This window comes from Rana temporaria, chromosome 8 (genome assembly GCF_905171775.1).
Source record: "Rana temporaria chromosome 8, aRanTem1.1, whole genome shotgun sequence".
Classification (NCBI taxonomy): Eukaryota; Metazoa; Chordata; class Amphibia; order Anura; family Ranidae; genus Rana; species Rana temporaria.
The window spans coordinates 103,913,323-103,985,411 of NC_053496.1; positions in this window are offsets into that span (position 1 = coordinate 103,913,323).

Genomic DNA, 72,089 nt, shown 5'->3' on the forward strand with positions numbered 1-72,089 from the left:
GAAGGAATGCGCTGACATCTTGGCACCTCCTATCACGCAGCTTATCAACCAATCATTCAAGGAAGGCATAGTGCCCTCCCAGTTGAAAGAGGGCATAATCCGACCTATCTTAAAAAAAAACACCCTAGACCCCAAGGACCCAATTCACCGCCGTCCCATAACAGGCCTAAACGTTCTCTCAAAGATAATGGAAAAAGTAGTGGTACAACAGCTGCAACAGCATCTAGATACCCACAACCTACTTGATCTATTTCAATCAGGCTTCCGTCCTGGACACGGGACGGAAACAGCATTGCTCAAAATATGGGACGACGCTCTCGAGGCAGCAGACGAAGGAGAATCTTGTCTTCTGGTTCTGTTGGACCTAAGTGCAGCCTTCGACACCGTAGACCACAAGCTGCTTTTGACTCGGCTAGCTGAAGTAGCCAGTCGCAGAAGGCGATTTATCTTCTCCTCTTTTTTGGACAACCGATCGCAAACAGTGAAGTTAGGACCTTTCACCTCTGAGAAACGCACATTATCGTGCAGAGTCCCTCAAGGATCGCCTCTGTCGCCGGTGCTATTCAACATCTATCTTCGTCCGCTTTTTGAAATCATCAGCAGCCAAAAACTGCTTTATCATTCATATGCAGACGACACGCAACTATATTTCCGCATTTGCAATAAAAAGGATCACCACCTCAATCTAGAGACATGCCTCTCTTTGATAGAGAACTGGATGACAAAGAGTTATCTTAAACTCAACGGAGCGAAAACAGAACTTCTCCTGTTTCACGCCAAACGTATGAAACAACCTGCAACAACTTGGACCCCCCCGCCCATTCTGGGCAAAATCATCACCCCTAGCGCCAAAGTCAAAAGTCTCGGGGTCATCTTCGACTCCTACATGACAATGGATGCACAAATAGGGTCAGTAGTCAGCGGATCTCACCATCTGCTGCGCCTACTACGCAGACTTACTCCTTTCATTCCCAAAGAAGACATTGCAGTCGTAGTGGGAGCAATTGTAAACTCCAGACTGGATTATGCAAATGCCCTTTACCTCGGACTCCCCAAGTACCAAATCACTCGTCTGCAAGTCGTTCAAAATACAGCCGCCAGACTTGTGACTGGGAAAAAACCCTGGGAATCAATCTCACCTTCACTGAGAACCCTTCATTGGTTGCCAGTAAAAGACAGAATTGCTTTTAAAGCACTCTGTCTAACGCATAGATGCATTCATGGGAATGCTCCCCATTATCAATGCGAAAAAATAAAAGCTCATAATCCCAATCGCGTTTTGCGATCCACCAATCAAACTCTTCTTCAGATACCGAAAGCCAACTACAAATCTAAAGGAGAAAGGAGATTCGCGGTCCAGGGTCCCAGACTATGGAACGCTTTACCAACCAGCATTCGGTTGGAGGAGAACCACTTAGCATTCAGGAGAAAGATCAAAACGCATCTCTTTTGATTCCAAAGGAGACAGGAACAACAAGCGCCCAGAGGTGATTAAGTTCGCATGTGCCGCGCTATATAAGTTTTCATTCATTCATTCATTCATTCATTCATTCAAGAGATCAGGCATAGTAGTGATAGTATAATGGCCCTTGTATCAGTAATAGCAATAATGTCCCCCTTGCAGATCTGATGGTCTTCACCGGTACATATGATTTCATTAGCTGTAATCCGAAAAGGTGTATTGGGAAGCAATAGGTTTCTTTAGGGAAAGAAGGCTAAAGATGCCTAAGCACAGTGTTCGAAATAGGTTCAGTAAAGTATTCCTAAGGTAAAGATGTCTGTGCAAAGTGTCCCAGTAAAACTGTAACAAAGGTTGGGTGATTGCCCTCTCATCAACGACCAGGCCGATATGATGTCTTATGGACAGTATCTTGTATAGCCACACACGTGCAGCGGAACACCGTCTCGATCTCCCGATGTGAAGCTTGATACACCGACTGGCAGGTGACCGGGGTGGTGCTGGATCGATGTCAGATGACACACTGCAAAGACAGGCCCCTCTGGTATGGGTTGGAGTGTGTTATGCTGCGTGGTAGGCCACAACCCCTCTCTCCATGCACAGAGAGATCCATCTCAAGTCAGACCCAAGAGGAAGAGCTCCGCGTTGGTGTTTTGCTTCTTTTTATAGCTACTCCCAGTAATCTTCCTGATGGTTGTAAAGATCCCTGGATATGTAGTCCAGGCATATAATCATATGAAGCCATTATCAGTCTGAGGAACTACTCATTCCACAATCCCTTTTGTTTGACTCACAAATATGATGTCACCCGGTAAAACAGATCACTAGAGGGATATGTAATGCAATATTTTAAATATGATCTCCAGGATTGGAGCTAGAGCTGAGGTAAAAGTTTTGTAAAAAGACCAGTATAGCCATCTGGGCCTAGGCCCTTGCTAGTGGGAAAGGCCTTATTAACATGGCCTATTTCCAAAAGAATAAATGGTTCTTCTTTAGCAAATTGGTCACACTGATGCACTAGGTGTTTTGTGGGGATCATTAGGGATATAAGTGTGTATAGCTCTAGTAGAGGGCTATTCCACACTTGTCCCTGTGTACATATAAGAATTGATTGAAAGTCTCCATATGTCTCATGGAGCTTTGTTCAAGCTAAAACTAAAAGTTTGGTACGATTCTGAAGCAATTCCTGGCATATAGTACTACAGAAGCTAATGTCATTCTATGAGAGAGTTCTAGAATATGGATCTCAGCTATTTATAGACTATTTATAACTGAACCCTGCTTCCCAAGATGCTCCACACTGGCATAGGCCACTACTACAGTGGGAGCCTCTAGCAGCTGCTTAGGATACTACACTACCCACCCACTTCAAGAAGTCCTTAGCCTACTCTCATAGCTAACTATGGCAACACCTCATGGCCAAACTGAGGAACTACATCTGGCACTCCTTTCCCCCTACCATATACTAACAGCACCCACTTTAGCTGATCCCAAAGTCTGGGTTTCTCCCCTAAGGGTTTATTTACACTGTTTTGGATTTGACAAAACAGACATTTTACTTTTGATATTTGATACTTTCTGTTTTTTATGTTGGGCTGTCCAAAACCACAAGTTCTGAAAACCAGTGGAAAAAAACAGCATGCTGCAAAACTGCAATCTGCAAAACATGTATAGTTTGAAACTGCAAAATGTAATATAATGGTACAAACTCTACCTTTCTGTTTCTTTGTGGTTTTGTTTCTCATCACATCACAAGTAAATGGCAACTGGCCCTAAATATGCCACCACAGACAAAAGGCTTGGGTGAATCACAGGGCCACACATGTAAATTGCCACCATCCCACATTTTTGAGCTTTATTCCATGTACCACAGACAAAAGGCAACTGTGATTCATGCATTTAGGGATGATTAATAGATAGATGGATGGAAAGGCAAGCGAACTTTCATTTTCAGTGAGATGCGATTTTTTAGCCCATTCATTCACTGGATCCAGTGCGGTCTGTTTTTTTAGGGTGTCAGATTAAATCTATTGACACCCGCAGCAGATCGCATTAATTATATTACATTGATTATAAAAATTTGGTAATGCTACTAGTAACAGACCCTGATAATACATAAGGGCCATCAGAACTATTAGTACAAACATAACTGTAAGGATAGGAATTTCAGGGACAAGGGATAACTTGTCACTCAAACAGTCGAAAACAAAAAGAAATAGGACAAATATGTCCGTGTCTTGCAATTTGGTCGGGTGATACACGATCGAAAAACGGTGCAGCAGTTGATCATAGACGCAAGAGTGGGGTCAATCTAGCGGCAGCGTACGCTCCAGGCAATTTGAAGAAAAAATAATTCAAAAGGGTGATATGTGCATGGGGTGGGGATTTTAACCTAAAGAGGGATATACATTGAGAGAGAAGCATAACACCAAAGCCTGGGTGTGTATAACAAGGTATGGCGACAATCCTGGTCCAGCCAGAACCTGGTTTAAATAAAGCCAAACGATATACAGTGAACCACATGGTGGATATGATTGGGAGGTGAAAAATGGGATCCAAGGCAGTCCAGGGGAGTTGCAAGCAATAGTCAGTATAGAAAAAAGTATTCAGCCATTGTGATCGGGGGAAGCAGAGTGTGTGTGGACATACCAAATCCAGTCTGAATAGGCTGATCTATTGAAGTTGTTCCCTGGAAAGACATAGTCCGTCGTATACTTGAGTGTAGGGATCAGGCGGGGTCCAAAATAAGTGGCGTATCCTGGAAAAAATAAAAGAGAAAAAAGGAGAACAAAGCAACACAAAACCAAAAAAAAAAAGATTCCAAGACATGGTGGAGCCGAGGGCATCTCAGATGGGTTGATTTTGAAAGGATTGAAGCAATCTCCTCTGGTCTCTTTGGCTACGTCTGGTGGAAAGGGGTAGACCAGATCGGTGAAGGCCTAGGTGTGGTTGGAGGGTGGATGTGTGGATCTTGAGCTAAGAGGCCCAATTTTACCAGAAGCTCTTTGCCTTCAATTACATTATACACCGTATAAGTAGAGCCATTGTGTGGTATTGTAAGCTTAAAGGGGAAACCCCAGCGGTATTTAATTTTGGCAGCTTGTAATATGTTAGTCACTTCTTTCATCCTACGTCTTCTATCTAGGGTGGCGGAGAGATATCCGGATAGATCTGTAATCTTTTGCTATCCAGAGATATGTTGGGGGTGTTTCTTGATGCATGCATAATATCTTCCTTCACCAAGAAATCTTTCATACACATAATGATGTCCCTGTGGGGGTTGTCAGGGGTGGGTTTCAGGCGAAGTGCTCTGTGGATCCTGTCACAGGTGAATGTTCCTTTGCTCCATGTCCAGGAGAAAGTTGGTAGGGCTGTGTTGTGTGCGCCGAGTACACTTCTTTCTAGCAGATTGCATGCACTAGATGTTCCCACAGGGGTGCTCGTCTGTCACGCCGAAATCGGAGCTAAATAGCCCTGGGAAGCTGAGCTCAGGCGAGTCCTGTCACCATCGCGCCGGGCATGCGTCCCCCCTGATAATACATTTTAATTGGATAACACAGTATATTATCATATTTTATTCATATATTTAATAATATATTGTAGTTTTTTTTAACCCACTGTAGTTTATTTTATGAACCTTATAAAATCCATTTATCTTATCTCTCTACTTGAACAATTTAATTCTTCAACAAATCCTATAAAAACACTGGGCCAGATTCATGTACCTGCGCTGCGGTGTAACGTAACTCATTTACGTTACACCGCCGCAACTTTTCAGCGCAAGTGCCTGATTCACCAAGCACTTGCCTGTAAACTTACGGCGGTGTAACGTAAAGCCGTCCGGCGCAAGCCCGCCTAATTCAAATGGGGCGTGTACCATTTAAATTAGGCGCGCTCCCGCGCCAAACGTTCTGCGCATGCTCCGTGTAAAAATTTCCTGCCGTGCTTTGCGCGAAATTACGGCGCCCCAACTTGTTTTTTGAATGGCGACGTGCGTAACGTACTTTCGTATTCCCGGACGTCTTACGCAAAAACATAATAATTTGAAATTCGACGCGGGAACGACGGATATACTTTAACATGGCTGGTCTAAATCTAAGCCATGAAATAGCAGGCTTAAGATTGCGACGGGAAAAACCGACTAGCGACGACGTAAGAGAATGCGACGAACGCGCATACCTTTGTGGATCGCCGTAAACAGCTAATTTGCATACCCGACGCTGGAAAACTATGCAAACTCCACCCAGCGGCTGCCGGAGAATTACACCTACGATCCGAAGGCGTACGAAGCCGTACGCCTGTCGGATCTATGCCAAAAGCCGTCGTATCTTGGTTTGAGGATTCCAAATCAAGATACGACGCGACAAATTTGAAAATACGCTGGCGTATCGGTAGATACGCCGCCGTATTTCTGCTGTGAATCTGGCCCACTATTAATATCTGCCTCTGCCTGGTGATATAAATATGTTTTTTTCAGAGAAAACCTTTATTGAATTGAATTGTGTTAGCATTTAGGAGATATTTCAGCAGTTGAATATCAGATGAGTTATGAGTAATATATTTCTATTGACACTAATGAAAGTATTATAAATAGGCTTTGTTAACTGAATAACATATTTATCACGGATTTTAAGCAATAACCTTTATTAGCTTTTAGTACATCTTTACCATAAGCTTTGACTTCATGGGGGCAATATGCCCACCATACCCATTTCCCAAATTACAAAGTAAAGTAAAGTGGCATCAATATCTTATATATCTTATATCTTATAAAATGCTGTGTACACTGTTACTATGGGAATACTACTGATATGCTGTTGATACAACTACAAATACTATTACTATTAATGACTGTATAGTAGAAGTAATTAACAGGCTTTTTCTCTGCTTCAGGAATGGAAAATCAATATATATTATTAACCATTGACCACGGAGTAACACTGGTCACTGTTAATCTTGATACCTCTCTATGCACTCTCTTCGCCTGACTCCATTTTGTATATATTATTTCTATTACAATATTTTTATTGTTTTAAAAAGAATAAAGATACAAATGATCATGTAGAAATGCTTTCAGTACAGAGGTTGAGAGAGGAAGGGATCATAGATTGGAATAGCCCATACGCTATATACATTCAATAAAGAGTAAGGGAACACATTTCAAAGCCCCCAGATCTCAATATCCTCAAGGTAATGAAAGTTAGTGGTCATCACGATGCCCTGCAACATTCTAGCTTCTATAAAAAAATAGATGCCCAAACAAGTAATTAATCAGCAAGTAGGATGTAGATGGGCAGAATGTCTATTCAAAAAACCTCTGTTCCACGCATGTGGAGAGACTAGAAGCTTGAAAAGAAAAAGAAAATGCTATAACAGTAACAGAGAAGTAAAGATGAGAAGGGAACAAAATTGCAAAGTAAGGTAAGAAAATAATAGAGTAAAGAGTTTAGGGAGGTTAGCTCGCTGTTGGGCTGGGTTGCAGTACCAAGACTTGCCCTGTTGGCAATACCACTATGTACCAAATACTGGGATTCTCCGCCGGATCGGGGACTGCCTAACAAATACTGCACTATTGTTTGTTGGCACGGTTGTGCCTGGTTGTATTCTACAATACACACTGTCCTACAGTCCAACGGACTATTCTTTTTTTTATTTTATTTTTTATCCTGGTCACCTATCATTTTGTTGCCGCAATGGGCCACCACCACCGTCCCTCAGACTTTGCCTCACTGGGACAGTCCAGGCCGGGGGCGCCCAAGAGCCCATGCTCAGTCACTATTTTCACTTCTGCAATGGAGGGTACCCCCCCTGATCTCCTGGAATGTTAGGAGCATGAACTCCCCCATTAAACGTACAATGGTATTTACATGTATGAAGAAGTTTTACCCTGCTATCTTGTGTTTTCAGGAAACGCATCTGACGTCTGACACGAAAGGCTGTTTAAAATACTCCTGGGTGGGCAGGGCGTACCAGTCCACTCACACCTCCTTTTCCCTTTAAATTCACCCTTTAATTCTGATGTTATCCGTTTGCTACCATTTTCTAAGCCTTGTTCAAGGAGGGCAGAAAATCTGGCCAGAATAATGGTATACCCATAATATTCTAATGGTGTTGCAGCCTGGGCATCAGGAATAGGTGGAGGCAATGCTGTATCTTGACCTAGGCCAACAAGGCCCAGGCCTAGGGCAGCACTTTGCATGGGGGCAGCATGAAAAGAGTTCCCGCCGGCTTGCACTACACTTTGAGTGTAGCGTCAGTCTTATGAGGTGGACTCGGCCACAAGACAAATCGGTCTGGCGCCCCTATAAAGCGGCCACACTGCTGCGGTATGATTGGGATGGCACAGATACAAAGGACACTGACATGGTCATCTATACCTGTCAGTTAGGTAGTAGGACTCTCCTGCAATCCTTTTCTTGTGTCAGTTGTACATATTAAGGAATATTAATTTTATTTCTGTTGATTGCTGATGAGAAAAAAAAAAGGATGGATTTATTTGTTCCGGCCCCCAGTCCTTCCTTTGCTCACTGCCTGGACCACTTACCTCCATCACTGTGCTATATGTTTTCTGCTACACCACTGGCATGGTTATATCCTCTTAGTCCTCCATAAATTTTGCAGAAAGTAGAACTATAGACAACACTTTTTTTTTCCATTTTGGATAGAGTAAGGGATGGTTATAGCCCCTGTTATTTTTTTTATTTTTTCTGCTTTTCATTAATTTCCCTTCATTTCATGCCCCATAGCCAAACAGGAAGTGAGAGGAAATCTCTGCAGATTAAAGGAATCCTCCCCCCCAAGGCCCTCAGAACTAGTATCCCCACTGGAAAAGTTCAGGGCATGTCTTAAACAGGAAAGGGTGTGACCTTGACAGGAAGGGATGGGTCATATTTAAATTAGGGGTTGCCTGAGTTTAGTCAGGCCTAGGGCAGCCCAAAACCTAAATACACCACTGGGTGGAGGGCTATCATCAGCGCTTCCATGACTGACCACCATTTCACAGGGTGCTTTATAAAATGTAAGAAATCCCTACAAGGAGATTCAACCCCCGTGATTGTAGAAGAAAGTGCTGGCTCACTTGTTCTGCTGTATGTGGCCTGGGTCCTGTGTCTGCTTCACCAAAGCTGGCTGCTGCAGCGGCTGAGAGTCCTGTGTCATTTTGCTGGGTACTGTGTCCTGTAGGCTGTCCTCAGGCAGCTGGGAGAGGGTGGATTTCTGCTTTTTCTTTGCCATAGAAATGTGACGGGAGAGGTAGGGAGTCACCAGAGGAAGAGTGGGTAGCTGTGGGTCCTGGAACAGAATAATTTAGCCAGCGTGGATTTTGCAGGTCCGATATGTCCAAGCTCACTTACCTTTTATAGATTATTTCAAATATTAAAAAAGGTTTTGTTCAGTGTTGCCAACCTACCAGATTGAAATTTACTGGCATGACACCCGAAATTTAATGGCGCAGCCATGTTTTTACTGGCATTTCACAAAAGTTACTAAATTAAATTTGTAGGTGCAAATTTAAGTATTTAGGCTACAAACAAGTACGCTAGGCAAATACCAATGTGATTTAAGGTAGATATTAACCACTTAAGGACCAAGCCTGTTTTTCAGATTTGGTGTTTACAAGATTGAAACATTTTTTTTTGCTAGAAAATTACTTAAAACCCCCAAACATTTTCTAACACCCTAGGGAATAAAAGTGAAAGATAATGTTACGCCGAATAAAATGATACCCAACATGTCACGTTTCAAAATTGCGTCCACTCGTGGAATGGCGTCAAACTTGTACCCTTAAAATCTCCATAGGCGATGTTTAAAAAATTCTATAGGTTGCATCTTTTGAGTTACAGAGGAGGTCTAGGGCTAGAATTATTGCTCTCGCTCTAACGATCTTGGTTATACCCCACTTGTGTGGTTTGAACACCGTTTTCATATGCGGGCACTACTCACGTATGCGTTAGCTTCTGCGAGCGAGCTCGTCGTGACGGGGCGCTTGAAATTGTTTTTTGTTTTTTATTTATTTTTATTTATTTTATAATTTTTTACAAAAAAAAATAAAAAAATGGATCACTTTTATTCCTATTACAAGGAATTTAAACATCCCTTGTAATAGACAAAAGCATGACAGGTCCTCTTAAATATGAGATCTGGGGTCAAAAAGACCTCAGATCTCATATTTAGACTAAAATGCAAAAAAAATAAAAAAAAATTGTCATTTGAAAAAAATGACAACCAGAAAATATTGCTTTAACCACTGGCCACTTAAACCCCCTTAATAACCAGACCAATTTTCAGCTTTTGGTGCTCTCACATTTTGAATGACAATTACTCAAAATTACCCAAATTAGATTTTTGTCCTTTTTCCCGCACAAATTGAGCTTTCTTTTGGTGGTATTTAATCACCGTTGTGTTTTTTATTTTTTGCGCTATAAAAGAAAAAAGACTGAACATTCTGTAAAAAAAATAATTTTTCTTCATAAATTTTAGCCAAAATGTATACTGCTTATGCAAAAGTACTAATCACTGGCCCTCTAATTGTAGTACAGCCCTGCGCTTTAGGATACCCCACAAAGTCCGAGACAATGAAATTCTGTCCAAATAAAACACACTAAAACAATAAAAAAGCAGCTGCTTAAAATCTAAAAGTCACTTTGTAAAAGCAGAATAATTAAAACAGCCCGCACAGAGCTTGTCAATAGTCCTGCAGCAGCGCTGCAAACTCCTGGTTTGATAGAAAAATGTATACTGCTACATATCTTTGGTAAAAAATAAGTACAAATTGGTGAATATTATTTGGTCTTTGTGAAAGTTATAGCGTCCACAAGCTATGGTGCCAAATTTTGAAAATTCTTCGGGGGTATTGCAGAGTATTGTGCGGGGGTATTGCAGAGTATTGCGCAGGGGGTATTGCAGAGTATTGTGCAGGGGGTATTGCAGAGTATTGTGTAGGGGGTATTGCAGAGTACAGCGCAGGGAGTATTGCAGAGTATTGCGCAGGGGGTATTGCTGAGTATGGGTATTGCAGAGTATTGTGCGGGGGTATTGCAGAGTATTGTGTGGGGGTATTACAGAGTATTGCGCAGGGGGGGCCCGCTCCCGCCGCCGATAACAGTGATTTTGCGGCGAATCGGCCGTGGAGACCACCGTTATCGTTGACAGGACCACTCACTGAAGAGATGGATATCTCAGTTGTGGCAGCAGCTGCTGCCGTTACCAAGATATCCATCTTTATAAAAATGACGTATATATACAGTGAGCGGTCTTTAAGTGGTTAAGGTAAAAAAACATATTTTTGTTATTTTCGATATAATAAGGGCAAATTATTTAGTCACATCACCCCCTACCTCCATCCCCCTCTGCCACCTTCACCCCCCTCTGCGGTGCCACAATCTCCCCCTGCCTCTAATCTCCTTCTGCCTCCAATCTCCCCCAGGCCCCCTGCCTCCAATCACCCCCTGCCTCCATCGTCCCCTGCCTCCATCCCCCTCTGCGGTGCCACCAACAACCCCTGTCTCCATCCCCCACCCTCTGCGGTGCCACCATCCCCCTTTGCGGTGCCACCAACACCCCCTGCCTCCAATCACCCCCTGCCACTAACACTCCCTGCCTCCAATCTCCCCCTGCCTCCAATCTCCTCCTGACTCCATTACCCCCTGCCTCCATCCCCCTCTGCGGTGCCACCACAGCCACCATTACCCCTTGCCTCCAATAACCCCTTGCCTCCAATCTCCATGTGCAATTCCAAACAGAACCGATCTCGGCTATTTTTACTGGCACATGCCCGCAACCACGGACATCTACGAACAGGGGGGTGCCGATTTTTACCTACTGTCTGTAAAAATACGGACGGTTGGCAACACTGGTTTTGTTGCATGAGTCAGCTTTATTAACTGTTATAATGTTTGAGGTATATGTACATAAAAAAATATTGAAAAACTATTACATGGGATTTTACTAGTTTCTGGCTGGTTAAATATAAGGTTATATGAGATACCTATAAGAAAAGCACAACATGGAACCTTTTGAGGTGTTAATAATAAAAGTTAAATCCATTAAACTGCAATAATTAAAGCAGACGTAAGATCCTCTAGGTGAGGGGTCTTGCCATAATGTGCAGATTTGAATATCATACTTACAATAGTGCCATCCTCCAGCACTCACCGATCCAGACTCTAAGACACTGCTGTATCTTCCTCCTCCCACTACCATCAGCTCCACAACGTCCACTGGATCCTCAAGTATCCTCTTCAACAACTGGGTGGGAACTGATGACGTAACTTGCACGCTTGTGAACAGGTGTTACATCTTCTCCAGCACCTGACTCATTTCAGAGGTGCCAGAATTGAGCTGGGGATAATGCTTTATTATAGATTACATTTGGCTAGATTACATTTGGTGGTAAAAATAGGCAGTTGAGCCCTATTTTTATGCCCCCCCCCCCTTATAAAAAAGGCAGGCAGATGGAGTTGTACACATTCCATATGACAATGTTTCGCTTTGTTATACATTATACATTCAGTACGCAGTATAGCCGCTGAAAGCCACCCATTCAGGTGATGTTGGAGCATTTACAGAACTAAAACAGGCAGTGAGGAGGCGCTGATCGCTTTTTAGAGGATCAGCAAGGTCTGCCGTGTGCCTGAACTAAGCCTCAATGGGATAATTATGGTAATATAAACAGTTTTAAAAACTCAGACTTTTATAAACCAACATGTCTTTCGTGTAGTCTTTGACTTTGAAGACTGAATTGAGTAAAGAGAGCTACAGTATAAACATATACTGTATATATATATATATATATATATATATATATATATATATATATATATATATATATATATATATATATATACACATACAAGCAATACATATGATATATGTAAAAAAAAAACATATAACACAACGCTTAGCTGCAACACAAGTTTCCAATAGTTATTAAGCAGATGTCATAAAGTGACTATATGACTATACAATCAATCAATACAGATCCTGATAGTCACAATCTGTTATGTGTGACCTCCTATACACATCTATACCTGAGATCTGTTTGTTCTAGTCACTGTGCACTATAGGTTGCATAAGACCTAGGTAAAAAATGATCTTGCACTTAGGGGGCAATAGCAGTAGAATCTGCTGTTATAGGCTACCTAACTGGAAACTGATTTTAAAAGTGTTAACATTTTCTTTAGTCTCCTTTCAGCATTTTCATGCCTACAAATGAAAGAAAATAAAGTGTGACTGTGGAAAGTAGCTATACTGTTCGATTACTCCTACACTTCACCATGCCACCAATCATGGGTTCACTTCTTTTAGCCCACATAAAAGATTTTCCTGTTGTGAAAGGGTCATTTGGTTGATCACCTTGGTCATTGCTTGCCTCCCATGCCAGACACAGTCCTCCTGTGAAAATAAACTATATCACAAATCAAGGTTGTGTAAGAAATAAAGAAGCAAAGTACCCACAAATTAATCTGAAACTTTCACCTGGTGATCTGGCCAGTAGCACACCTCCTGTATTAGAGTGCCCCCATGCTGGCTAAAGAAGTACAGGGGGCACCTTTGGATTGTCAGTTTATATGGTGGGGGGGCTTAGATGTGTTAGCAGATTTAAATACACTAACAAATTAAAGCCAAACTTCAGCTCACACTTTATAATCAGTTACATCAAACAGTTTTTCTCCTTATTTGATAAAGGTTTTACATAAATAAATAAAGGCTGATCATTTTAACCACTTGCCGACCAGCTTATGCAGATATACTGTGGCAGGTTGACAGCGCTGTAGAAAACGCTGTACCTGTACAGCGTATCGCGCAGGCACAGTTGCGGGCTCTCGCTCCGGCTACACAAAATTATTTACCTATTTTGAGTTTTGCCAATACCAGTCCCTTCATATATTTTCAGAATTGTACAACACAAAGTTAACCACTTTATTTGGGGAGCCACCCGGCCTTGCCCCCCAAAGTCTATGCTATTGTGACCCAAGTCCATGGAGGGTCTAGGCATTCTGCACTTCTCCAAATACTACTAGGTGGCCCAGTTGCTCCCTGTCCTTAAAGACCACCAAGGAGGTTCCCCTCAGGTTGTAGACATTGTTCCTCATTCCATATATAACTTAGTTTGACTCATTCTGTATGACAGAAGACAACCGCCCAACCCTCTCACTTGACTTAACTTTACTTATATGAGACAGAGTAAAACATGAATTGAACTTGCTTTCCCATCATACCCCGATCCTATAATTCCTCCACAACCCCAAATTTTATCCAGCAGATTCACCCGCCACATTTCACACCATTGGTCCCATCTGAGTCTAACGCCTCTACATTACCTGGTCACCTCAATGGGTATGAAGTACTTCCCTAGTTTACAAGGTCAATATAAGCTTCCTAACTCCAAGATTTTTAGATACGCCATATAAAACATGTTTACACGGCAAAAGCTCTGCCAGGCATGAATCTCAACACCATGACTGCCTATGCACAGCTAACCCATATACTAAAGGAAGGGATAACTAAACTCTATATAACCTTACTATCAACCCCAAGACCTCCTCCCCCAGCTTCCTTGGCCAAATGGACAACTGATTTAGCCTTGGTCATTATGCCTGAGATCAGATCACCTGGAGGCAAACCATAAGTTATCCCAAAATACTTCTGCATTAGAAACAACCTATAAAGTTTTGTCTAGATTGTACCTGGTGCCACATAGAATAGAAAAATGTGTCACGGGCTATATGTCTGCCTGTTTTGGGGGCTGCAGTGAGCCCGGAACATATCTCCACACGTTGTGGACTTGTCCTTTGATTAAGTCTGTTTGGGTCAACATTTTTTTACTTCTCTCCCATCTATTTGATAAATCCATACAACCTGACTTTCAGATAGCCCTTTTAAATGTGGCACCCTCGGAGCTGGCCAGGAATCAATGTCGTCTCTTATTTTATGGAAAGAAAAAAAAAATCGCGCTGACCCCCTAACCATACGGTGTAAAATAATGAAAAATTTGGAAAAATAAATCACCAAAAATTATATATATTACCCAAACCAGGCTAGTAATAAATAAAGTGAACAACACCAACTTATATCAAATGATATAAGTGAATTAATTGTCTTGATTCAAACGTGATTGATCCCGTGAAAAATAAACAGGTTAAATAATAAAATTAATAATGACCAGAGAATATGATTCAAACATTAATAATAAAATAAATAAAATGAAAGTTCCCTAAAAAGTAACGGCCATAAATAATTAATGTTAATGAACACCAAATAATGAACACCAGTGCTCAGTGCAAAAAGTCCATAAGTAGGTAACTATCGTGCCCAAAAAAACATGATGAATCCTCCACCAGTCAGCAGAAATTACTTCTTACCAGCTTGCTATGATCCCCTATGACAGATGGTCAATATGTGCATGTAATCAAGATTCTCACTCCAGAAAAACAGCCAAAACAAATCCGATTCTTAAGCAGTAACTCTCATCCAATGGCGGACATGAATCATCAGCAGATGTTACCGATATATGAAACATAATAGATGCTCCATTGATCCCCCATGATGGCAGATAGCACATGTTGACATTTGGCATGGGATCAGGATAAAAATACCCATTTTGCCACACAAACTGTGTGCATCTTCAAATTTTGGGTTGTTCAGGGATGACATCACCCCATCTCATGTGTTTGTAAGGTTGAACTTTGTAAGTTCCATTGTTTTTATTAATTTGCTTGTTTAAACCATGCCTATTTAGGCAAACCAAACAAATAAAAAATAAAACATTTTTTTTTATATTTTTATAAAATACATTTTATAACGCACAAGTTGTGCACAGAGTAAAAATTATTTTCTACTCAACAGTGTGTGGCTTCTTCTTTCTATGTTCAATACCAGTTTGTACATTTAAAAGTGCTTTTTTACTGTGACAATTGTGGTTATTTACTAAAAAAGAGAAATCCACTTGGCACTACAAATGCACTAGGAGAACCTGGGAGACAGATAAAAGAAACACAAGCAATAATGACCAAACAAGTTTTTCAAAGATCACATTTTTTATTATTATTTTTGGTATAAAAATAATCAGAGATTGTCTGGCAAAGCGATGGCCCCCTACCCGTAAAGTACTCCACGTATTTATCTCGTACTTCACGGGTGCTTTGGGGGGCCAAGCCAGTACGGCCAGTGTCCAGGCCTGTCATGGATGTTGTGTCAGAAAGTCCGGCCTCGGGCCCAACAATTGTGAGATAAGAATATGAATGTCTGTGCAAAAAGTTATGAAGTATGCAGCAGGTGAACACAATGTGATTGAGTTTGTCTGCCGCCATGTGTATGGATGTCAGGAACAGGCGGAACCGGCTGGCTATTATCCCAAAGACATTCTTAACAACCCTCCGGGCTCTGGCCAGCCAGTAATTAAAAACCCTCCTCTCCGGGGTGAGGGTCCTCTGGGGGAACGGCTTCATCAGGTGTGGTCCCAGCACGAAAGCTTCATCTACCATAAAAACGAAAGGAAGTCCCTCGACGTTATCTGCATCAGGTGGCAGTGCCAGGCCACCAGTCTGCAGATGTTGGGCAAACTCTGTCTGTGCAAATACTCCGCCATTGGAAATCCGGCCATTCTTCCCCACGTCCACATACAGAAATTCATACTGTGCCGACACAACCGCCATTAACACAATACTATTAAAACCTTTGTAGTTGTAATAGTACGACCCCGAACGGGGTGGGGGTGGGGGCACTATGCGGACGTGTTTCCCATCGATTGCCCCTCCGCAGTTAGGAAAGTCCCACCGCTGGGCAAACTGGGATGCCACAGTCTGCAATTCCTGTGGAGATGAAGGAAACTGTGGAGTCAAACAAGATAATAAAATTAGTACTTTTGCACATAAACATTGCAAGCAGATTACAAAAATACATTCTTGGCCAACATCAGTATAACATTTATTTGAATGAGTATTTAAAGCCAAAAATATAAGGCCCACTTATCAGATTCCTCACCCCCTCTTATGGCCCATTGGAAGAATGTAAGGGGGAGGGGATTCTAGCTGAGTTTGAGCCCTCCAAAAAAAAGCCTCTAGCACTCTGCCTAAATTGAATGAGAAAAAATACATTTGGACACACTTTTGGAGGGGGGGTGGGGTGGGGTGGACGTTTCTAGCTGAGTTTGGGCCCTCCCAAAAAAGTCTCTGCCACTCTGCCTAAATTGAATGAGAAAAAATACATTTAGACACATTTTTGGGGGTGGGGGGGGTTGTTCTAGCTGAGTTTGGGCCCTCCAAAAAAAGCCTCTAGTACTCTGCCTAAATTGAATGAGAAAAACTATGGGGGGGGGGTAGCTGAGTTTGGGCCCTCCAAAAAAAGCCTCTAGCACTTTGCCTAGATTGAATGAGAAAAAATTAATTTGGACACATTTTAGGTGTAGGGGGGGGGGGGCAGAAATACAATGGAGCTGACAAAATACATTGTTAACAGACTAGGCTAGGTGTGTTTGGGCCCAGGATAGCATGCTGGAGAGGTTAGTGAAGGGACATATGCATTTAGGCCAAAAAAGGAGCATTAAAAGCTTACAGCATGCATGGGGACAAATGGGACATTCACAGCATATTACAATCATGGTAATTAGGGAAGGATGAAAGAAATACAATACATTAGTAAGGATGAGCCGAACACCCCCCCCTGGTCGGTTCGCACCAGAACCTTCGAACGGACTGACCGTTCGCGCGAACATTTAGAACCCCATTGACGTCTATGGGACTCGAACGTTCTAATTCAAAAGTGCTCATTTTAAAGCCTAATATGCAAGTTATTGTCTTACCTTAACATAGTCCTTCTGCATGACTTGTATGATGGCAGAAAACGTTTCGGGATTATGATCCCAAGAGCCTAGGGGGAGATGCCTGTCGAGAACTTGAGGTCCTACAAATCCAACAGATGGTGAAAAACGGGGTCCGTCATACAAAGAAAATTCCTGAAGTCATCAGGGTTATTCTCCTGGATTTCCCGCAGCAGAGGCATGTGAGAGAATTGGTCCCGCTGGAGCAACCAATTCTTGGCCCATGAACTCCTCCTCGCACTGTTCATGGACTGAGCTCGGGTTGCAGTATTAAATGCAGCACTAAGCCCATACGCAGCACGAACTGGAGAATGAGAACGTACTTCCAACATGGCTTTAAACCGGTCGGCTGGTCAGAACAAACTCTAAACAGAATGCACAGAGGAACAGCGAGGCCTATAAAGAATGACCTGAAAACCAGAAAATGAGCGGACAGGAACGCACTGCAAAACAGATATGACCTGACTACACGCACTGAAAGACAGATACGAACCCAAAAGCACAAACTGAACACCAGAAAACGATTTGAAAAGCACAGAGACTGAAAAGCGCAAATCCGCTCTCACCAAACTTTTACTAACACGCAGTAACATGAAATCAGCAAAAGCAGCCAAAGGGTGGCGCCGTTGAATTTGAAATTCCACTTTATAGTGCCATCATACGTATTGTATTTTACCGCGTTTGGAGACGATCGGATTTTTGACTGACGGTGTGTAGGCAAGACTGATGAAAGTCAGCTTCATCGGATATCCGATGGAAAAATCCATTGGATTAGATTCCATCAGATATCCGATCGTGTGTAAGATGCTTTAGGCTTAACATTTAACTTTTTATTGTTGGCTGTTTCTTTTGTACATTTCTCTCTGTGTGGAAATCTCTACGGTTTTACTTACATACAGATTTGAATAAGATGGCTAATCTAATTCCCAATAATAATACATGAACTTAAAAAAGGTTAATAGACACCTCCAATTTGAGCATATTGTGGAGAGGGGTAGACTGTGTATTGCCTGTACCTAAAATGTATTCATCAGTGACACGCACTGCCATGGTCTGCTGGTTTATACTGTATCTCCTGTACTACACTCATCCACAAAACTACACTTTTCAACACAAAGCTAAGGATAAAGCTGAAGGGAAGTCTAAATATTTGATCTGCACACCTGACATAATGGAGGGTTGTTTACTAAAGACAAATCCACTTTGCACTACAAGTGCAAAGTGCACTTGAAATTGCACTAAAAGTGCACATGGAAGTGAAGTCGCTGGAGATCTGAGGGGGACATGCAAGGAAAACAAAAAAACAGCATTTTAGCTTGCACATGATTGGATGATAAAATCAGCAGAGCTTCCCCTCATTTCAGATCTACCCCTCATATTTACAGCGACTGCACTTCCAAGTGCACTTCCAGTGAAATTTCAAGTGCACTTTGCACTTGTAGTGCAAAGTGGATTTGCCTTTCGTAAATAACCCCCAATGTTCTAAGCCACTAATACACCATGACAGCTGCCAAGCAGCAGGCGTTTGCAAAATGAGAGGATGACATTGGTAGCACACATGTATCTTACAATATGCATTACCTTTAACATGGCATTCCAAATCAGTGGATTGCACAGTTTAAGTTATTTACATGCTACAGTCCTCGTGTGCAAGTTATAGACTTCTAGTGAAGTTCCCCTTTCAAATCACAAATCCAATGCTTCTCAGACTGTGCCCATATTGTAAAGTATGTATGAACTATAGCTTCCTGAGCAAACATCATTAAAATAAAATGTATTTACTCATTTTAAAAAAACACATATAAATGTGTATTTTTGAGTGCACATAGTTTTATAGTTTTCTGAGTGCAGATGCAGTGAATTTCAAACAAAAGTACCAATGTAATTGGCAGAATAAGTTTTGGGATTTGAGGGTCCCTAAAATGTGATAGTTTTGTCCCTGAGACAATAACTGTAAGGAAAATCATGGTAGGAGTTTAATCTAGAGTTAGTCATTCAGATGTCCTTGGTTTTTAGGTTTCATTCACTCACTTGTGATTTAAAACTGTGTGAATCAATAAAATTAAATTCAACACAAGCATGAAAATGTATTAAGATCTGTGGAATTTTAAAAGCAAAAGTGTTTACTCTAGGGGAAAGATTTATGATATGGTCCTATGTGTTTGTACTTTTGTACCTGCTGTTTTTTAACTGCTGATCATCAGCTCAGTCAAGGGCGTACCTAGAGCATTTGGCACCTGGGGCGGATCCTATATCTGGCACCCCCCACGTTAAAATGTAAAAACACCACACTGTGCCCCCTGCATACCTCTGCGTCCCTCAATATCTCTTTGTCACTACTGTGTACCCCCTATTCACAACTACACCTTTGGACCCCTTTACATTACACCGCCCCCTGCACCCCTTTACAATACACAGCACTCTGCACCTCTGGACCCCATTACATTACACAGTCCCCTGCACTTCTGGACCCCTTTACATTACACAGCTATCACGGGTTATTACAGACAAACTTACCAAGGCCGAGATGCTGAGGGCGGCTCACCTTTACGACCTAGCGCAATCCGCCCCCTGGGGTTGGAACAGGGGGAAGGAAGCGCCAGGAGGTACCAGTACCGACAGAGAGGTGGAGGTTTGATGCGTAGAACTGGAACTGAGCAGGAAGCAGCCCGCTGGGGTCAGCTGAGGATCACACAAAGACATTCCAGGTACTTTAAACAGGAAGTAGAGCTGAAGACAGGTCCGAGAGGCAAGCCGTGGTCAGGGGTTGGAGAAAGCAGGGAGTCCGAGGTTCAAGCCAGAGGACAAGGGGCAGGAGATAGCAGCAATCTGGGAAACGTCAGCCAAAGGTCAGGTAAGCAGGAAACAAGCAGAAACTTCAGCAGAAGGGTAACTCAGATGCTGTGACAAACCAGCAACCTGACAGGAGGAAGAGGCTGGTTTAAATAGACTGCTCAGGCCTCTGATTGGCCGAGAGCGGAACTAGCCCGTGCGCGCCCGCGAGCCCGTGCACGCGGCGCGTGGCCATAATGCGCATACGCGCGCCTGATACAGATGGGCGCGATAGCGCAGTCCTGCTGCGCATATGTGGGCTACGAGACTGGGCAGGATTGGTGCCCTGACAGTGCCCCCCGCAAAGGGGCGGACTCCGGATGCCCAAACTGTCCATCAACTCTGGATGTTCCCGATGGAAGGCTCGGATTAAACAAGGCGCATGCAAGTTTCTGGAAGGTTCCCAAGAATTGTCTGCAGGAGGGTATCCTTTCCACTTGATTAGATACTGGAGTTGCCTTCCTCTTTTTCTACAACCCAGGATGGACTCCACCTCGAATTTCTTTTCCCCTTCGACCTCCACTGGAGGAGGTGGAAGTTCCTCTCTCCCAGGGGAAGGGATCCGATATGACATGTTTGAGCAGGGAGGCGTGAAAGACAGGGTGGATCCTGTAGGAATCCGGCAATGCCAGTTCAAAAGCCACGGGGTTAATTTGCAACTTGATTCTGAATGGGCCGATGAACCTGGGGCCCAACTTCCGTGAAGGGATTGGCAATTTGATGTTAGTAGCAGATGACCAGACCTTCTCCCCGACTTCAAAAGCCGGACACTCCTTCTTCCCCTTGTCATAGAATTTTTTGTAATTCTCTTGGGCCTGCTGCATGACCTCTTGGAGTTTCCGGAAGTTTTGCTGCATGGAGACTATGTGCTCCTGGACGGCTGGGACAGGTGCTTCGGGGATAGAATCCGGAAGGAAGGAAGGGTGGTAGCCGAAGTTGGCCCAAAATGGGGTTTGGTTGGTAGAAGAATGAACAGAGTTGTTATAGGCAAATTCCGCCGACGGTAATAAGGATAACCAGTCATCTTGGGATACTGAACAAAAGCAGCGAAGATATTGTTCCAACGTCTGGTTGGTCCTCTCCGTCTGACCATTGGTCTGCGGGTGGTAGGCAGAGGAAAGGCAAATTTTAATTTCTAGTGACTTACAGAGCTCCTTCCAGAACTTAGACGTGAATTGCACACCTCTATCAAACACGATACTTTTGGGTACCCCATGGAGCCTCACTATTTCCTTGAAAAAGATTTTGCCCGTCTCTGCCGCGGAAGGTGTGCCAATCATGGGCAAGAAGTGTGCCAATTTGGATAAACGGTCAATAACGACTAAAGTTGTAGTACAGCCTTCAGAAGGGGGCAGGTCCACAATAAAGTCCATGAAAACCTCTATCCATGGGCGCTCCGGAATGGGGAGAGGTCTAAGTAAGCCCCAGGACTTGGTGTTTGGCCCCTTGTAGCGCTGACAATGGGTACAGGAAGAAACATAGGCCTTGCAGTCATGCCTCCACTTCGGCCATCAGAAGGAACGGGCGATCAACTTGGAGGTCTTCCGTGCTCCAAAGTGGCCTGCCAACTTATGATCGTGGAAGGTGCTTAATACCAGTTGTCTTGTTTCCACAGGTACAAAGATCTTGCCCCGTGACCACAGCAAGCCATCCCGTTTCCTCAGAGAAGACGTTAATTGGTCGGAACACTGTCTGGAAGCCATTTTAAGGGAGGTTAGTGAGTCCGTTTGAGAGACTAGAAAAAAATTCTGGGGGATTAGGACGGTACTAGGTTCCAACGGGCCAGGAGTTTCAGTGAACATTCTAGAGAGGGCGTCTGCCTTCCCATTCTTTGAGCCAGGTCTGAAAGTGATGTGGAAATTGAAACGGGTAAAGAAAAGGGCCCAACGGGCCTGTCTTGGTCTTAGGCGTTTGGCAGATCGCAGGTATTCTAAGTTCTTATGGTCAGTGAATATTAAAATGGGGTGGAGAGCCCCCTCCAGAAGATATCTCCACTCTTCCAGAGCAAATTTGATGGCCAGCAGCTCCCGGTCCCCGACATCGTAGTTCTTCTCCGGAGGGCTTAACTTCCGAGATGCATAGGCTACAGGATGTAGCAGGGATTAAAGTCCCTGTCTCTGTGACAGGATAGCGCCAGTGGCAGTCTCAGAGGCGTCAACCTCCAGAATAAAGGGCAGTGTTGGGTCTGGGTGCCGTAGAACAGGTGCAGAAGAAAACACTGTTTTAAGTTTTGCAAATGCCTCCTGTGCTTCCTGAGGCCAATGGAAACGGTGCCCCTGACGGGTCAGTTCGGTGATAGGAGCCACGATGGCTGAGAAGCCGACAATGAATCTCCGGTAGAAGTTGGCGAAGCCAATGAACCATTGTACCCCCTTTTTGTCGACCGGAGCTGGCCAGTCCTGGACTGCCTTGACCTTTTGCGGGTCCATCCATATCCCGTTGGTAGAGATGATGAACCCCAAGAATTGGACTGAAGTCTTTTCAAACTTGCATTTTTCCGCCTTGAGGTACAACTTGTGTTCCCTGAGAATGGCCAAAACTTTCTTGACGTGGTACCGGTGCAGCTCGAGTGAGGCCGAGAAGATGAGGATGTCATCTAAATAGACGACCAGGAAGTCATCCAAGTATTGGCGGAAGATGTCATTGACCAGGTGCTGGAACGTGGCGGGGGTATTGCAGAGGCCAAAGGGCATCACCAGATATTCAAAGTGCCCGAACCTAGATCTGAAAGCAGTCTTTCATTCATCCCGGGCCTGATCCGAATGAGGTTGTAGGCCCCCGAAGATCAAGCTTGGAAAAGACTTGGGCTGAACGGAACCGCTGGAACAGTTCCGGGATGAGAGGTAGCAGGTATCTGTTCTTGATAGTAACTTTATTCAATTCCCGGTAGTCGATGCAAGGCCTGAGGGAGCCGTCCGTCTTCTCAACGAAAAAGATTCCAGCCCCGGCTGTGGAAGAAGAAGGGCGAATGAACTTTTTCTCCAGGTTCTCATCGATATAAGCCTTGAGGGCTACTAATTCAGTCTCTGACAAGGGGAAGATCCGACCGAATGGAATCTTGGAACCGGGCAGAAGGTCGATAGGACAATCGTATGGCCGGTGCAGAGGAAGCGGTCAGCCTGCTGTTTGTCAAAGACGTCCTTGAATTTCGAGTAAACAGAAGGGACGTGTTGGAGGTTTTCCGGTGCGGAAGTCAAGGTAGAACAAGAGGCTTTGGTGGGCAGGAAGCAATGCTGGGAGCAATAAGAGGAAGGGAACTTGATTTCTTTCTCGAGCCAGTTTATGCAGGGTTGGTGTACCTGTAGCCATGGGAGTCCCAAAATGATGGGGAACAAAGGGGACGGAATAAGGTACAGGCAAAGAAACTCTTGATGTCCGGCATCAGAGACAGCATAGATAGGCAGGGTTTCCTGGGTAACTAGTCCGGAGCAAGGTAGAGAGCCGTCTGGCAAGTGGATTTGCAGGTGGAAGTCCTTGGGGTGGCAGGGAACATGCAGCTTCTGGGCCAGGGCAGAATCCAGGAAGCAGCTGCAAGCCCCGGAGTTAACAATGGCCGGCAGACGGGTTGCCCCCTCCGGGAGCTGTAGGGAGAGATAGAGAACAATGTAAGTATGTGGTAAGTTGGAGATGTGGTAACTGAGAGCAGGTGGAGGTTTTGACTTACTGGGTCTTATTGGACAAGTGCGGAGGAAGTGGCCCGCTCCGCCACAATACAGGCAAAGATTAGACTGGCGCCTACGCTGTCTTTCCTCAGGAGTGAGGGGAGCCCGGACCAAGCCGAGCTGCATGGGCTCAGGATCTGGAAGAGAGGAGGTAGGCGGAACCGGGAGAGGTGGAGGAGCTGGAGAGAACCTTGGAGGGGTCCAGTTTGGACAGGTTGCCTGGAAACGTTCCGTCCGCCGTTCCCGTAGGCGTCTGTCAAGCTGGGAGGCTGACTGAATCAATCCTTCCAATGAGGCAGGGGGATCGATTCTTGCTAATTCGTCCTTAAGGGACTCTGAAAGTCCTTGGCGGAATTGATATTTCAGGGCTGCCTCGTTCCACCCGGTGTCAGCGGACCATTTTCTGAACTCCGCAATGTAGTCCTCCACAGGTCTCCTACCCTGATTCAGATGGTGAAGAGTAGCTTTAGCCGTGGCTGAGCGCAGAGGGTCATCGTATAGTTTAGACATGTGTTCAAAAAAGGTGTCAATAGTGTCCAGTATCTGGCTTCTCTGCTCTATACGGCTGTGTGCCCAAGCTTGCGAGAAGCGAGATTACAAAGCCCACCTTCACGGCTTCTGAGCAAAAGGTTCTGGGTTGCAAGCCAGATACAGCGAGCAAGCATTTTTGAAAGCCCGAAACTTCTTACGGTCGCCCGCGAATCGGTCTGGTGTTAGTACGCGAGGTTCCGGATGGGTCACAATCACCGCTGGCCCCGTGGAAGACTGGGAGGTGGATGCCCCCGTAACTGGAGCCGTGGGGGGGACCGAAGGTCCAGGTGCGACAGTCATTTGTTGGAGGCGGCCATCCATTTGCAGGTACCCCTCTTGTAGTTTCTGTACTGCTTCGGTCAGTGCTGAGACTTGTTGGCAAAGAGTCTCAAAAGGTGAGCGCACCCTGTCGGCCTCAGACATCTGGCTGGTTTGTACTATCACGGGTTATTACAGACAAACTTACCAAGGCCGAGATGCTGAGGGCGGCTCACCTTCACGACCTAGCGCGAACCGCCCCCTGGGGTTGGAACAGGGGGAAGGAAGTGCCAGGAGGCACCGATACCGACAGAGAGGTGGAGGTTTGAGGCGTAGAACTGGAACTGAGCAGGAAGCAGCCCACTGGGGTCAGCTGAGGATCACACAAAGACAGTCCAGGTACTTTAAACAGGAAGTAGAGCTGAAGACAGGTCCGAGAGGCAAGCCATGTTAAGGGGTTGGAGAAAGCTGGGAGTCCGAGGTTCAAGCCAGAGGTCAAGGGGCAGGAGATGCACGTCAGGCTCTATCACCAGGTACGTGACAGCATCCCTGTGGATTTGAACCAGGCAAACCAAGACTCTTTCTCTGCATCATGTTGTGCAGTGAGCTAATATATGTATATTGGAAGAATATAACACAACAGTGATTGTATTTTTTTGTGACTAGTACCTTTGCTTACAGTAAGGACTATATCCCTGAGAAGAAGTGCAAGGGCTGGTAAAGAGGCATCAGAAGATCCCCGCTTATGGCTAAGAAATCTGAGCTTGCCTGCAGTTTACCACCCCCCTCTGTCAGCCTGATAGCAGACTCACAGGATGAGCCCCTGTCTGATTTTGCAGCAGAGGTTTCTAAGGTTTGCAGTGGTTCAGCGCTACTTTCAGTTTGTGGCCCTTCCTTCCGGGCTGGCTACAGCACCTCGAGTGTTCACAAAAATACAGGCCCCGGCCCTGGCAAGGCTGAGGGTACAGGGCATAGCAGTAACAGCCTATCTGGATGATCTGTTGATCATAGATCAGTCCGCTGCACGCTTGGGCCACAATGTGCACAGCACAGGCTGGGTCCTGAATCTGGAAAAATCCTCCTTGCAGCCTCAAAGAAGGCTGGAGTGCTTGGACATGATTATAGACACGTCCCGAAGCCAGGTATTACTTTCCAAGCCAAAGGCAAAAGCCATAGGAGACTTGGTCCGAGTGAAAAAGGCAAAGAGAAGGCCTTCCATCCGTCTATGCATGAGATTATTGGGAAAGATGGTAGCCTCATTCGAAGCTGTGCCTTATGAGTGAGTGAGTGAGAAACTTATATAGCGCAACACATGCAAACTGAATCGCCTCTGGGTGCTTGGTAACCATTCCCTGAGTGAACTTTTTTCCCTCAGAAGAGGTAGGTTTTGATTTTTCTTCTGAAGGCCAAGTAGTTTACCTCCAGTCGGATGCTGGTTGGTAGAGCGTTCCACAGTCTAGGTTCTTGGACTGCAAATCTTCGTTCTCCTTTGGACTTGTATCTGGCTTTGGGTATCTGGAGTAGATTTTGGTTAGTGGATCGCAGAACGTGATTGGGGTTGTGAGCTTTTAGTTTTTCCCATAGGTATTTGGGGGCATTTCCTTGAATACACTTGTGCGTTAGGCAGAGTGCCTTGAAAGTGAATCTGTCTTTTACTGGCAACCAATGAAGGGATCTCAGTGAAGGTGAGATTGATTCCCTGTTTTTTTCCCAGTCACAAGTCGAGCGGCCGTATTTTGAACGACTTGCAGACGAGTGATTTGGTATTTGGGGAGTCCGAGATAGAGGGCATTTGCATAGTCAAGTCTGGAGTTGATAATTATTCCTACCACGACTGCTATGTCTTCTTTTGGGATAAAGGGAGTGAGTCTGCGTAGTAGGCGCAGCAGATGGTGCGATCCGCTGACTACTGACCCTATTTGTGCATCCATTGTCATGTTGGTGTCAAAAATGACTCCGAGACTTTTGACTTTGGTGCTAGGGGTGATGGTTTTACCCAGAATGGGTGGGGGTGTCCATGTTTGTTGCGGGATAATTCTTATGATTGGCGTGAAACAGGAGAAGTTTCACTCAAGGCCGTTACAGGGCAGAATTCTGTCAGCTTGGAACAAGAATGTTCAGGCCCTGGACCTTCCTATGATCTTATCTCCAAAGGTTCACCAGAGCCTCAATTGGTGGTTGCTCCCCAGAAATCTGTCAGAAGGAAAATCCTTCACTCCGGTTACCTGGAATTTGGTAAACACAGACACCATCCTTCTTGGCTGGGGGGGCAGTTCTAGAAGAAGCATCTGCTCCAGAGAATGGTCTCTACATCCCGACATATTTCAAATCATATGTCAGAAATTGGGTACCCCAGATGCGGACCTGTTGGCTTCCCAGTTCAACGCAAAGCTGGACAAGGGTCAGATGCTCTGACAATCTCATGGGATCGTTATTCTCTGATTATGCGTTCCCTCCAGTTCCGCTTCTCCCACGATTCCTTCAGAGAGTCAAGAGGGAAGGAAAGCCAGTGATTTTGATCACCCCGGCTTGGCCCAGGAGACCCTGGTACGTAGAAATCATAAGGATGGCAGTAGGTAGACCTTGGGTTCTCCCACTACGCTCGGACCTATTATCGCAGGGTCCAATATTCCATAGTGCCTTAAAAAGTCTAAATTGATGGTTTGGCTGTTGAGACCCACATTCTGAGGAAACGTGGGCTCTCAGGCCCACTCCTATCCACTCTGGTTAATACTGGGAAGCTGGCCTCCAGGCTCATCTACTACAGAATCTGGAAGGTATATGTTTTCTGGTGTGAACCCAGAAGGGGGCATCCTAGGAAGTATGCCATTAATAGGATTCTTGCCCTTCTTCAGTTGGGCTTAAATATGAAGTTGGCCTTGAGCACTATCAAGGGCCAGATCTCGGCCTTGTCGGTATTCTTTCAAAAACCGCTTGCCTCTCATTCCCTAGTCTGGGACTTGTTCAGGGAGCACTGCGCTTGAATCCGCCGGTTAAGTCTCCTGTGTGCCCTTGGGATTTGAATTTGGTATTATCTGTTTTACAGAAGCTACCTTTTGAATCATTACACCATGCTTCTTAAGTCTTTTTGAAAAAAAATAAAAATGTTCTTGTAGCCATATCCTCGGCAAGGAGGGTATCGGAATTGGCGGCTCTTTCTGTAAAGAACCGTATATGATTATTCATGATGACAGGGTGGTGCTGCGTCCTCACCCGACTTTTTTTTACCTAAGGTGCTTTCAATATTTCATCTGAATCAAGATATAGTCCTACCGTCTTTTTTTCCAGATCCGCAGTCTGCAGAGGAAGAAGGTCTACACTCTATAGATGTTGTAAGAGCGGTGAGGTTTATCTGCAAGCTACGGCTCAGATAAGAAAGACTGATTGTCTGTTTTTTCTGCCAGGGCCCAGGGAAGGGCCAGGCAGTGTCGAAATCTACTATTGCAGATTGGATTCGACAAGTCATTATTCAGGCCTATGGTTAAGAAAAAAGATTCCACCTTTTCAGGTGAAGGCGCACTCGACCAGAGCAGTTGGTGCTTCATGAGCAGTGCATCACCAGGCATCCATGGCTCAGATCTGTAAGGCTGCTACCTGGTCTTCGGTCCATACATTTACTAAGTTCTACCAGGTAGATGTGAGAGGGTATGAGGATGCTGCCTTCGGGCGTAGTGTGCTGCAGGCAGCAGTATAGATCCTCTGGCCTGATGGCGGTCTTATCTGTGTTTCCCTCCCCTTAATTTTATCATTGCTATGGGACATCCCATTAAGTAATTAAGGCTCTGTGTCCCGTGATTAGGGATGAGCCGAACACCCCCCTGTTCGGTTCACACCAAAACCTGCGAACACACCAAACGTTCGAGTGAACTTTAGAACCCCGTTAAAGTCTATGGGACTCGAACATTTGAAATCTAAAGTGCTAATTTAAAGGCTAATATGCAAGTTATTGTCCTATAAAAAGTGTTTGGGGACCTGGGACCTGACCCAGGGGACATGTATCAACGCAAAAGTTTTAAAAACAGCATTTTTTTCAGGAGCAGTGAATTGCTTAAAGTGAAACAATAAAAGTGAAATATTCCTTTAAATTTCGTACCTGGGGGGGGGGGGGGGGGGGGGGTGTTAAGTATGCATGTAAAATAGTGCATGTTTCCCGTACTTAGAACTGTCTCTGCACAAAGTGTCATTTCAGAAAGAAAAAAAGTCATTAAAAACCGACTCGCGGCTATCATGAATTGTCGGCTCCTGGCAATTCAGAGAGAAGTAATTCATTAAAAAAAACGCCGTCAATTTAAAAAAAAATTACGTGGGGTTCCCCCCAAATATCCATTCCAGACCCTTCAGGTCTGGTGTGGATTTTAAGGGGAACTCCACCCCAAATAAAAAAAAATGGCGTAGAGTTTCCACAAAAATCCACACCAGACCCCTTATCCGAGCACGTAACCTGGCCGGCCGCAGAAAAGAGGGGGGACAGAGAGCACCCCCCCTCCTGAACCGTACCAGGCCACATGCCCTCAACATGGGCCTCATCCCCACAACCTTTAACAAAGGGGACCCCCATGTGAATTGGTAATGGGGTACATTGTAGCGCTACCATTTCACGAAGGAAGTGTAAATAGTTGTAAAAAAACACACACACACCATGGAAAAAAGTCCTTTATTAAAAAAAATAATAATAATCCAGCGGTGGTATTCCACACTCGGTCCCGACTCCCCGCTCCAACGTTGTCGGTATTCAGCAACGGGTGATCTACTCTCCGGTCCAGCGATGAGAAGATTGTCCGGGATCCAGAGCGCAGCATCGCCAGCCGCCTGTCTCCACCAGAGACAGCCCGGGGAATGACGCTGCTGAAGCTAGTGACATTTATTATATTGGTGAGGCGGGGCCACCCGTCACATGACCCCGCCCCCGCTGACGCAAGGGGGAAGCCTGGGCTTCCCCAGTGACGTAGCAGAGGGTGCGTCAGAGGGGGACGGGGTCACGTGACGGGTGGTACTGCCTCATCTATATAAGAAATGTCACTAGCTTCAGCAACGTCATTCGCCGGACTGTCTCCGGTGGAGACAGGCGGCCGGCGATGCTGCGCTCTGGATCCCGGACGATCTTCTCATCGCTAGACCGAAGAGGAGATCACCCGTCGCTGGATACCGACAACGTTGGAGCGGGGAGCCAGGATCGAGCGTGCTTTACCACCGCTGGATTTTTTTTTCTTTTTAATAAAGGATTTTTTTCCACGGTGTGTGTGTGTTTTATTACAACTATTTACACTTCCTTCGTGAAATGGTAGAGGTACAATGTACCCCATTACCAATTCACATGGGGGGGGGCCAGGATCTGGGGGTCCCCTTTGTTAAAGGGGTCTTACAGATTCTGATAAGCCCCCCGCCCGCAGAGCCCCACAACCACCGGGTTGGTGGGCATACCCACCGATCAATCTCTTTTTTTCGTTTAGCCTGCAACAGGCTGCATGAAAAAAAGATTACAATACATTTCCAACAAGCACGTACTGGTATGTTGCTGGACTTTGAATGGTTATACCACAATGATGCCTGCGGGTTTAGGTATCATCTTGGTATCATTCTTTTCAGCCAGCGGTCGGCTTTCATGTAAAAGCAATTCTAGCAGCTAATTAGCCTCAAGACTGCTTTTACAAGCAGTGGGAGGGAATGTCCCCCCCCGGATATAAACAGCACCATTGGGAAATTGGAAAAGTATTTTATCACACCGATCTTGGTGTAGTCATATGCTTTGAGGGCAGAGGAAAGATCTAGGGTCTAGAGTACCTGTCACTACCTATTGCTATTATAGGGGATATTTACATTCCCTAGGATAACAATAAAAAAATGGAAGGAACAGTTTAAAAATAAAATAAAAAAGCAAATAAATAATAACATTTTTTTTTAAAAAAAAAGCACCCCTGTCCCCCCCGCTCTTGCACAAAGGTGAACACAAGCGTCGGTCTGGCGTCATAAATAAACAGCAATTGCACCATGCATGTAAGGTATCACCGCGAAGGTCAGATAGAGGGCAGTAATTTTAGCAGTAGACCTCCTCTGTAAATCTAACTAATTTTGTAACCTGTAAAGGCTTTTAAAGGCTTTTAAAAATGTATGTAGTTTGTCGCCACTGCACGTTTGTGCGCAATTTTAAAGCATGTCGTGTATCCATGTACTCGGCCTAAGATAATCTTTTTTATTTCATCAAACATTTGGGCAATATAGTGTGTTTTAGTGCATTAAAATGTTAAAAAGTGTATTTTTTTCCCAAAAAATTCGTTTGAAAAATTGCTGCGCAAATACTGTGTGTAAAAAAAAAAAAATGCAACACACACCATTTTAATCTGTAGGGCCTTTGCTTTTAAAAAATATATAATTTTTATGGGGTTCAACTTAATTTTCTTGAAAAATAAAAATATATTTTCATGTAAACAAAAAGTGTCAAAAATGATTTTTCTTATAACAAAAATTAGAAAATATATATATTTTTAAAAATTTTCAGTATTTTTCCATTTATATAGCAAAAAATAAAAATCGCAGAGGCAATCAAATACCATCAAAAGAAAGCTCTATTTGTGGGAAGAAAAGGACGCAAATTTAGTTTGGGTACAACATTGCATGACTGCGCAAATACCAGTTAAAGCAGCGCAGTGCCAAATTGAAAAAACACCTCTGGTCTTTAAGCTGCATAATGGTCCGGGTCTTATGTGGTTAATAATAATGATAATTTGATAATAAGAAAGCACAAAATGTAACCAGAATATTTTTTATTTGCACATTTTTCTTGTAAGAATGCACAAAAAATAAAGTTGTTTTTTGGTGAACTACACCATTTTTTTATTGTTTATTTTGCCAGCCACAACAAAGAAAAATAAATTAACATATATTAATTTTAACAACAAAATAAAAAAAAGGCTGAAATCAGTGCATCATGAGCCACCACATGTCGTATTCCTCTTGACAAGCCAGTCCTGAACAACAAACAACGTCAGAAGCGTCTTACCTGGGCTAAAGAAAAAAACAGGTCTGTTGCTCAGTGGTCCAAAGTCCTCTTTTCTGATGAGAGCAAATTTTGCATCTCATTTAGAAACCAAGGGCCAGATTCACAAAGCACTTATGCCGACTTATCTCGAGATGCGCGGCGTAATTGAAAAATGCGCCGCGCGTATCTTTGCGCCGTATCCTCAAAACGAGATACGCCTAAAATCCATTTTTTTCCGTCCTACCTAAAAGAATTACACCGGCACTTCTTCGAGCACAAAATACGCTAGACACACCACTGTTTTGTTAGGCAAAGATGCAAATGAGGGAGATAAGGCGATCCACAAAATTAAGTGTGTGCGGCGTAGGCTACGCCCTATGCGCATCTGCTAGTTTCATGGTGTAAAATTACACTTTATAAAAGGTGCCCTAACTTTGCACCAGCCGTGTAAAGGTCAGCTAAAGCAACACCATTAAGGAAGAGCTAAGCACACACACTTGCAGGACAACAATCTGTATGCCAACATGCCAGGGGCATCCATGCTCATAACTTTACTAGTGACTTTAGTAACCGAGGGTACCCCCTCTTCTGAGGGAACAGCAGTCAGGAGACGCCTCGCAGAATGCATCTTTGCACAGTAAGCACACTCATTAATTATGGCACAATGAGAATGCATGCATGCACACCCACTGTGGTCCCTAGCACAGACACATCACATGCACATCTAATTGGATTAGATCCAAGTACCCCCAATGGTACTTGGGAGCAGTAACGCCACGCCACGGCTCCAATTATGTCACTGTGCATTCATACACCATTCACATGGACCTGGGATCACTTCTCCCTGGTCCTGGGGATCCCTACTCCACCAAAAATGAGGGTGACACCCTTATTTAATCAGGAATGCCACCCCCACATTCATACATCATTCACACACATAAAACAAATCATAAGCACAGTATAATAAAAAAAAAAAAAAAAATCAAAAGTACCCCCAAACTTAACAGCGGCGGCGTGAGCTACGCCTGGGCCGGCCACGGCCAACCAGGGGAGACTCCTGGGGGGGGGGAAGCAGGGGAAGGAGGAGACACATGGGGGGGTGAGCAGGGGAAGGAGGAGCCTCCCCTGGTGACTGTCCTCCTGCTGGCCTGCCCTCCAAGGCCACTGCTATCCTGTTCAGACTCAGTGTGAGGGCAGCCGTATTGGCCTGGACAGCCCGGGTGTTGTCCTGGACAGCCTGGGTCAGGGCACTCACCTCCTGGGCCACGCCTGTTGTTGCGGTCTGCAGCTCACAAATGCATGTGATGACCGCCAAGGAGTTTGTGGCCACATCAGTGAGTGATTCCTTAATTGAGCCCAGGCTGTCCTCCATCTGGGTCAAAGTCCGGTTGATCTGACCCAGATGGCGGGTCTGAAGGGCATTGTCCCTCCACAGACTGGCCGGCAGACACTCGGCCACCCCCCTGGTCTTATGGGTAGCCTTCCTGCCTGCAGCTGAGTCTTGTGGCCTGGGAGGAGGGGAGAGAGAGACCCTTGTGGGGGAGGCCTGTTGGGAGAGGAGTGGGAGGGGCTACCCCTGATGGTGGCCTGACTGCTGCCAGCCTCAGGGGTAGCCTCAGGGGGAACCACATCCGAGGCCAAAAGGATTTCCCTGGCAATGTCCATATCTTCATCCTCATCCTCCCCCCCTCATCCTCCTCCCCCTCAACCTCCTCATGATGTGAGGTGTGGCCACTCCCCTCCCCTGGGGACTCCTGCCATTCTTGGGGCTCTTCTGCAGCCTGTTGTCCTGGGGGTGGTGCAGCCTGGCCTGATGGCCCAGCAATCTCCTGGCCTGATGGTCCAGCAATCTCCTGGCCATCTGTGGAGGACACAAAACATTCACAGGTTGGAGGATCCACACACTTGGCACATATTCCCTTCCCCCACCCACACATGCTACTCACCAGATAGAAAAACCCCAAAATTACCTGTCCTCACAGGAGCATTAGATTCAAAGCCAGGCAGGCCCACCACCTGCTGGCTATGGAAGCACCGGGCCACTGCCCATTCCTCCTCAGTCAGTCAGCCTGACGGAGCAGGGTGGTCCTCCTCCAGTGCCTGTGGCATGGGCATTTATCTTGGCCATCTTCTCCCGGACCAGGCTCCTAAGATTGTTGATCTTCTTCTGAGGTCCTCGTCTCCCCCCCCCCTCCGCATTGATCTGATCAGTAATTCGCTGAACGATCTCCTTCCTCCTGGCCGGGGTGGTGTCCCGGCTCTCAGGGCCATGCAAATAACGCTCGAAACGGGTGATGGCCCTAGCAAGTATCTGCTTTTCTCTCACAGAAAAATTCAACTTCCTGCGCTTCAGTGCCATAACACCCAACACTCAGCACCAAACACAAAAAACAAACACAGCAAACAAACAAACAAACACAAATACCCACAGAACAAACAAACACAAATACACACAGAACAAACACTCACAAAAATCAAACCACACAAGCAGACAGCTAATACAAATTCAAAAACAAACACTGAAAAAACAAACAGAAAAAGCAATCAGAAAAAAAACAAACAAACACCGAAAGAACAAACAGAAAAAACACTCAGAAAAAAAACACAGCTACTACAATCTACTACTCCTCCAAATCTTTTATCTAACAATACACTCACCAACACACACCAACAGACGACAGAGCAAAAGCAACTTGCTTTAGGAAGGGGAAAACAGGGATGTACTTTTGCAAGGGAAGTGTGTTTGTCTGGGGCTATTTATACACAGGGCGATTCTCAAACTAAGTACGCTTGGCCTTTTACCTATCTCACTGATTGCGCCAAGCCGAGTTCTGAGCATGCCCAGTGAGGTACAGATTAGTGCGCGCATGCGCAGTACGGCCGGCCCTTTATTTGCATGGGGTCACGGCTGATTACAATGGAGCACGCCCACTTCCTTCCCACTTGCAATAACCCCGCCTTACGCCTCGGGATTTAAGTTACGATGGCGCAAATTTGGGCGCAAATGCGCTGTGGATACGGCACTTACGACACAAAATTAAGGCGCCGTAACTTAAATGACATACATTTGGAGTAACTTAATTTGCGCCGCTCTACGTGAATCTGGCCCCAAGAACCCAGAGTATGGAGGAAGAATGGAGAGGCACACACTACAAGATGCTTAAAGTCCAGAGTGAAGTTTCCACAGTCTGTGTTGATTTGGGGAGCCCTGTCATTTGTTGGTGTCAGTCCAGTGTGCTTCATTAAGTCCAGGGTCACCTCAGCCATCTACCAGGAGATTTAGGAGCACTTCATGTTTCCTTCCGCAGACAAGCTCTATGGGGATGCTGACTTCATTTTTCAGCAGGACTTGGCACCTGCCCACACTGCCAAAAGCACCAAAACCCAGTTCAATGGGATTACTGTGCTTGATTGTCCAGCAAATTCGCCTGGCCTGAATCCCATAGAGAATCTATGGGGCATTGCCAAGAGAAAGATGAGAGACATGAGACCGAACAATGCAGAAGAGCTGAAGGCTGCTATTGAAACATCCTGGTCTTCCATAACATCTCAGTAGTGCCACAGGCTGATAGCTTCCATGCCACACCGCATTGAGGCAGTAATTGCTACAAAAGGGGCCCAAACCAAGTACTGGGTACATATGCATGCTTCCACTTTTCAGAGGTCTGATATTGTTCTATGTATAATCCTTGTTTTATTGATTGAATGTAAAATTAAAATTTTCTGAGATTGTGGATTTGGGGTTTTCATGAGCTGTAAGCCATAATCATCACAATTATGACAAATCGTGGCTTGAACTATCTTGCTTTGCATGTAATGAGTATATCTTATATATTAATTTCACCTTTTAAGTTGCATTAGTGAAATAAATGAACTTTTGCACGATATTCAATTTTTTTGAGTTTCACCTGTCTTACTACACACCCATTGGTTACTGATTATTACTATTCACCAATTGCCAGCAAGCTGCTTTGGTCCTGCCCCCGCTATAGGAATAAATATGTGCAAACTGCAAAAGTGCTAAGCAGCATATACCAACCACTTACTTTTTGCTGACCGTTCTGTAGCTGATAAATAGTGCCAGGTTTCATAATATATGCGAGCCACTACCAACCATACTCTCTCCTTTACATGATCTTTGTAACCTGGATCTCTGAGGTCATATTATTATATTGCCAGACGTTGTTTGATTTCTTCATTGTCATGTACTTGACGCTTGTTCTTTCTAGGCCTGGGCATGCTTTGTGCAGTCTTTCACACTCACGTCCATATAGGAAGTGATGTCTTTGGGAAGAGCAGAGATCATGTGCTCCCGCAGACTTCCGTCAAAGTCACAGCAAAGTCGCAGTGACACACATGTACATGCAACTTCATTACTTTATATGGGGAACAAGTTGCACCGAAGTCGGAAAAAAGCAAAAAGCTTTTGTAATTTGTGAGACTTGAGACATTGAAAAAATAGGATTTTCGTACTCCCTGTAAAATCCTTTTCTCTAAAGTCCGTGGACGGACACAGCTCCTTATATTCTTGATTTGTGGGTTATGTTCTATCTATTAGGAAAGGACTAGGCAGACATGTTAGACATTTAAAGCATGTAACTTTAGCAAAGCTGAACAGCCCTGTTCCAGGGGCGGTCCCTCTGGTCATAACCCCTCACACTGCACTGCACAGGGCTCAGTTCATCAAAAAGCAGTACAGACCTAAAAAAAGGGGGATGGGAGCTGTGTCCGTCCATGGACTTCAGAGAAAAGGATTTTACGGTGAGTACAAAAATCCTATTTTCTGTTTTGTCCATGGACGGACACAGCTCCTTATATTCTTGACTTGTGGGACGTCCCCAAGCAGTGTAAAAAACCAAGGGGTGGGAACAGCAATCATACCAATCTCACTCCAAAACAACCAGAGCTCCTCAACGGAGAAGTTGTAACCTTAAACAGCCGCCTGCAAAACCTTGTGGCCGAAGCAAGCATCCGAAGAAGCAGTCATATAAACCTTGCAAAACTTGGTAAAGATGTGGATAGACGACCAGGTCGCCGCCTAACACACTTGTGAAACAGACGCTTGATGTTGAAAAAACCCAGGAAGCACCCATTGCCCTGGTCGAATGCACCATAACTGGAAAGGGAGGCGCCCATCCTTACAGGGCATATGCCTGAGACACGATCTGTCCGATCCACCAAGAAATGGAGGCCGACGACCGCCAGGCCTTTGTTTGGGCCAGCCACCGACACCAACAGAGAGTCTGACCTCCGAAACTGAGTCATAGCAGACAGATATACCCGCAGAGCACGCACCACATCTAGGGAAAAAAACGCAATCTCTTTTGGATGCGAAGGCCGAGGACATGGAAGCATAATGTCCTCATTCAGAAGAAAAAAACGAAAACACCTATAGAAGGAATAGGGGCTGTGGGCAGAGCACCGCCTTATCCTTATGGAGGACCAAGTATGGGGACTTGAAAGACAAGGCTGTCAACTCAGAAACCCTTCGGACAGATGTTATGGCACCAGAAAGCAACTTTCTGAGAGAGTGCAAAAAGAGGAATCTCTCTGATGCTTTCAAAGGGAGGTTTCTGATGTACCAATAGCACCAGATTCAAATCCCACAGAGGAAGAGGTGGTCGAACCGGGGGCCCACATGTCAGACCCCTTGCACAAATGTATCCACCAGTCAATGATCCGCCAAGGGCCCTTGAAGAAAACAGCCAAGGCTGAAAACCGGCCCTTTATGGTGCCCAAGGCAAGTTTCTGATTCTCACCACACTGTATGTAGCGGGGTCACCCTGTCAGAGTCTAGTTCACTTCCTGCAAAGATTCTACCCAGAATTCCCTGCTTACTAAAAACTTCTTTAAAGGAACACTAAAGGCAAAACAATTTTTTTTTTAAATAACAAACATGTTATACTTACCTCCACTGTGCAGCTCGTTTTGCACAGAGTGTCCCCGAATCCTGTCTTCTGGGGTCCCTCGGCGGCTGTCTCGGCTCCTCCTCGCAAAAGCTTTCCACCTTCATGCAAGCGAGCGAGCGAGCGCTCTTGCGGGCGCGCTCTCGTGATACAGCGGTGGGCATAGCCACCGACTGTATCACTTGGCCCCGGCGCGCCGCGTCATCGGATGTGATTGACAGCAGCGCCAGCGGTACTTTCGAGGGGTGAGGTAAGTAAAACAGGGGTTCGGGGGGGGGGGGCGGTACCGTCTGATGTTTTTTCACCTTAATGCATAGGATGTTGTAACCCCTTTAACTACACACACACAGTAAAGCAAATAAACAGAACACTGCAGCAATACCAAAAAAGAACACTAGATGGAGCCTGCACTCCACATATGATTGTCTTATGTAAATTACAAATCTTAATTGTTATTTCAACAACTCAGATACAGGTAATCAGAATATAAGTCTGGTGGACAGAACACAAATAAAAATACAACAGTGTGCTTCTGCTTAACCCCTGAGGAAGGAAGTGAATACGCATGCACCCCCCCACCCCCCCGTTTTCCGAAACATGTTGGGATTCTTTGTGATCACACTCTTCATTTCGACTTTATGTCTAAAGTAATGGTGTGCTCCAACATTTAGCAGCTGTCTATCTATTTTCTATGTGTTCTATTCATAGGGCCAGATTCACAGAAGAAGTACGCCGGAGTATCTACTGATACTCCGGCGTACTTTCAAATTTGTCGCGTCGTATCTTTAGTTTAAATCCTCAAACCAAGATACGCCGGCTTTTGGCTTCGATCCGACAGGCGTACGGCTTCGTACGCCTTTGGATCGTAGGTGTAATACTTTGGCGCCCGCTGGGTGGAGTTCGCGTTGTTTTCCGCGTCAGGTATGCGAATTAGCATTTTCCGTCGATCCACGAAGGTACGCGCGGCCGTCACATTCTCTTACGTCATCGCTAGTCGGCTTTTCCCGGCGTATAGTTATAGCTGCTGTTTGGTGGCGTATAGATAGACTTGCCATGTTAAAGTATGTCCGTCGTTCCCGCGTCAAATTTAGAATTTTTTTTTTTTGCGTAAGTCGTCCGTGAATAGGAAAGGACGTAACTCACGTCGACGTTCAAAAAATTACGTCGGTGCGACGTCATTTCACGCAAAGCACAGCAGGAAATTTCAAAACGGAGCATGCGCAGTACGTTCGGCGCGGGAACGCGCCTAATTTAAATGATCCACGTCCCCTACCCGGATCATTTGAATTAGGCGGGCTTGCGCCGGAGGGATTTACGCTACGCCGCCGCAACTTTACAGGCAAGTGCTTTGTGAATCAAGCACTTGCCCGTAAAACTTGGGCCGGTGTAACGTAAATACTATACGTTACGCCGCCGCAAATGTACATGAATCTGGCCCATTGTTTTTAAGTGCAATTTTTGTAGATTTTGTATATTTTGTTGTACATTTGTACTTCATAAAATGTGTACAGTACTCTTTTATATACCATGTTATTGGTATATAAATGTTATGGGCCAGATTCACAAAGGTTAGCGGATCTTTAGATCCGTGTAACCTATGTGTTTTAAGATCCGCCCTCGCAAGTTTGTGAGGAAAGTGTCAAATTCACAACACACTTACCTCCAAACTTGCGAAGGCGGATCCTAACTCCCCCGGCGGAATTCTAATTCCGTGGCTGGGGGAGTGTACTATTTAAATCAGGCGCGCTCCCGCGCCGATTTAAATACGCATGCGCCGTCCGGGGAATTTCCCGGCGTGCATTGCTCCCACTGACGTCAATAGGACGTCAGTGGTTGCGACGTGAGCGGGACTTGCGACGCGCGTGTTCGTGAATCGGCGTACGCAAACGACGTAGGAAATTTCAAATTCGACGCGGGAACGACGGCCATACTTAACAATACTTACCCCTGCTTTTAGCAGGGGTAAGTATACGACGGGTACCGCGCTACGGAAACGACATAAGAACACAGCGTCGGGTCCGCGTACGTTCGTGAATTTCAAGTATCTCGCTGATTTACATATTAATTCAGTGTAAATCAGCGGGAACGCTCCCGGCGCCATTTTTAAATTCCTATGAATCAGGTGCATGGATAGGACCAGTAAAAATCAGAGATACGATGGTGTATCTGTAGATACACCGTCGTATCTCTTTGTGAATCTGGCCCTATATCTCTATAGATGCCGAGCATATCTTCAACCTTACCTTGAACTATTTTAAGCACTCAGTGATTCATTTCTACTCTTTATGGACTGATTTTTACCTCAAGGGTTAAAAGCAATATCTTTTTTCACCTATAGTTTTGAATTTTCCACAAGTGCACTTTATTTATTGGTTATTCATTTATGCCATTTACATGCACAACCAGGTTTTTATTTGCACAGTTATATGTTCATTGTTTGCATATTTGCACATTTGTATTTGTTCACACATGCAATATTGATTAGCGCTGTACTTTATTTTGATCCATTACCTTCATAATTTGTCTAATTGTAGTGTTAGCTGCATTGTTCATCCTATTTAGTATGGCAGTAATTCTTTGTAATTTTCATATTTATCATCTATTTATAATTGCTTTAACCGCTTGCCGACCAGCCGACGCAGTAATATTGCGGCAGGTTGGCTCGGCTGCATGAATCGCCGTAGCCATACATCGGTCCCTTTAATAGTTCTAGCAGGCACGCGCCCAAACACCCACGTCTCGTGGTCGGCGGCCGCGATGGCCACCGCCCATCCGCGATCGTTTCACAGAGACCCAGAATGGGGATATGTCAGTGTAAACAAACAGATCCCCGTTCTGTTAGGGGAGTAGAGAGAGATTGTCTGTTCCTATTGATCAGGAACAGCGATTTCTTTGTACTCCCTGTCAGTAACTCCACCCACAGTTAGAAATACCTCTCTAGGAAACACTTAACCCCTTGATCGCCCCCTAGTGTTAACCCCTTCCCTGCTAGTGCCATTTATACAGTGATCAGAGGCTATTTTTAGCTCTAATCAGTTTAATAATGTCACTGGTCCTAAGAGTGTCAAAAGTGTCCAATCTGTCCACCGCAATGTCGCAGTCCCGCTAAAAATCGCCGATCACCACCATTACTAGTAAAAAAACATATATATATATATATATATATACTAAAAATGCCATAAATATATCCCCTATTTTGTAGACGCTATGGGCCAGATTCTTGTAGATCGCCGCATCTTTGCGGCAGCGTAATGTATCTCATTTACGTTACGCCGCCGCAAGTTTTACGGGCAAGTGCTTGATTCACAAAGCACTTGCCTGTAAAGTTGCGGCGGCGTAGCATAAATCCTCCGGCGCAAGCCCACCTAATTCAAATGATCCGGGTAGGGGGCGTGGATCATTTAAATTAGGCGCGTTCCCGCGCCGAACGTACTGCGCATGTGCCGTTCCTAAAATTTCCTGACGTGCATTGCGCTAAATGACGTCGCAAGGTTGTCATTGGTTTCTACATTAACGTAAATGGCGTCCAGCGCCATTCACGGACGACTTACGCAAACGACGTACATTTTCAAATTTCGACGCGGATGCGACGGCCATACTTAACATTGACTGCGCCTCATATACCCAGGGGCAACTTTACGCGTCGCAAATCTTACGTAAACGTCGTAACTTCACTGCGTCGGTCGGGCGTACGTTCGGGAATACGCGTATTTTGCTAATTTGCATACTCGATCGGGAAAACGACGTTGGCGACACCTAGCGGCGAAAAAAAAAATTGCATTTAAGATCCGACAGTCTAAGAGCCTTACGCCTGTCGGATCTAATGGTTATCTATGCGTAACTGATTCTATGAATCAGGCGCATTGATACGACGGGCAGACTCAGAGATACGACGGCGTATCAGGCGATATGCCGGCGTATCTCTTTTGAGAATCTGGCCCTATAACTTTTACACACACCAATCAATATATTCCAATTTTTTTTTGCCAAAAATATGTAGAAGAATACATATTGGCCTAAACTGATGAAGAAAGGTGTTTTTTTGGATATTTATTATAGCAAAAAGTAGAAAATATTGTTTTTTTTAAAACATTGTCTGGGCATTCAGCTAGTTTACTATAATGCCGAGTGTGCACAGGAGGGGACGCATGGTGCGCCTCTATGGACCTGGCGCACAGCATTTAGAAATGTAAAATGAAGGTGTATGTGAGTGTGTTTATTAGTGGGGGGGATGTGGGGTGATGTGGGGAAGTGTAGTGACATGTGTTTGTTTAACATTTACGGGCCGAATTGAAAGTGAAAGTGATTTTTTCTGAAAACGAGCGCGTACGCCGGCAAATACATGTAAACCTGCAGGAGGTTTATTTGTGTACTGCGCATGCGTGAACGTCAATTTGGGACATTCACGCACGCCACTCCACCACGCCGGCCAAATCTTGGTAAAACCAAGCGGCGTAGCTGCCTTTGCGCGGCTACAAGCAGCGCAAGTGAATTCCTGAATTGTTTTCAGCTTACGTTGACCATGAAGGGAAAATTTCAAACAAAAAACGGCTTGGGTTCCCCTCCAGGGGCATACCAGGCTCTTAGATTTAGTATGGACTGTAAGGGGGAAAACCTACGCCGAAAATATGGCGTGGGGGTTCCCCCAATATCCATACCAAACCCTTATCCGAGCACGCCGTCTGGCCGGACAGGAATAGGGGTGGGGACGAGCGAGCCCCTCCTGAGCCGTACCAGACCGAATGCCCTCAACATGGGGGAGTGTGTGCTTTGGGGCAGAGGGGCACTGCGCCCCCCACCCCAAAGCACTCTTGTCCCCATGTCGACAAGGGCCTCTTCCCGACAACCCTGGCCGTTGGTTGTCGGGGTATGCGGGCGGGGGCTTATCGGAATCTGGAAGACCCCTTTAACAAAGTGGACCCCCAGATCCTGGCCACCTCCTGTGTGAAATGGTAATGGGGTACATTGTACCTCTACCATTTCACCAAAAAAAAAAGTGTCAAAAATGTAAAAAAAGACAATAGCTGGTTTTTGACAATTCCTTTTTGACACTTTTTTTGGTGAAATGGTAGAGGTACAATGTACCCCATTACCATTTTACACAGGGGGAGCCAGTATCTGGGGGTCCCCTTTGTTAAAGGGGTCTTCCATATTTCGATAAGCCCCCCATCCCCAGACCCCCACAACCACCAGCCAGGGTTGTGGGGATGAGGGCCTTGTCCCCATCAACATGGGGACAAGGTGCTTTGGGGGGGACCCCAAAGCACCCTCCCCATGTTGAGGGCATGTGGCCTGGTGCAGTTCAGGAGAAGGGGGCCGCACTCTGTCCCCCCTCTTTTCTGTGGCCTGCCAGGTTATGTGCTCGTATAAGGGGTCTGGTGTGGATTTTTGGGGGAACTCCACGCCATTTTTTTTACATTTGGGGTGGAGTTCCCCTTAAAATCAATACCAGACCTGAAGGGCCTGGTATGTGTATTTGGGGGGAACCCCCACGCTTTTTTTTTTTTTATGAGTGAATTTGCTCAGAATTGCCGGGAGCCGACAATTCATTATTTCCTTCAGAATGTCATTTTATGCAGGGACAGTTCTAAGTACGGGAAACATGCGCTTTTTCACATGGTTATTTTACACCCCCCCTAGGTACGAAATTTAAAGGAAGATTTCACTTTTATTGTTGCACTTTAAGCATTATTAAATTCACTGCTCCCGAAAAAACGGCCGTTTAAAAAAATAAAAAAAGCATTGATACATGTCCCCTGGGGCATGACTCAGGTCCCCAAACAGTTTTTAGGACAAAAACTAGCATATTAACCTTTAAAATTAACACTTTGATTTCTCTTCGGCGGCGGCTTTACATAATAATTGCATTGCGCCCGCTACTACGCCGGTTCATGCGCCTAATTAAGGATTCATCCAGCGTGCCAATTAAGCCATGAACCGGCGCAGCGCATTGCTTTTAGTAAATCAGTCCCACTGTGTGTGTGTTATACGTCGATACTTCAATTTGGGCTGCCATGGAGTGAACGGGGAGGGCCATCAGATTACATACAGTGAAAATCTTGTGTTTACTCAACGGTCAAGTCCTGTCTCCTGGGCCGGCATTGGACCAGTGTTCTGTATATCATAGAAGATGGTCCAGGAGGCAGGACTTTGTATTAAAGAGGCCTCCAAATAAACAGAAGTTTCTCTCTGTATGTAATTTGATGGTGCTTTTAACGCCCCCCCTGTCCCTTTCCGAGGCAGCAGTAATCTGAGGTGAGGCTGCAGATGGGCATTGATCAGGCTGCATTGATGGTAAAGGTGAGGCTGTAAATGGGCATTGAACAAGCTGCATTGATGGGCATTGTTCAAGCTACATTGATGGGCAATTGTGAGATTGCAGATGGGTATTATCAGGCTGTATTGCTGGGCAATGGTAAGGCTGCAGATGGGCATTGATCAAGCTGCATTGATGGGCAATTGTGAGGCTGCAGATGGGCATTGATCAAGCTGCAGTGATGGGAAATTGTGAGGCTGCAGATGGGCATTGATGGTTAATGGTGAGGCTGAAGATGGGCAATGATGAGGCTGCATTGATGGGCACTGACCCTTATTTTGCTTCAAAATTCTTTATTTAAAATGTAAGTTTTTTTCCCTGAAACTTCCCTCTTAAAACGAAGGTGCGTGTTATATGCCTGTGTGTGTTATATGCCGATAAATACGGTAGTTCTGTGCGTCACTGTACGTTTGGCGCATTATTTTGTAGTATATTATAGTGTATCCATGAAGTGTGTCTGTGTAGTGTGAGTACTCAAATTAAAGGGCACCAAACACCTCTTTACATTGATTAAAGTGCGTCTACATACAGATTTCAACTTCTTCTTTACATTTGCTTATAAGCACCGCCCCCTCCCTCCCAATAATGTCTGGGAAGGACAACAAGGAGAGGCAGACGTTCCCTTGGCACTGTAAGGGGGCCAGCAACAAATGTGTCCACAGGCAAAGGTGGACGTGGTGGCATCCCAGGTCCTAGCTGCTCATCTGCCAGCAGCACACCACCAGCTGTAGACTGGCAAATTTCTCTGTCCCATCTTCTGCAGCGGAAAAAAATACAGCCCCTGCCACCCACATGCCCAGTGTCTGAATGCAAGCTTGTCAAAGCTGTTGGCTCTCCAACTTCTGCCTTTCAGCCTAATGGATTCTGCCCCCTTCCGTGAATTCGCACAATGTGCTGTACCACAATGGCAGGTTCCGCTACTACTTTTCACGTAAGGCTGTTCCATTTCTCTACCATCACGTGGAAGGGAATGTTCTGGCATCCTTTGGCAAGGCAGTCGGCCATAAAATCCACCTTACTGCTGACACTTGGTCCAGCAAGCATGGGCAGGGATGATATATTTAGTTCACAGCACACTGGGTAACGCTGCTTGCAACTCAAAAGGATGCAGGACAGGGCTCGTTGATGTAGCTTGTTGTGCCCCCACGTCTTCATACAGCTGGTGGTGATAATGCCAGACCTGTGAGCTCTACCCCCTCCTCCTCCGCCACCTCCATGCCCTCCTCTGCAGAATTGTCCTATGAACATCAGGTACCCCCGTCTCATACTTGATTCTGAGCATGCGCTTTTTTTGCCCGTCGGAAAACCATACAGACGAAACGGTTATCCCGCCAGGAAAAAAGAGATCCTGCTCTCTTTTTTTGTCCGGCAGTTTTCCCATCGGAAAAACTGCGATGGAGCATACGCACGGCCGGGATTCCCAACGAAAAGCTCTCATAGCAATTTTCCCATCGAAAAAAACGGTCGCGTGTACGAGGCTTCATTGCATTTTTTTACAGAAGAGCCAATTCTTGCTTTCATCAAGATTATCTCTATAGGGTTATGGTGGGAAGGCGCCAAGAAGACCAATTTTAACGCACTTGTTACTTCTATCCAAAGTCAAAGTGACAGCAGAATGTATCCAAAAAATCTTGAATCTTTCTCCCAGCGCACTACATTGTGACCTCATCATACACACTGGCTCCCCAGCTGTTGCTGAGCAAAATAAAGGCAGCTTGCAGGAAAAATATAATTTTTTGGGGCTTTATAAATTTAATTATTGCTGCAGCAGATTCTAGACATGGTACAGATCAGCCACTTTACAGTCAGGCCCCATACACACGATCGGATCTGTCTGCTGGGATTTATCCGCGGATCAGTTCCAGCAGACAAATCCGGTCGTGTGTACGGCCTAGCGGACATTTTTCGGCGGACATTTGTTCAGCCGACTGGTTTTCAAGCGGATAAAAATTTCTTAGCATGCTAAGAAATCTATCCGCTGGAAACCTGTCCGTCGGACATGTTCGGTCGTCTGTACAGACTCACCGGACACGTCCGGCCGTCCGCCATCCCTCACATGCGTCGTACTGATTCGACGCATGCGTGGAAGCTTTGAACTTCCAGGGCCGCCCACGTCGCCGCGTCATCGTCGCGGCAACGGCGCGGCCACTCACCGCGTATTTTTCACTGCTCATTTAAAAATTACGTTTTTCACAAACTTTTTTTTTATTGATACATGTCCCCCAAGGCAGGACCCAGACCCCTATAACCATTGTATGCCCAATTACTTGCATTTAAGCCTTCAAAATGGGCAATTTTTATTTCTGACGTTCGGGTCCCATTGAGTTGGGGTTCGTTATTCGGGTCCGAACTTTTGCGGTGTTCGGAAGTTCTGGTGCGAACTGTACTGGGGTCCGTTTGGCCCATTCCTAGTCAGGATCTACCAAAAGTGGTCCAAGGGAGGAAAACCAGTGAACCAGCATCAGGATTACGGGCAGCTGAAAAAGTTAATGCTGGTACTGATAGCAAGGTGCTACAACACACAGTTTGTTGTGTATGAGCCTGCTGTGTAGCTGCAGTCAGGTCAGAGTGCCCATTTTGTTCCATGTCCACAGCCAAAAGTGCCTACAATGGGCACTGAGCATCAGAACCAGTGGCGAAGCTATGCGAGTGTGGGGTGTGCGGACTGTACCCGGGTGACACCCACCAAAGGGGTGACTCCCAGGGCCGGCCGCCGGATTGCCTCCACCGCTCACTAACACAGCAGAGCAGGGAGCAGAATGTAGAACGGGAGAGAGACACAGCAGCGCCGAATGTACATCGGGAGCTGCCTGAGTTAACTTTTGTTAAAGATAAGTTTTGATACCACATATATCCTAGAAGAGAAGTGCTACGGTCCCCCCAAGTATAGCATATGCTAGAGAAACTGACAATACTGACTAGGGTTGTGCCCAATGTTCGAGTCGAACGTAAATTTGACTCGAACATCGGGTGTTCGTTTGTACATAGAACAATTTAACATATGGGGCGCTTGCGGGACGTTCGCCTGACGTGTTGCGCCCCATAATGCACTGCGCGGTCGCAGTTCATTGAAGGCTGTTGATTGGCCAAAGAATGCACCTAAACCTGTATGCTTTGGCCGATCACAGCACAATGTGCTGTGAGAGCAATGATTGGCCAAAGGCAGGGTGCCTTTGGCCAATCATGGCACAGGGGCTAAGTCCATGCCCCACACTATATAAGATTGCTTACACAGCTGCCATGTATAGTGTTTATAAATAGAGAGATTAGCCAGGTTAGTTTTTGATTTGAGCGTGCAGTCAGTGTAGTGTATATAGTGTAGACAGTATAGAGTATATAGTGAAGTCAGTGTAGAAAGTATAATACAGTACAGTTAGTATAGTGTATATAACGCAGTGCAGAGTATATAGTGCAGTGCATATACTGCAGTGCAGAGTATATAGTGTACTCACTGTAGTGTATATAGTGTAGTTTATATAACACAGTGCAGAGTATATAGTGCAGTCAGTGTAGTATATATAATGCAGTGGAGAGTATATAGTGCAGTCAGTGTAGTGTATATAACGCAGTACAGAGTATGTAGTGCAGTCAGTGTAGTGCAGGGGTGCCCAACCTTTTGAAGAGCGAGGGCCATTTAAGCAACTTGGTAACCAATCGAGGGCCACTATGAGTGGAGCGGGCGGAAGACAGGTCACGGCTACTCTATAGGCCCCCTCCTATCCGCCCAGATGAAAGGGGATGAATTCTCTTTTTTTTCGGATTGGAGGTAGGTGGGCATAAACAGACATCTGTCGCTCTATAGAGGTGAATTAAGGGTCCCATTTGGTCGGGCCGATCTTGTGAAAAGGGCCTAAGACTGCTTTCACACTGATGTGCTGCGGTATACCCACATCGTGGGTGCAGTGTAGTGCACCTGTGTCTATCCTGCGGGTTAGCTGAACTTTGCCATAGACTCCACCTGTGGCAAAAGCCGGCACTGTAGAGGAAGCATCGGCTTATGGGGCTCTGCTCTGCAGCTGCTTTCTTCCTCCACCACCAGCTTCATTCACAACACTGATGCTGTGGTATGGCTGGTCGGCAACCTGCGATCTGGGCTTGCCAACCCTCCATTGCAGAGAAGGAGGTCGCGGGCCACATCAGAGAGCTCCGCGGGCCACATGTGGCCGCTGTGCCACTGGTTGGCCACCCCTGGTGTAGTGTATATAACGCCGTGCAGAGTATATAGTGCAGTCAGTGTAGTGTATATAATGCAGTGCAGTGTATATAGTGCAGAGCAGAGTATATAATACAGTGTATTGAAGTGGTTAAGGAGAACCATATGACAGAATTAAGAAAAAAAAACGGCATGGGGTCACCCCAAAATCAATACCAGGCCCTTTGGGTCTGATATAGATTTTAAGGGGAACTCCACACCAAAATGTAAAATAAATTGGCTTGGGGTCTCCCCAAAATCCATAACATCCGAGCAACCAGCCTGGCAGGCCAGGAAAGGGGGCGAATGAGCTAGCGCCCCCCTTCCTGAACCATACCAAACCACTTGCCCCCAACACGGGGAGGGTGCTTTGGGGTGCCCCCCAAAGCACATTTTCCCCATGTTGATGGGGACAAGGGACTATTCCCGACAACCCTGGCCCATGGTTGTCAGGGTCTGGGTGCCCCCCCCATGTGAATGGGTATCGGGTACATCGTACACCTACCTATTAACAAAAAAAGTGTAAAAAAAAGTAAATACTACAAGAGACAATTTTTGACAAATCCTTTATTAAAAAAGAAAAAAAAAGAAAAGTGTCCTGTGGTGTAAATCCATCGTCAATCACGCTGCCCGATGGACCAGAAACATAGCAAAAATGAAAACGCCTCCATGGGAGACCTCCTGCTGCCTGCTCTCTCTTTGCTTTGACAGCTCTTATATAAGCAAGGGCGAGGCCATCTGATGATGTAACTGGGTGACCCCCCACCCCCTTCTGACATCATGTGATGCTCGGATAAGAGTATGGTATGGATTTTGGGGGGACCCCATGTCATTTTTTTCTATTTTGGCATGGGGGTTCCCCTTAAAAACCATACCAGACCTGAAGGGCCTAGTATGGACTTTTTCATCTGTATTGCCGGGAGCTGACAATACATTACAGCCGTAAGCAAGTTTAAATTACTGTATATACTTGAGTATAAGCCGATCCGAGTATAAGCCGAGGTACCTAATTTTACCACAAAAAACTGGGAAAACGTATTGACTCGAGTATAAGCCGAGGGTGAGAATGCAGCAGCCAATGTAGAAGGAAAAGAGGGTCAACAGCCCATTTGCACACCTCACTATGCCCATTGCAACTTCACTGTGCCAACCTCACTGTGCAAATTGTCACTGTGCCCATCCTCACTGTGCCAATCCTCACTGTGCCCATCGGCACTGTGCCAATCCTTAATGTGCCCATCGTCAATGTGCCCATTGTCACTGTACCAGTCATCACTGTGCCCATTGTCACTGTGCCCGTCATAACTGTACCTGAAATTGAGAGGCTGCGGGCGTCCATTCAGTGTTTAAAACTTGCGGTCTCCTACTGGTCCCTTCCGTTATAGGCGTTTCTCAGCTGACACAGTTCCACCTATCACGGATGTTCTCTCATCCTCGGACTCAGTTTCCCAGCAGACACTGTTAGTTCGTTCTGACCAGCCGACCGTTTTCTAGCCATGTTGCGGGTACATACTAGTCGTAGAGTTCGTGCTGGGTGGGGGCTTGGTGTTGGGCTTCTTGCTTTGACCCAAGCTCAGTCCATGAACAGGGTGAGGAGGAGTTCATGGACGAAGAATTGGTTGCTCCACCGTGACCAATTCTGTCATATGCCTTTGCTGCGGGAGATCCAGGAGAATAATCCTGATGACTTCAGGAATTATCTCCGGATGACGGACCCCATTTTTCACCGTCTGTTGGCTTTGCTGTCCCCTTATATCACGAAGCAGGACACCTGCATGCAGCAAGCCATCACTCCCGAACAGAGGCTAGTTGCCACGTTGCGATACTTGGTGACAGGGAGAAGTCTGCAGGACCTCAAGTTCACGACAGGCATCTCCCCCAGTCTCTGGGGATCATTATCCCAGAGACCTGTTCTGCCATCATTCAAGTCCTGCAGAAGGACTATATTAAGGTACGTTTTCTCCTTTAAATGGGTGTTACAGGCATTTTTCATGTTTATTAAAAGTGTAGCTGCTGGCTTTTAATAAACATGCACTCACCTGCTCCACGTTCCAGCAAAGCGCCGGCCAGAGCTCCGCTCCTCTCCCACCCTCTCCGGCCGGCGTCCTCATTGCTACTGTGGGCACCCGGCCGTGACAGCTTTCGGCTTCACGGCCGGGCACTCACTGCGCATGCGTGAGTGGCACTGCGCTTTCTGATTGGACAGGTGATCGCCTGGGATCTATCACGTGTCCCAGGCGATCGCCTACAGGGAGGGGCCGCCAAAAGGCGATATGACGTATCGCCTTAGCGGCCCCTCGGCGGAAGGAGGAAGTGGGACAGGATGTCCCACTCCTCCTAAAGCCCCCACTCCCCCCCCAAAAAAATGACATGCCAAATGTGGCATGTAAGGGGGCGAGGAGTGGATTAAGAGAAAGATCCACTTTTGGCTTAACATCACATTCTTAGTATTTAATGTTTGCTAATGTATTGTTTTTCTTTCATCATTCCCTAATTACCATGATTGTAATATGCTGTGAATTTCCCCTTTGTCCCCATGCATGCTGTAAGCTTTTAATGCTCCTTTTTTGGCCTACATGCAGTGGCGGTTCGTCCATAGAGGGCGCTGGAGAGCCGCCCCCTCTGGCTCTCACCGCCACTGAGTCTAATAACATAGATTCATGCATTGCACAAATCTATGTTATTATCGCCGCTGCAGCTGTTCTATTTAGATGGTCGGCGCTCATGTCCGGCCATCTGAATAACGGCAGCTGGTTGGCTGTACGGAAGTGCCTATCAGAGCCAACGACTCTGATAGGCTTTTCCGAGTACAGCCCCCGGGTCCCGGAAGCTTATACAAGGAACGCACTAGGGATGCGCTCCTTGTATAAGACTGACAGGCGTCTTAGCCAATCAGGTTCATCGGTTCTGGTTACCTGGTAACCTGATTGGCTGAAGCGTCATCGAGGGCGGGAGAAGACATCGAGGGACGGTGGAAGCAGGATGGCTGACCCCAAAAAGGTAAGTGCCGGGCTGAAATGGGGAGGGGGCATTTTACAGGGCACAGTGGCAGCATTTAACAGGGCACAGTGGCGAGTACAATTGATGGGCACAGTGGCGAGTACAATTGATGGGCACAGTGGCGAGTACAATTGATAAGCACAGTGGTGACAACAATTGATGGGCACAGTGGTGACAACAACTGATGGGCACAGTGGTGACAACAATTGATGGGCACAATGGTGACAACAATTGATGGGCACAGTGGTAACGTTTGATGCATGGCACAGTGGTGACAACAATTGATGGGCACAGTGGTGACAATTGATGGGCACAGTGGTGACAATTGATAGCACAGTGGCTGCGTGTAATGGCATGGCACAGTGGTGACAGTTGATTAGTTCAGTGGCTGCGTTTGATGGCGTGGCACAGTGGCGACAATTGATGGCACAGTGGCGACAATTGATGGCATGGCACAGTGGCTGCAATTGATGGGCACAGTAGCTGTGTATGATGGGTACAGTGGCTGCCTTTGATGGGCACAGTGGCTGCAATTGATGGGCACAGTAGCTGTGTATGATGGGCACAGTGAGGCTGCAATTGTTTTGTTTTTTTTTGTTTGCGCCCTCCCAAAAATTTGGAGCACCAGCCGCCAATGCCTACATGCATATTTTCCTTTACTAACCTATCCAGCATGCTATCCTTGGCCCATACACACCTAGCCTAGTCACTTAAAGTGGAGGTTCCATCAAAAAAACTATTTTGATTTAAACTGTAGCTTACGACTAAAAAAGAAAAAAAAAACGTTTTTGTTTTTTTTTTACTCATCTGGAAATGCCTGTTGCTATGCGGTCCCACGAAATCTGCCTTTGAAACCACCTAGGATTCTGACATCATCTCCCTCTAATGCTCCTGGGAAATGTGTGTCATCATTTCCCAGGATGCAGTGCGCTGTCCAATTATCACTCCCCATCCAAGACTTCCAGGAAGTAAGTGCCTGTAGGCTTCACAATGCCCACAAGAAAAATTACAACGGTGTAGATATAGTTTTATAAACTATGGGCCAGATTCACAAAGGAGATACGACGGAGTATCTCAGATACTCCGTCGTATCTCTCAGAGTATCTATGCGACTGATTCATAGAATCAGTTACGCATAGATAGCCAGAAGATCCGACAGGTGTAATGGACTTACACTGTCGGATCTTAGGATGCAATACCGCGGCCGCCGCTGGGGGGAGTTTGCGTCGTAAACCAGCGTCGGGTATGCAAATTAGGAGTTACGGCGATCCACGAAGATTTTCCCGTCGTTACGTCATCGCAAGTGTTAGATTTCCGTCGCAAAGATAGTGCACCTTTAACATGGTGGAAAATTACTCCACCATGTTAAAGTATGCCCGTCTTTCCCGCGTCGCTTTTGAATTTTTTAAAAACATTGTATTTTTCCCGGCGTAAGTGCTTTGTTGACGTCGCGATTCTCAAAACGTTGGCGCGTCGTAATTTTGCGCAAAGCACGTCGGGAAATTTGCGACGGGAGCATGCGCAGTACGTCCGGCGCGGGAGCGCGCCTAATTTAAATGGTACCCGCCCCATTTGAATTGGGCCGTCTTGCGCCGGACGTGTTTACGATACACCGCCGCAAATTTTCAGGTAAGTGCTTTGTGGATCGGGCACTAAATCGGAAAACTTGCGGCGGTGTAACGTAAACGGGTTACGTTACGCTGCGCCCAAGCTACGTGAATCTGGCCCTATGTTTTTTGAATATCTATGCGGATCGGTGGCGGATTGTAAAATAGTAAGTGACCGGATTTATATTATAAAAACGCAGGATGAAAGGACATACATTTAAACAATGCTAATTGTGGTTGGAACTCCGCTTTAATATATTTTGTCAGCTCCACTGTAGTGCTTTACCCTAAAAACCCACTAAAATGTGTACAAATGTTATTGTTCTCATCAAATTCAGGCAGAGTGGCAGAGGCTTTGTTTGGGGTCCCAAACTCAGCTAGAACCCCTCCCTTAAAATGTGTACAAATGTACAATGTTAAGCCCCGGACCAATATGCAGCCTAAAGACCCAAGGTGTTTTTACAGTTCGGGACTGCGTCGCTTTAACAGACAATTGCGCGGTCGTGCGACGTGGCTCCCAAACAAAATTGGCGTCCTTTTTCCCCCCACAAATAGAGCTTTCTTTTGGTGGTATTTGATCACATCTGCGGTTTTTAGTTTTTGCGCTATAAACAAAAATAGAGCGACAATTTTGAAAAAAATGCAATATTTTTTACTTTTTGCTGTAATAAATATCCCCCAAAAACGTATATAAAAACATTTTTTTTCCTCAGTTTAGGCCGATACGTATTCTTCTACCTATTTTTAGTAAAAAAAATCGCAATAAGCGTTTATCGATTGGTTTGCGCAAAATTTATAGCGTTTAAAAAATAGGGGATAGTTTTATTGCATTTTTATTAATTTTTTTTTTTTTACTACTAATGGCGGCGATCAGCAATTTTTTTCGTGACTGCGACATTATGGCGGACACTTCGGACAATTTTGACACATTTTTGGGACCATTGTCATTTTCACAGCAAAAAATGCATTTAAATTGCATTCTTTATTGTGAAAATGACAGTTGCAGTTTGGGAGTTAACCACAGGTGGCGCTGTAGGAGTTAGGGTGCACCTAGTATGTGTTTACAACTGTAGGGGGGTGTGGCTGTAGGAATGACGTCATCGATCGTGTCTTCCCTATAAAGGGAATGACGCGATCGATGCGCCGCCATAGTGAAGCACGGGGAAGCCGTGTTTACATACGGCTCTCCCCGTTCTTCAGCTCCGGGGAGCGATCGCGACGGAGCGGCTATAAACAAATAGCCGCGCCGTGGTCCCGGATCGCTCCCCGAGCGGACCCGACCTCCGCATGTAGCGGGGGGGGTCCCGATCGGACCCCCCACCCGCTAATAGGCAAGGACGTACATGTACGCCCATGTGCCTGTACGTGCCATATTGTGGACGTATATGTACATGCGGGGGTCGGGAACTGGTTAAATACTCCTTCAAATAAATGTTATACTGATGTTGGCCAAGAATGTTTTTGGATAATCTGCTTGCAATGTTATGTGCAAAAGTACCAACATTTTTTTTTTCTGGTTTGACTCCACAGTTTCCTTCAACGGAATGGCAGACTTTGGCATCTCATTTTGCCGAGCGGTGGGGTGCAATAGATGGGAAGCACGTCCACATTTTTCAACAACATCCCCATTCGGGGTCATACTATTATAACTAAGGGCCCGGATTCAGATACAACTTACGGCGGCGTATCTCCAGATACGCCGCCGTAATTTCAAATCTGCGCCGTCGTATCTTTACACCGATTCTCAAAGGAAGATACGTTGAAAAAATAGGCTTCCTCCACCGACGTAACTAGCATACGCCGGCGTATAATTGTGTGCAATTTTACGCTGGCCGCTAGGTGGCGCTTCCGTTGATTTCCGCGTTGAATATGCAAATTAGGTAGATACGCCGATTCAGAAACGTACGTCCGCCCGGCAGATTTTTTATGTTGTTTACGTAAGGCTTTTTCCGGCGTAAAGTTACCCCTGCTCTATGAGGCGTAGCCAATGTTAGGTATGGACGTCGGGCCAGCGTCAAATTTTGCGTCGTTTACGTCGTTTGCGTAAGTCGTACGCGAATAGGGCTGTGCGTAAGTTACGTTCACGTCGAAAGCATTGACTATTTGTGGCGTAATTTGGAGCATGCGCACAGGGATATTTTCACGGACGGCGTCAATTACGTGGGGTCACGGCTAATTAGCATACAACATGCTCCCTACCAGCCTATTTTGAATTACGCCGGCCAATATACGCTACGCCGCCGTAACTTTAGGCGCAAGTTCTTTCTGAATACAGGACTTGCCTCTCAAAGTTACGGCGGCGTAGCGTATATGAGATACGCTACTCCCGCATATAGTTACGCTATTGTATCTGAATCCGGGCCAAGGGGTTTAATAGTATAGTGTTGATGGTGGTGGTGTCGGCACAATATGAGTTTCTCTATGTGGACATGGGGAAGAATGTCCCGATGTCTGATGGTGGAGTCTTCGCCCAGACTGAGCTTTCCTGACATCTCCAGAGGGGTGTCCGGGAATTGTCTCCTGATGAAGACAACGTGGAAGGACTCCCATTTGTGTTTGTCACAGATGAAGCCTTTGGTCTAGGAGAACATTTGATGAGGCCATTCCCCCAGAGGACCCTCACCCCTGAGAAGAGGGTTTTTAACTACCGGCTGGCCAGAACCAGAAGAGTGGTGAAGAATGCATTTGGCATAATGGCCAGCCGGTTCCGTCTGTTCCTTACAGCTATAAATATGACAGAGTATAAACTCAACCACATCGTGCTTGCATTCTGTATTCTGCACAATTTTCTTCGGAAAAATTCTCTAAATTATGTGGCCACAGTTGGACCTGAGGCCGGAATTTCCAGAAAGTACCCTGACGGCCCTGGAAGTTCTCCTTGTGCACTTGTTACGTCAAGTGGTTTTTCCATTATTAAATAACCCCCATTGTCACTGTAAACACCAAATTACTACAAACAATGGTATTGAGCATTGAAATAAGAAGCCACCCATTGTTGAGTATAAAAACTTTTACTCTGTGCACATTCACATGCGTTATACATTTTTGGGGTCAAAAAACAACATCTTTTGTTTTATAAAGTTTTTACATATAAATTTTGGGGTTTTTGCATAAACAGGCATGTTGCAAAACATAACATACACGACTCTGGAACTTACAAAGTTCAACGTTGAAAAACTGAGGGCAATATCAAATATTATAGTGTGTCCAAACTGTTTTGATCTTATCTTCATCAGATGGGGTGATGTCACCCGTGAAGAAGCCATATTTTGAAGATGCACAAAAATTGAGATGCAAAATGGGCATTTCCCTCCTGATCCCATGCCTAATGTCAACATGTGCTATCTCCCATCATGGGGGATCAATGGACGTGTTTTAGGGGTGCAACCCCTTCCGCTCACCTACTTGAGTTGTGAGGAAGGGGTTGCACCCACAAAACACTTACATTGATATCCCGTGATGGGAGAAAGCACATGTTGACACACTGTATGCATCTTCAAAATGTGGCTTTAAAAAAGTAGAAAAATATGTGGAAATAGGGCAAAACAAAACAAAAGGGGGAGGGATTTTATGGTTATTTAGATTCGCCCCAATACATCAATCACGTTCTTCATTTTTTGGTCAAGAAAATTAAGAATATTCCTCATGATGTTTATTTCCCGACTACACACCATGATCTCCTGGATTAGGATTTGTGCACTAGCACATGTATTATAAATATGCAGACCTACATCTATTACCTGAATCTGTGGTGTCAGACACTGACCTGTTGTAGTGACAATTTCAACCACTTCTTCCACCTCTCCTCCCTCCACATCTTCAGGTTCTGGTGTCATCCGTTCCCCTTCTTTCTGAGGTGTGGGAATTCCTGGTGTCCTCATATGTCCAGAGTTTTTTCTCCCCTATGAGAATGAAACAAAAGGTATACTTAGCACACAGATATTTGAGGCCAGAAATCGGAATATGAAACATTGCTTGGAAGTATAGTACAATTGGCTGTTTTGGCAGAGTTCCAAGCTGAAGACATGATTTTTTCCCTTACCAAAGCTAGAATACTTACCTTTTTTGGACAAGTTTCACACATGGAGACACCACAAGTATCCACTGGAGCACCTGTGTGGGACACCCTAAAAAGGTTTTTCTGGTGTCCCACACTCGTGCTCCTGAGTCCAGATGTGTAAACAGCTGCTGAGTGTCCTCTCCTTTACACTGAATCAAGTTTGCATTTCATTCTAGTTGCAAACACATCTAGACAACAATGTACTGAACTTATTTTTATACAAATAGGCATGACCAAATGTAGTTAACCTGTATGTGCCCAAAACATTGTATGTAGTGGGCGAACTAAGTTTACTACGACCGGCTGATTATTGTGCCCACTAACCTGAAAGTTGCCATTTTAAAGTGTCCAACAGTAAAGAAGCAACATGCAAGTAATAATAATAATAGGAACACAGGACAAATACTTACTATTTTGAAGCATTTTCTTAATCCTTCTGTACTGATCATGCTCCCTCAATTTCAGGTCTGACCAGCGTTTCCTCAATTGCTCCTTGGATCCTCGTACCCCGAAATTCCTGTGCAGACTCCTTACAACTTTAGACATGATCTTGTCCTTTCTCACATTAGGGTTGGTGTACGGCCCATGCTTCCCATCATAGTCGGTCCTCCTCAAGATGTCCACCATCTCCGCCATCTCTACAAAGGACATATTTGAGGCCTTATATCTCCTCCTGGATTGGGACGATTATTTCTCTGGGCTTTCCTCGTCATTAGTGCTATTATCACGCATCTGCTGTGTCTCCGCCCATGTTCCTCTCCCACTGCACCGAAAGAGAAGGAGCCGGGAATATACTAGAAAGAACGTCAGGGGTGGGCGACGTGTGCAGAGTTTCATGCATGCACGGTGTATATAAGGCTAACATGCATGTGTCATACCTACGTTCTGTGTGCAGAGGAAGGAGGAAGCGCAGAACGTGAGACCGAAGGTAACATTTTAACTTGGGTCATCAGTGGCCTATACTGCTTCGAGATTGAGGCCTATATTGGTATAAGATTAGGAGAGTTTAGACTGACAGTATTTTTCCCTCCACCCTTCCCTCCACCCCAGCTGAGGCTTCCGAGGACCAACCTGGGCCTTCCATCCTGGAAGAAGTGGATGGCCCAGCAGGAGCCAGTTATAGTATTTTTCTAAAGATTTATTGTCCTAAAATTAATGATGTTAAATAGATGTTAATATTGATAACATATTCAAGTTTGAACAAAAATATGATTTTTTGTACTCACCGTAAAATCATTTTCTCTGTCGTCCATGGACGGACACAGCTCTTTAAATCTTGACAAGTGGGTTATGATCCTGTTCACAGGAAAGGACTAGGCAGAAACATGTTAGATAATTAACCACTTAAGGACCGCCTAACGCCGATATACGTCGGCAGAATGGCACGGCTGGGCACAATCACGTACCTTACAAAACTGTTTAATGCCCAGCCGTCGGTCGCAGGCGCGCGCCCGCGACCCGGGCCGAAGCTCCGTGACCGCAGGACCCGCGGACCCGATCGCCGCCGGAAGTCCCGCGATCAGTCCCTGGAGCTGAAGAACGGGGAGAGGTGTGTGTAAACACACCTTCCCCGTTCTTCACAGTGGCGCTGTCATTGATCGTCTGGTCCCTGATATAGGGAAAGGCGATCAATGACGTCACACGTCCAGCCCCGCCCCCCTAGAGTTAGAAACACATATGAGGTCACACTTAACCCCTTCAGCGCCCCCTAGTGATTAACTCCCAACCTGCATTGTAATTTTCACAGTAAACAATGCATTGGTCCCAAAAATGTGTCAAAATTGTCCGATGTGTCCGCCATAATGTCGCAGTCATGAAAAAAATCGCTGATCGCCGCCATTAGTAGTAAAAAAAAAAAATTATTACTAAAATGCAATAAAACTATCACCTATTTTGTAAACGCTATAAATTTTGCGCAAACCAATCGCTAAATGCTTATTGCGATTTTTTTACCAAAAATATGTAGAAGAATACGTAGTGGCCTAAACTGAGGAAAAACTTTTTTTATATATTTTTGGGGGATATTTATTACAGCAAAAAGTAAAAAATATTGATTATTTTTTTCAAATTTGTCGCTCTATTTTTGTTTATAGTGCAAAAAATAAAAACCCTAGAGGTGATCAAATACCACCAAAAGAAAGCTCTATTTGTGGGAAAAAAAGGACGCCAATTTTGTTTAGGAGCCACGTCACACGACCGCGCAATTGTCAGTTAAAGCAACGCAGTGCCGAATCGCAAAAAGGGGCCTGGTCCTTTACCTGCATATTGGTCCGGGTCTTAAGTGGTTAAATACATGTTACTTTAACAGAGTTGAACAGCCCGGCCCAGGGGGAGGTCCCTTCAGACATAACCCCCCTACCTGACTCAGTTCGTAACAAGCAGTACAAACCTAAAAAGGAGGGCTGGGTGCTGTGTCCGTCCATGGATGACAGAGAAAAGGATTTTACAGTGAGTACAAAAAATCCTATTTTCTCTTATCATCCATGGACAGACACAGCTCCTTAAATCTTGACAAGTGGGACGGCCCCAAGCAGTGTCAAAAACGAGGGGTGGGAACAGTATCAGTAAAACCAATTAAACTTCACCCCAAACAAGCAGAGCTCCTCAACGGAAGAGTTGCAACTTTAACATGCCGCCTGCAAAACCTTGCGGTCGAAACAAGCATCAGAACATGCACTCACATCCTAAAACTTGGAAAAAATGTGAACGGACGACCAAGTCGCCGCCTAGCACACTTGAGAGACAGACGCAAGATGTCGGAAAACCCAGGAAGCACCATTTGCCCTGGTCGAAAGTGCCGTGACCGGAAAGGGGGACGCCCGCCCCCTAAGAGCATGGGCCTATATGGCAGTCTGCCTGATCCACCGAGAAATGGTGGCTGACGAGACTGCCAGGCCCTTTTGTGGACCAGATACTGACACAAAAAGTGCGTCATACCTCTGAAACTGAGCCATAGCAGACAGGTACACACGCAAAGCGCATACCACGTCCAAAGTATGTACCACAACCTCTCTAGGATGCGCCGGTCGAGGACATAAGGTTGGAAGAACAATGGCCCGGATTCACAAAGCACTTGCGCCGACGTATCTCAAGATACGCCGTCGTAAGTACAAATGTGCGCCGTCGTATCTATGCGCCGACCCACAAACTAAGATACGCCTAAAAATAGGCTTCATCCGACCGACGTAACTTGCCTACGCCGGCGTATCGTGGGCGCATATTTACGCTGGATGCATGTGGCGCTCCCATTTATTTTCTATTCAAATATGCAAATGAGGGAGATACGGCGATTCACGAACGTACATGCGCCCGGCGCAGGCTACGCGCGGTGCGCGGAAGTTGTACGTCCGGCCTAAAGTTGTTCCCCATAAAGGAGGTGTAACTCAGCACCAAACATGCACAGGTCAGCTGGAGAGCAGCTGCAGCATCACCGTTACGGACGAGCTGAGCAACCACACTTGCAGAACAACACATATGTATGCCAACATGCCAGGGGCAGCCATGGTCATAGCACTACTGCGTCCACAGGCACGGAGGAGGGCACGGGAGAGGATATACCGAACGCGCATGAACGTCTTTGGCATGGGGGAATCGGAGGTGTATCGCAACTTCAGATTCAGCCCTGATGCCATCCTGGAATTAGCCACAGCCCTGCAGGATGAAATCACCAGCCAGACAGAACGCTCACATGCAGTGCAGCCACTAGTCAAGGTACTGGCAACACTGCATTTCCTCGCCAGTGGATCTTTCCCAAGTACAAGTGGAGTCGTGTCTGGGATGTCACAATCCACCATGAGCAGATGCGTGCACCAGGTTGTCCCCGCAATCCTCACACGCATGTCCCACCACATCATGAAACCCACCCATGAGCATCTGCGGCAGAAGGCAATGCAGGATTTCTACAGAAATGCCGGATTCCCACGCACCGTGGGGGCCATTGATTGCACACTTGTGGCACTACGGCCCCCCCGTGCCACAGAGCACATATATCCCGCAATCGTAAGCAGTGGCATTCCACCAACGTACAGGTGATAGCCGATGCCCAATGCCTCATACGGCACGTCCGTGCCAAACACCCCGGGGCCAACCACAACAGCTACATATAACGTCAAAGCAACATCCCAACAGAATTCGAACAGAACGTGTACAGGGACAGCTGGCTGGTTGGTGAGTGACATGGGTGACAGGCATGACTGTCCGACCCCATGATGCAGACATCACGAGGGGCACATGCACGACTAACATCCTCCTGTCTTTTCCCTTCCAGGTGGCTAGGCATATTCACTTGGGCCCCATCTCCTGACTCCATACCAGAATCCCCCAAACCAGAGGAGAGAGAAGATACAATGCTGTACACATACGCACCCGTGCAGTGTTGGAGCGCACATTTGGCATCCTGAAGTCCCGTGTCCGATGCCTGGATAAGTCCGGGGGGGCCCTGTTGTATTCCCCAAACTTAGTTTGCCAGATCATCGGTGCATGTTGCGTGCTGCACGACTACGCCATGAGAAAGGGCCTGGAGATTGACATATGTGATGACCTGACCCCCGAACCAGACAGTCCCCCCCTCCCAGAGGCTACCCCGTCCGCTGAGGGAACAGCAGTCAGGAGTTGCCTCGTGGAACGCACCTTTGCACGTTAAACACACACGTTCATCATGGCACACGGACAATGCACACATGCACACCACTGTGGTCCTTAGCTCACACACACCACATCCACTTCACATTGGTTTAGCCCAAGTCCACTGTGCATGACTTGGGCGCAGCAACACCACGCCAATGCCCCAGTGATGTTGCTGTCCATTCATACCACATTCACACGGTCGTGGGGATAACCTTTTCCCGACGACCCAAGGATGACACGCCTTGCTGGCAAGAATGTCACCCACACATTCACACACCAGTCACACTGTAGCCTGCACTACTGACTGTGTGCAGTGACTAAAAAATAAATAAAAGGGATCATGCCATTGGCCGACATGGCATGCCCTTATAGGAGGACAGCACATCCATCTGTGCACGTCTCTCAAAAAATAATTGAAGCTCATAGTCTGAGCGGCATAAATCCTGAGGAGAGTCATTTGCCCTCTCGTGGGCCAGGCCTCGTGCCCAGGGTTCGGCTCCTCAAGAGTCGTGGCGACGACTGGGGTGGGGGGGGGGGTGCATCAGGAGGGGGTGCATCCCCTGGGCTGTCTCTCCTGGCAGATGTTGCCTGCATGCCCTCCAACGCTACTGGCGCTGGAGGCGCCTGTTCTGCCGTCCCTCCGCCTCAATGGCAGCAGTGTTGGCCTGTACCGCCACTCCCAGGCTCTTCACCTCCACCATGAGGCCTGCTGCTGTGGCCTGCAGCTCCCCAATCGCCATGGTAGGACGCTCCGGGCTGGCCTGCACATCAGAGCCCTGGTCACCAGATAGTGAGGGACCCCCTGCCACCATGTGGTGACGCATGGCCTCCAGGGTCTCGGATTGGTTACCCATGCATGTGACCATGGCAGCGCAGTTTGCGATCACCTCCTGCAGGCAGTCCGAGATCGAGCTGGTATGCTCAGCCTACTGGGTGAGACACTGCTGCATAGCGGCTGCGGTGCCCTGCACAGCCACTGTGCAATCAGCCTGGGTCTTGGCTGAGGAGGCCAGGCTGTCTGCCACACGGTGCAGGTCACAGGCTAGATCACCCATGTAGCATGTCTGCCTTGCCTGCTTCCTCTCCAGCCCTTCTTGGAGGGATCCGGTACACCCCTGGTCTTCCTCAATGCCTTCCTGGGGGATGGAGAGATGTGACATGTGTCCGTCTGGACGGGGTAGCCCGGAAGGGGGTTCCCCTGGATGGGGTAGCCCGGGAGGGGGTTCCCCTGGATGGGGTAGCCCGGGAGGGGGTTCCCCTGGATGGGGTAGCCCAGGAGGGGGTTCCCCTGATGGGCGTGGAGGTCTCTGAGGGTCCGGGGAAGGTGGAAGCCTCCTCAAAATAGAGGAATTCCTCCTGGTGGAGATCCACCGGCTCCTCCTCAACTACCTCTAGGGCAGAGGCGTGGGCACTCCCCCACCGATGGATCATGGCTTCCCAGGGGGTCAGGCTGAGGCAGATGTTCCCGGGGATGGCCTGGGTCAGACACCGGCAGACGGCGGCCCAGCTCCCTCCAGCACATCTGTGGATGACACAAAGCATTCACATGTTAGTGGACCCACACACTTGTCACATGTTCCCTTCCACCCCCTCACATGCTCCACACCGAATAGGGGATAAAACATACTTACCTGTTCTCAAGTCCTGCTCACTGGAGTCAAAGCCCTCCAGGCCCTCCACCTGCTCCTGCTCCAGACAGCTGGCGATCACCTCCTCCTCAGCTGTCAACTTCAGAGATGAAGCTGGTCCGCCTCCCGTGCCCCTGAGGTGCCTCCTCACCCTGGTCAGCTTCTCCCTGACCCGCCGTCTCATATCAATAATTTTTTTTGAATGTCTTTGGAGGTCCATGTCTCATGCCCAAGAGCATTGACCTTCAGGGTGATCTTCTGGTAGATCTCATTCTTCCGTGCCTTGCTGGTCCTGGCACTCTGTGCGCCATGGAGGTAGACATCATACTGGCCTATTGCTGAGGTCAGGATCGTCCTCTCTTCAGATAAGAAATTTTTCTTCCTCCTCTCTCTGTCAGTCTCAGCATCAGGCATGGCTACGCAAAAGTACTGTGCTCCAGGGGGAAAACAAGCAAACTGGTGTACTTTTGCGCTGGATGGGTGTATGGCTGGGCGTATTTATGCGCTTGGCGTAAGCCGGTGGGCCGGCGTATCTAAAGAAGTTGCGGCGGCGTAGTTGTGAGCATGCGCATAGGGGTGCTGGGCATACACCCGCGTCACGGCGCATGCGCTGTTCATGATACGCCGGGCGTAAAACATTGCACCACGCTCGGAACTTCATTTGCATGGGGTCACACCCACCTACGCCGGTCTGCGCCTTCAAAATCCACGCCACGCCAACGCAGCTTTGGGAGCACTGGCTTCCATGCTTGCCTCTCTGCGCTGCGTCTGCGTAGCGTAAAAAGATACGCTACGGCGGCATAAATATGCGCCGATGTCTGTGAATCCGGGCCATAGTCCTCATCCAGGTGAAAGGCCGAAACCACCCTCGGAAGAAAGGAAGGTTGCGGGCGCAACACCGCCTTATCCTTATGGAGGAACCAGTATGGCGACTTGCAAGACAAGGCCGCCAACTCAGAAAACCTTCTGACAGAAGTAATGGCCACCAAACAAAGGCCACGTACTGAGATAGTGCCAAGAGAGAATTCTCTCTGAGGTTTTCAAAAGGAAGGTTCCTGAAGAACCAAGAGCACCAGAGTCAGAACTCATGGGGGATGAGGTGGGTCAAAAGGGGGAAGTATATGACGAACCCCCTGCACAAAAGGTACCCACCCGAGAATGGGCCGTGAAAGGCCACTGATAAAAAGCACAGCCAAGGCTGAAAACTTCCCCCCAAAGGTGCTTAAGACAGTTTAAAGATCCACTCCAAGCTGGAAAAAAACGCAGGACCCTGGACACCGAGTACGTCCGTGGAGTCACCCCATATTTTCGCACAAAAAGATGTAGTCCTGGCCACGAACTTCGACACCATGCGGTTGAGATGAGCAGCCATGAGATCCATGCCCTGTGAGCCTCACCTCCTGCAAGGGAGTTGAAACATCCCTAAATGCAAAGACCAGTCACCCTGCTCGAGCATCTGGCGACTCAGGTAGTCCGCCTGCCAGTTTACCTGATGGTAGACCTAAGCTGTCTGGCTGAATCCAGATCGGGTGACCTTGCAACCTCCTCTACCAAGAGGAGAGGCATAGCCAGTTCGCACGTAATTCTAAGACATCGATCAGTAGACAGGATTCAGCAAGAGTCCAGCGACCCTGGGCCAACTGGACCCCCCAGACGCTCCCCTCAACCCGTGAGGCTGGCGTCCATCGTAATCACCGTCCACTAGAAGGGAAGAAACGACTTCCCGGACCGAAGAGTCAGGGATCTCAGCCACCAATTCAGACAGACTCTGACTAGGTGGCTTACCTGAATCTGACGATCCAGAGACAAAGGAGATTTGTACCGCTTGGACAGTATCTCCTTCTGCAAAACACAAGTGTGGAACCGGGCATACAGTACCGCCTCGAAGGAGGCTACCAACAGGCCCAGGACTAGCACACAAAAATGGAGAGATGACCGATTGCGTGATGCCAACACCTTCACTGCAGACTGAAGAGTCTGTAATTTCTCCAGGGTAAGAAAGACCTTCGCCACCAAGGAGTCCAGGATCAACCCTAGGTACTCCAAAGGCTGAGTCGGAACTAAGACCGACTTTTAAATGTTTAACACCCACCCGAATTCTTGGAGGGTCTGACTGGCTATAGACACATCCTCCTCTAATTCTGAGTCAGAAGCTGCTCTCAGAAGAAAGTCGTCTAAATAGACCACGATGGCAAAGCGTTGCTGTCCCAGAAAAGCTAGGATCAGTGCAAGCACCTTGGTGAAAACTCTTGGTGCTGGCGCTAGATCACAAGGAGCAGGGCCGGACTGGGAGTAAAAACCAGCCCTGGAAAACATTTCATACCAGCCCCATAGCATTATTATACCAGCCCAACATCATAACATCATTATTTTTTTGTTCATAAAAGAGAAAACCATACATTTTAAAGAAATATTTAAAGAGCGTATTATATAAAGATAAGACAGATATGAAAGCACATAGGGCTAGGGAGATTATATATATATATATATATATATATATATATATATATATATTACACAGTGGAACCTCGGATTACGAGCATAATCCGTTCCAGGAGAATGCTCGTAATCCAAAGTGCTCACATATCAAAGTGAGTTTCCCCATTGAAGTTAATGGAAACGAAAATAATTTGTTCCGCATTGACTTCAATTGAATGCAATACCGCATGTGGCCAGAGGTGGGGGGCGCCGGAGAGCATCGGAGACACTCGGAAATGTCACTTGCCACTTGTCACCAGATTCAGCATGTCACTTGCCATCCGTCCCCTGCCACCAGATTTAGTGTGTCACTTGCCACCCATCCCGTCACCAGATTCAGCGTTTCACTTGTCACTTGGACTGGGTGACAGCAGGGGGACTGGGCGACAGAAGGGGGACTGGCTGACAGCAGAGGACTGGGTGACAGCAGGGGACTGGGTAACAGAGGACTGGGAGACAGCAGGGGACTGGGTGACAGAGGGCTGGGTGACAGGGGACTGGGTGACAGGGGACTGGGTAACAGAAGGGGACTGGGTGACAGCAGGGGACTGGGTGACAGAGGACTGGGCGACTGGGTGACAGAGGACTGGGTGACAGAGGACTGGGTGACAGCAGGCTGGGTGACAGCAGGGGACTGGGTAACAGAGGACTGGGAGACAGCATGGGACTGGGTGACAGAGGGCTGGGTGACAGGGGACTGTGTGACAGGGGACTGGGTAACAGCAGGGGACTGGGTGACAGAGGACTGAGTGACAGCAGGGGACTGGGTGACAGCAGGGGACTGGGTGACAGCAGGGTACTGGGTAACAGGGGACTGGGTGACAGAGGACTGGGTGACAGCAGGGGACTGGGTGACAGAGGACTGGGTGACAGCAGGGGACTGGGTGACAGGGGACGGGTGACAGAGGGCTGGGTGACAGAGGGCTGGGTGACAGGGGACTGGGTGACAGCAGGCTGGGTGACAGAGGACTGGGTGACAGAGGACTGGGTGACAGGAGGGGACTGGGTGACAGCAGGGGACTGGGTGACAAGAGGGCTGGGTAACAGAGGACTGGGTGACAGCAGGGGACTGGGTGACAGAGGACTGGGTGAGAGCAGGGGACTGGGTGACAGAGGGCTGGGTGACAGAGGACTGGGTGACAGAGGGCTGGGTGACAGAGGACGGGGTGACAGAGGGCTGGGTGACAGAGGGCTGGGTGACAGGGGGCTGGGTGACAGAGGGCTGGGTGACAGGGGGCTGGGTGACAGGGGGCTGGGTGACAGAGGACTGGGTGACAGGGGGCTGGGTGACAGAGGGCTGGGTGACAGAGGGCTGGGTGACAGGGGACTGGGTGACAGAGGGCTGGGTGACAGGGGACTGGGTGACAGAGGGCTGGGTGACAGGGGTCTGGGTGACAGGGGGCTGGGTGACAGGGGGCTGGGTGACAGAGGGCTGGGTGACAGAGGGCTGGGTAACAGGGGACTGGGTGACAGCAGGCTGGGTGACAGAGGACTGGGTGACAGAGGACTGGGTGACAGAGGGCTGGGTGACAGAGGGCTGGGTGACAGGGGACTGGGTGACAGCAGGCTGGGTGACAGAGGACTGGGTGACAGGAGGGGACTGGGTGACAGCAGGGGACTGGGTGACAAGAGGGCTGGGTAACAGAGGACTGGGTGACAGCAGGGGACTGGGTGACAGAGGACTGGGTGACAGCAGGGGACTGGGTGACAGGGGACTGGGTGACAGAGGGCTGGGTGACAGGGGGCTGGGTGTCAGGGGGCTGGGTGTCAGGGGGCTGGGTGTCAGGCGGCTGGGTGTCAGGGGGCTGGGTGACAGGGGGCTGGGTGACAGGGGACTGGGTGACAGGGGACTGGGTGACAGAGGACTGGGTGACAGAGGGCTGGGTGACAGAGGACGGGGTGACAGAGGGCTGGGTGACAGAGGGCTGGGTGACAGGGGGCTGGGTGACAGAGGGCTGGGTGACAGGGGGCTGGGTGACAGGGGGCTGGGTGACAGAGGACTGGGTGACAGGGGGCTGGGTGACAGAGGGCTGGGTGACAGAGGGCTGGGTGACAGGGGACTGGGTGACAGAGGGCTGGGTGACAGGGGACTGGGTGACAGAGGGCTGGGTGACAGGGGGCTGAGTGACAGGGGGCTGGGTGACAGGGGGCTGGGTAACAGAGGGCTGGGTGACAGAGGGCTGGGTGACAGGGGACTGGGTGACAGCAGGCTGGGTGACAGAGGACTGGGTGACAGAGAACTGGGTGACAGGAGGGGACTGGGTGACAGCAGGGGACTGGGTGACAAGAGGGCTGGGTAACAGAGGACTGGGCGACTGGGTGACAGAGGACTGGGTGACAGAGGACTGGGTGACAGCAGGCTGGGTGACAGCAGGGGACTGGGTAACAGAGGACTGGGAGACAGCATGGGACTGGGTGACAGAGGGCTGGGTGACAGGGGACTGTGTGACAGGGGACTGGGTGACAGAGGACTGAGTGACAGCAGGGGACTGGGTGACAGCAGGGGACTGGGTGACAGCAGGGTACTGGGTAACAGGGGACTGGGTGACAGAGGACTGGGTGACAGCAGGGGACTGGGTGACAGAGGACTGGGTGACAGCAGGGGACTGGGTTACAGGGGACTGGGTGACAGAGGGCTGGGTGACAGAGGGCTGGGTGACAGAGGGCTGGGTGACAGGGGACTGGGTGACAGCAGGCTGGGTGACAGAGGACTGGGTGACAGAGGACTGGGTGACAGGAGGGGACTGGGTGACAGCAGGGGACTGGGTGACAAGAGGGCTGGGTAACAGAGGACTGGGTGACAGCAGGGGACTGGGTGACAGAGGACTGGGTGAGAGCAGGGGACTGGGTGACAGAGGGCTGGGTGACAGGGGGCTGGGTGTCAGGGGGCTGGGTGTCAGGCGGCTGGGTGTCAGGCGGCTGGGTGTCAGGGGGCTGGGTGACAGGGGGCTGGGTGACAGGGGACTGGGTGACAGGGGACTGGGTGACAGAGGACTGGGTGACAGAGGACTGGGTGACAGAGGGCTGGGTGACAGAGGACGGGGTGACAGAGGGCTGGGTGACAGAGGGCTGGGTGACAGGGGGCTGGGTGACAGAGGGCTGGGTGACAGGGGGCTGGGTGACAGGGGGCTGGGTGACAGAGGACTGGGTGACAGGGGGCTGGGTGACAGAGGGCTGGGTGACAGAGGGCTGGGTGACAGGGGACTGGGTGACAGAGGGCTGGGTGACAGGGGACTGGGTGACAGAGGGCTGGGTGACAGGGGTCTGGGTGACAGGGGGCTGGGTGACAGGGGGCTGGGTGACAGAGGGCTGGGTGACAGAGGGCTGGGTAACAGGGGACTGGGTGACAGCAGGCTGGGTGACAGAGGACTGGGTGACAGAGGACTGGGTGACAGAGGGCTGGGTGACAGAGGGCTGGGTGACAGGGGACTGGGTGACAGCAGGCTGGGTGACAGGAGGGGACTGGGTGACAGCAGGGGACTGGGTGACAAGAGGGCTGGGTAACAGAGGACTGGGTGACAGCAGGGGACTGGGTGACAGAGGACTGGGTGACAGCAGGGGACTGGGTGACAGGGGACTGGGTGACAGAGGGCTGGGTGACAGGGGGCTGGGTGTCAGGGGGCTGGGTGTCAGGTGGCTGGGTGTCAGGCGGCTGGGTGTCAGGGGGCTGGGTGACAGGGGGCTGGGTGACAGGGGACTGGGTGACAGGGGACTGGGTGACAGAGGACTGGGTGACAGAGGGCTGGGTGACAGAGGACGGGGTGACAGAGGGCTGGGTGACAGAGGGCTGGGTGACAGGGGGCTGGGTGACAGAGGTCTGGGTGACAGGGGGCTGGGTGACAGGGGGCTGGGTGACAGAGGACTGGGTGACAGGGGGCTGGGTGACAGAGGGCTGGGTGACAGAGGGCTGGGTGACAGGGGACTGGGTGACAGAGGGCTGGGTGACAGGGGACTGGGTGACAGAGGGCTGGGTGACAGGGGGCTGAGTGACAGGGGGCTGGGTGACAGGGGGCTGGGTAACAGAGGGCTGGGTGACAGAGGGCTGGGTGACAGGGGACTGGGTGACAGCAGGCTGGGTGACAGAGGACTGGGTGACAGAGAACTGGGTGACAGGAGGGGACTGGGTGACAGCAGGGGACTGGGTGACAAGAGGGCTGGGTAACAGAGGACTGGGTGACAGCAGGGGACTGGGTGACAGAGGACTGGGTGACAGCAGGGGACTGGGTGACAGGGGACTGGGTGACAGAGGGCTGGGTTACAGGGGGCTGGGTGTCAGGGGGCTGGGTGTCAGGCGGCTGGGTGCAAATTGTAATCTGGACTGTATAATCTCTCTCACCATTGCATGGTCAACACCCCCCCCTCTCTGCACCTACCTTTTCTTCCCCTGCAAATTGTAAACTGTATAATCTCTCTCTCTCTCACCATTCCATGGTCAACCCCCCCCCTCCCCTCTCTGAGATTATTAGACAGTTTACATTTTCCAGGGGCAGTACGGGTAGGTGGCAGAGAGAGGAGGGGGGCCCGGGGGGTGCACCGTTATATGGTGAGAGAGATAGTCGAGCGATATACAGGATTTCTAATTTTTTTTCCCTCACCTTGTGCTCCAGGGGTGGCCGGGCCGCGCGTTATCTTCTTCTCCTGTGCGGCTGAAGACACGTGACTCTGCACTGGGCGGTGCTGGCGCCGCACGGGAAGAAGGAAGAACATCTGACGTTCGTTTCTTCTCCTGCTCGGCTCCTCCCCTCCCTCAGACACGTGACACGATCGCTCCAGAGTCCAGACAGTCCACACAGCCGCGAATGTGCAGCGGCGAGCATGGCGGCCGCAGATCGCCCGCGGCTGGCCGCCGCTGCTTTTAAAAACATACAGGCATACAGGAGTGAGGTGAGGGACATTACATGACAGTCACTGGAGAGGGCTAATTGAAAAGTGCGGCCGCGATGGCGGCCACCGCCGTGGCCCGGCCACACAGGCAGCTAAACTGATTGATTTTTGTCAGACAGCAGGCGGCCTACCGGGAATTTTCCCGCTATCCCGGTAGGCCAGTCCGGCCCTGACAAGGAGGGGCCACAAAACTGATAGTGGTCCCCCCAATCGCGAAGCACATGAACCTCTGGTGACTTGTGCAAATTGGGACATGCAAGTATGCGTCCTTGATGTCCAAGGGCGCCAGAAAGTCCCCCGGATGGAGCGCAGCTACCACCGAACGAATGCGAAATTACCTAACTCTCACAAAGGCATTTAGGGCTGTGAGACCCAAAACTGGACGGACCCCATCCGTCTTCGGGACCGAGAACAGATTTGAATAGAATCCCTGAAACCTCTTGACCTGCAGGACAGGTAAAATTACCCCGCAGCTTAGCAAGTCCCACACTGTCCCAGCAGGGCAGACCGACATGCCGGAAGGAGAGGGAGGCTCGAGGGAAAGAATCTGTTCAGTGGATAGGAGGAATCCTATCTAGTACTCCGAAGAGACCACCTCGCAGACCCACTGGTTGGAGAGCAGGAAGGTTCACTGAGCTGTGAACCTGCAAAGCCCCCCCCCCTATTAGATGGGCAGGGGAAGGCTACATACATTGGCGGGTTTGGGAGCCGGTGTGTTCGGCCTACGCACCCAGGGATGATCTTGTCCCCCAGCAGAGCTTTTGTCGGCCTGGGAGGGTTTACCCAGGGACCCTGACTGACGAAAAATACCGCTTCTGAGCGGGGAATGAAGGACCTGCCACACGGCGTGGTTCCTTCCCCCTAGCGGACTGAGGGAGGAGAGTGCTCTTACCCCCAGTGACATTCGTGATAATGTCATCCGAGGTACCAAAACCTCCTACCCCTGAGGGGTAAATCAGCCAGGGATTTTTGGATGTTTGGTCAGCAGACCAGCATTTCCGCCAAATCAGGCGGCGCAAAACCACCGCCAAAACAGAGTCTCTGGATATCAAGGATGCTGCATCTCGTGTAGCATCACAGACATATACAAGGCCCTGGACCAACTGGTTGGCCAGTCTAACAAATCAGGAAGGGAGCTGGAGCTCCCCCACAGTCTGGTGCAAAACCTTGCCCATTCAGCGAGTGTCTGAGACACCAAGGTTGCGGCCATAACAGGCCGTGATGAACACCCCAGCATGGTAAACATGGAGCGGGTCAGCACCTTGGACCTCCTATCAGAATGATCCTTAAAGACAGGGGTCCCTATTATAGGCAGAGTGGTCAACCCTTTTTAAAAGAGGCTACTACCTGAGGAGTAGCGTATATATATATATATTTTTTTAACTCTCCTCAAAGGGGTACCAAACCGCCAGGCGCTGAGGAACTACAGGGACTTCTGTGGCCTTTCCCATTCCTTATCAATGAACTTGTCAAAAGAAAAGGATATATAAAGAAAACCTTTACAGAGCGGTCTGGATTGTGTGCACAAAAAAGACTGAGCCCTCAGAGGATAGCTCCGCTGCACAATACGGCATAAGCGAGTTCCTTGCAGCAGCGCACTGACATTTTCCTCACAAGAAAGGTCCTGGTCCACTTACACAGACCACACAGAACCAAAGATGTGACAGGCAGGTCCCGGTCTGAGGCAGAGCAGTCCCCAGGGGATGGTGGGGGGAGGGGGCACATTTTAACCCCCCTAACACCCGCACGCTGCTCTAACAAAGTGTCCATTAACTGCAGGAACCCCAGCTGCCACCTTTTGGTATGCCTTGGGAAGGAAGACCAGACACTGACTCCATTAAAAACAGCTCTCAGGGA